This window comes from Cupressus sempervirens, chromosome 9, assembly GCF_028749045.1.
Source record: "Cupressus sempervirens isolate cs-2001-9-10 chromosome 9, ASM2874904v1, whole genome shotgun sequence".
Classification (NCBI taxonomy): domain Eukaryota; kingdom Viridiplantae; phylum Streptophyta; class Pinopsida; order Cupressales; family Cupressaceae; genus Cupressus; species Cupressus sempervirens.
Genome location: NC_143126.1, coordinates 174,480,773 through 174,552,861, shown reverse-complemented (window position 1 = coordinate 174,552,861; position 72,089 = coordinate 174,480,773). Strand labels below are relative to the sequence as shown.

The 72,089-nt window shown below is 34.2% G+C and overlaps 1 protein-coding gene across 2 annotated transcripts; it reads left to right on the top strand.

Annotated features, from left to right (window-relative positions):
- Positions 1–34,852: 34,852 nt before the first annotated feature.
- Positions 34,853–38,905, top strand: LOC149538045 (pentatricopeptide repeat-containing protein At5g27110-like). 2 transcript variants are annotated; one of them, XR_016355965.1, is made up of 2 exons: positions 34,853–38,242; positions 38,334–38,905. XR_016355965.1 is itself a non-coding variant. In XM_089799445.1 (2 exons), the coding sequence occupies exons 1-2, from the start codon at positions 35,281–35,283 to the stop codon at positions 37,070–37,072; spliced, it is 1,701 nt and encodes a 566-aa protein (XP_089655571.1). In that variant the 5' UTR covers positions 34,853–35,280; the 3' UTR covers positions 37,073–37,223. The 2 variants fall into 2 exon arrangements, 1 of the variants encoding a protein (XP_089655571.1); XM_089799445.1 differs by lacking the exon at positions 38,334–38,905 and having other exon boundaries at positions 34,853–36,934; positions 37,026–37,223.
- The last annotated feature ends 33,184 nt before the right edge of the window (positions 38,906–72,089 follow it).

Below are 72,089 nucleotides of genomic sequence, written 5' to 3'. Positions count from 1 at the left end.
ATACTAGTCAGGCATGCACCCACATTTGAGGAAAGGCTTAAACAATTGGAAGAAGGAGCAGGCATCACAAATTTTAAGGCATTGAAATTTGAAACTAGAACAGATGCTGAGAAAATGCAGGTGGAGGAACTGGTACTCAGCAAGATGGGTAAATGGAAATACTCCCCGGACCAGCTTGCCTCCCAAATCTCAAAAGAACTAGTGGAGAGATTGCAATTGAGATGGGAGTCAGGCACCCAAGCAGTAAAAGACATCTATGAGCAATCTCTGAAGAATCTTAGACCAAGTCTCACTGGAGCATAAATAAAGACTAAGATGAAAAACCATGAAGGTAAGATGATGATAAGATTTCACACATGTTTAATTTTGATCAAAGACATTGAGCATGTTTTAAATGATGCCACAAACATGTGGAAAAACATCTATCATCTGCATAAGCCCAGTGAAGACCCAATGGAAATCGAGGATGATGACAGAAATGACAGTGATGATATTGATGACACTCCATCCATCACAATCTCACCAGGAGAGTTGCATGCATTAATGGAAGAAGACAAGGAGGAAGAAGGAATGGAGGAAGAAGCTAAAGAGGAAGATAAGGAGGAAGATGATCCAGTAAAAATTGCAGCAGCAGTTATTGCATCCCTTCCTCACTCTCCACCTAAAACTATCACAACATCTAGGTTGGAGTCAGCTTTAGTAGGTTTGATAGCTTCTACAAGTGAGATTGTGAGCACATTTTCCACATCAATTTCTCAATCTTCACCAGCCTCCTCCCAGCTCCAGGTATCTGAAACATATGTGCCAAGCACTTCATCTACCAAGCTAACTGTTACTTCTTCAACTACCAAGCCAGTCTCCTTAGATCCATCATCATCAGTCAAAATAATAGTAACTTCCACAATTTTGTCTTCATCAAATCCAATTAGATCAGATACTGCATTACCGAGTGTATCATCATTTTTGGGAAGTATTCTAGTTTTTGATCTGGTAAATACTCCTATTGGCACTCAATCCTCAAGTCCTATCCTAGTTTTCACTGCTAGTCCTTCCATCTCCACTATTGTGTCTATTCCTAAGGTCAAACCAGTTATCACAGAAGTCAAACAAAAGCAATCATTAAGACTTCTGATCACTGGAAAGGAAATTCCTGAAGATATTGACTTAGACACAGAGATAGTGATTCCAAAGATTGACTATGAAAATGCTACCATTGAAGAAATGAGGTATGCTAGTCAACTAATAGAGATGAAGGCTACACAGAAGCAATTAAGGTTTGAAAGGATAAGGAGTACATAATAATTGAGAACACTAGGAATATAATTACAGAAGCTATAGGTGTTGAAGTAGATTCTACTCAACACATTTTGATTCAGTTAGAAGAGGCTATAAATAAATTCAATGAAGACACCTCTGGTCAAGAAAAAATGATTGAAAAGGCTGAAAGAAAATTTGATAATAAGGTGCTTGAGCACATTGCAATAAAACAGGTAAAATTGTCCACAATTTTGGTCAATCTTGAAAATTATTTTAATAATGTAGCTTCACTTTTTTCCAAACTTTGTGATGTTACCGAGTATACCAAGGAGATCAAAGAAAAGTTAAATAAAATTGATGAGGATATGAAGTTCAGTGCCCAAATGCTGCAACTTGACTCCAATTCAAGTTCATCCCATCATCTCAGAATCAGATTTTTGTTAGAAAAGTAGGCAGAATTGTTGAAAGAGGAAGCAAGGATCAGATCTACCTTGATTGACATTCAAAATATGATCCTTCCTATCATGGACACAATGCAGAAACACATTGTATACTCCAAAACATTGATCCATGACAACAATTTTTTAGTTGCAAATCATGTGATTGAACTTTCAACTAAAGTTCAAATAGCACTCTCGGGTATGTGCAGGATCATGGTGTGCCAAAAAGTGCCGATGTGAAAAAAAAAGAGTTTGAAGACACCTAAAAGCGCTTCAAAATCCGCTCTGACTTTTTTTTACCTATCCAGGAACCAAACCTGGAAGGTTAAGCCGAGCCTTATCGGATATCCGATATCATATCGAATATCTGATTTGATATCGGATATCCGATTTTAAATCCAATATCGGACTAATAATTAAAATCATATAATAGTATGATATATTATTTAATATTATTATTATTGATACAAAATAATAATAATAATAATAAATAATATATCATACTATTATATTATAATAATATTATTATTATAATAATTATTATACTATAATATAATAATATTATTATAATTATTATTATACTATAATATAATAATATTATTATTATAATAATTATTATACTATAATACAATAATATTATTATAATTATTATTATACTATAATATAATAATAATAATATTATTATTATTATTATACTATAATATAATAATATTATTATTATTATATTATAATCGTATAATATTATACTATAATAATAATATTATAATAACATATTATATTATAATAATATAATATAATATTTCATATATTATAATATATAGTAATGTAATATAATATATATATAATATAATATAATAATAAAAAGTAATATCTTATAATATAATATATAATAAAAAAGTATAATATATTATAAATTATAATAATATAGTATAATAATAATATTTTATATTATAATATATAGTAAATTAATATAATAAATATAAAATATAATATAAAAATATATAAAATGTAATATATATGTTATATTATATATATTATAATATCGGACCCCCTTTGACCCATATGAACGACTCGACTATGTCCCTAGGGGTCCTAGGACCCCTAGGGACATACGTCGTCGTTTAATGGATCAAAGGGGGTCATAGGTCACCCTATGACCCCCTTTGACTCATATGAACGATTCAAATATGTCCCTAGGGGTCCTAGGACCCCTAGGGACATATGTCATCATTTAATGGGTCAAAGAGGGTCATTAGTCACCCTATGACCCCCTTTGATCGATATTACCCATTCGAATATGTCCCTTGGGGTCCAAGGACCCCTAGGGACATATGTCGTCGTTTAATGGGTCAAAGAGGGTCATAGGTCACCCTATGACCCCCTTTAACCCATAATACCCATTCGAATATGTCCCTAGGGGTCCTAGGACCCCTAGAGACATATGTTGTCGTTTAATGGGTCAAAGGGGGTCATAGGTCACCCTATGACCCCCTTTGACCCATATTACCCATTCGAATATGTCCCTAGGGGTCCTAGGACCCCTAGCGACATATCTCGTCATTTAATGGGTCAGAGAGGGTCATAGGTCACCCTATGACCCCCTTTGACCCATAATACCCATTCGAATATGTCCCTAGGGGTCCTAGGACCCCTAGAGACATATATCGTCGTTTAATGGGTCAAAGAGGGTCATAGGTCACCCTATGACCCCCTTTGACCCATATTACCCATTTGAATATGTCACTAGGGGTCCTAGGACCCCTAGAGACATATATCGTCATTTAATGGGTCAAGAGGGTCATAGGTCACCCTATGACCCCCTTTGACCCATATGTACGATTCGAATATATCCCTAGGGGTCCTAAGACCCCTAGAGACATATCTCGTTATTTAAAGGGTCAAAGAGGGTCATAGGTTGCCCTATGACCCCATTTGACCCATATTACCCATTCGAATATGTCCCAAGGAACATATGTCATCGTTTAATACATCAAAGGGGGTCATAGGTCACCCTATGACCCCAGGACCCCTAGGGACATATGTCGTCGTTTAATGCATCAAAGGGGGTCATAGGTCACCCTATGACCCCCTTTGACTCATATGAACGATTCAAATATGTCCCTAGGGGTCCTAGGACCCCTAGGGACATATGTTGTTGTTTAATGAGTCAAAGGGGGTCATAAGTCACCCTATGACCCCCTTTGACCCATATGAACGATTGGAATATGTCCCTAGGGTCCTAGGACCCCTAGGGACATATGTCGTCATTTAATGGGTCAAAGAGGGTCATAGGTCACCCTATGACCCCATTTGACCCATATTACCCATTCGAATATGTCCCTAGGGGTCCTAGAGACATATATCGTCATTTAATGCGTCAAGAGGGTCATAGGTCACCCTATGACCCCCTTTGACCCATATGAATGATTCGAATATGTCCCTAGGGGTCCTAGGACCCCTAGAGACATATGTCATCGCTTAATGGGTCAAAGAGGGTCATATGTTACCCTATGACCCCATTTGACCCATATTACGCATTCGAATATGTCCCTAGGGGTGCTAGAACCCTTAGGGACATATGTTGTCGTTTAATGGGTCAAAGAGGGTCATAGGTCACCCAATGACCCCCTTTGACCCATATGAATGATTTGAATATGTCCCTAGTGGTCCTAGGACCCCTAGAGACATATGTCGTCGTTTAATGGGTCAAAGAGGGTCATAGGTTACCCTATGACCCCATTTGACCCATATTACCCATTCGAATATGTCCCTAGGGGTCCTAGGACCCCTAGGGACATATGTCGTCGTTTAATGGGTCAAAGGGGGTCATAGGGTGAACCCTATGACCTCATTTGACCCATATGAATTATTCGAATATGTCCTTAGGGGTCCTAGGACTCCTAAAGACATATTTCATCGTTTAATGGGTCAAAGAGGGTCATACGTTACCCTATGACACCATTTGACCCATATTACCCATTCGAATATGTCCCTAGGGGTCCTAGGACCCCTAGAGACATATGTCATCGTTTAATGGGTCAAGAGGGTCATAGGTCACCCTATGACCCCCTTTGACCCATATGAATTATTCGAATATGTCCCTAGGGGTCCTAGGACCCCTAGCGACATATGTCATCGTTTAATGGGTCAAAGAGCGTCATCGGTTACCCTATGATCCTATTTGACCCATATTACCCATTCGAATATGTCCTTAGGGGTCCTAGGACCCTTAGAGACATATATTATCGTTTAATGGGTCAAAGAGGGTCATAGGGTGACCTATCACCCCCTTTGACCCATATGAACGATTCGATTATGTCCCTAGGGGTCCTAGGACCCCAAGAGACATATGTCATCGTTTAATGGGTCAAAGAGGGTTATAGGTTACCCTATGACCCCATTTGACCCATATTACCCATTCAAATATGTCTTTAGGTGTCCTAAGACCCCTAGGGACATATGTCGTCATTTAATGGGTCAAAGGGGGTCATAAGTCACCCTATGACCCCCTTTGACTCATATGAACGATTCAAATATGTCCCTAGGGGTCCTAAGACCCCTAGGGACATATGTCATCGTTTAATGGGTCATAGGTCACCCTATGACCCCCTTTGACCCATATGAACCATTTGAATATGTCCTTAGGGTCTTAGGACCCCTAGGGACATATGTCTTCGTTTAATGGGTCAAAGAGGGTCATAGGTCACCCTATGACCCCCTTTGACCCAATTACCCATTCAAATATGTCCCTAGGGGTCATAGCACCCCTAGGGACATATGTCGTCATTTAATGGGTCAAAGAGGGTCATAGGTCACTCTATGACCCCCTTTGACCCATATTACCCATTCGAATATGTCCCTAGGGGTCCTAGGACCCCTAGAGACACATATCATCGTTTAATGGGTCAAGAGGGTCATAGGTCACCCTATGACCCCCTTTGACCCATATGAACGATTCGAGTATGTCCCTAGGGGTCCTAGGACCCCTAGAGACATGTCGTTATTTAATGGGTCAAAGAGGGTCATAGGTTACCCTATGACCCCATTTGACCCATATTACCCATTCGAATATGTCCTTAGGGGTCCTAGGACCCCTAGGGACATATGTCGTCGTTTAATGTGTCAAAGGGGGTCATAGGTCACCCTTCGACCCCCTTTGACTCATATGAATGATTCAAATATGTCCCTAGGGGTACATATGTCATCGTTTAATGAGTCAAACGGGGTCATAGGTCACCCTATGACCCCCTTTGACCCATATGAACGATTCGAATATGTCCCTAGTGTCCTAGGACCCTTAGGGACATATGTCGTCGTTTACTGGGTCAAAGAGGGTCATAGGTCACCCTATGACCCCCTTTGACCCATATTACCTATTCGAATATGTCCCTTGGGGTCCGAGGACCCCTAATGACATATGTCGTTGTTTAATGTGTCAAAGAGGGTCATAGGTCACCCTATGACCCCCTTTGACCCTTATTACCCATTCGAATATGTGCCTACGGGTCCTAGGACCCCTAGAGACATATATCATCGTTTAATGGGTCAAGAGGGTCATAGGTCACCCTATGACCCCCTTTGACCCATATGAACGATTCGAATATGTCCCTAGGGGTCCTAGGACCTCTAGAGACATATGTCATCATTTAATGGGTCAAAGAGGGTCATAGGTTACCCTATGACCCCATTTGACCCATATTACCGATTCGAATATGTCCCTAGGGGTCCTAGGACCCCTAGGGACATATGTCATCATTTAATGGGTCAAAGGGGGTCATAGGTCAGCCTATGACCCCTTTTGACCCATATGAACAATTCGAATATGTCCCTAGGGTCCTAGGACCCCTAGGGACATATGTCGTCGTTTAATGGGTCAAAGATGGTCATAGGTCACCCTATGACCCCCTTTGACCCATATTACCCATTTGAATATGTCTCTTGGGGTCCAAGGACCCCTAGGGACATATGTCATCGTTTAATGGGTCAAAGAGGGTCGTAGATCACCCTATGACCCCCTTTGTCCCATATTACCCATTCGAATATGTCCCTAGGGGTCCTAGGACCCCTAGAGACATATATCGTCGTTTAATGGGTCAAGAGGGTCATAGGTCACCCTATGACCCCCTTTGACCCATATGTACGATTCGAATATGTCCCTAGGGGTCTTAGGACCCCTAGGGACATATGTCATCATTTAATGGGTCAAAGAGGGTCATAGGTCACCCTATGACCCCCTTTGACCCATATGAACGATTCGAATATGTCCTTAGGGGTCTGAGGGCCCCTAGGGACATATGTCGTCATTTAATGGGTCAAAAAGGGTCATAGGTCACCCTATGACCCTCTTTGACCCATATGAACGATTTGAATATGTCCCTAGGGGTCTGAGGACCCCTAGGGACATATGTCGTCATTTAATGGGTCAAAGAGGGTCATAGGTTACCCTATGACCCCATTTGAATCATATTACCCATTCAAATATGTCCCTAGGGGTCCTAGGACCCCTAGGGACATATGTCATCGTTTAATGGGTCAAAAGGGGTCATAGGTCACCCTATGACCCCCTTTGACCCATATGAACAATTCGAATATGTCCCTAGGGGTCCAAGGACCCCTAGAGAAATATGTCATCGTTTAATAAGTCAGAGAGGGTCATAGGTCACCCTATGACCCCCTTTGACCCATATTACCCATTCAAATATGTCCCTAGGGGTCCTAGGACCCCTAGAGACATATATCGTCGTTTAATGGGTCAAAGAGGGTCATAGGTCACCCTATGGCCCCCTTTGACCCATATGAATGATTGGAATATGTCCTTAGGGGTCCTAGGACCCCTAAGGACATATGTCGTTGTTTAATGGGTCAAGACCTATGACCCCCTTTGACCCATATTACCCATTCGAATATGTCCTTAGAGGTCCTAGGACCCCTAGGGACATATGTCATCGTTTAATGGGTCAAAGGGTGTCATAGGTCACCCTATGACCCCCTTTGACCCATATGAATGATTCGACTATGTCCCTGGGGGTCCTAGGACCCCCAGGGACATATGTCATCATTTATTGGGTCAAAGGGGGTCATAGGTCACCCTATGACCCCCTTTGACCCATAATACCCATTCGAATATGTCCCTAGGGGTCCTAAGAGCCCTAGAGACATATGTCATCGTTTAATGGGTTAAAAGGGGTCATAGGTCACCCTATGACCCCCTTTGACCGATATGAACGATTCGGCTATGTCCTTGGGGGTCCTAGGGACATATGTCATCATTTAATGGGTCAAAGGAACTCCCTTTGACCCATTAAAGGACGACATATGTCCCTAGGGGTCCTAGGACCCCTAGAGACATATATCATCGTTTAATGGGTCAAAGAGGGCTATAGGTCACCCTATGACCCCTTTTGACTCTTATATATTAATAATATACATATTAATAATATACATATATATTAATAATATACATATCAATATAATAATATATATATATACATATACATATTACATTATTATATTTAATGAAAATATTACGTTATCATATAAATATATTAATAACATACATATTAATATAATAATATTTATAATATATATTATATTTAATAAAAATATTACGTTGTTATATAAATATTATATTATTATACATATTAATATAATAATATATAATACATATTACATTTAATGAAAATATTACGTTATTGTATATATTAATAACATACATATTAATATAATAATATATAATACGTATTATATATATATATAAATTACGTTATTATATTTAGTAAAAATAATAATAATATATATTATATTTATAGATTGTAATAAGATTAACATAAGATATTATTATATATTACTAGATTATATCTTGTATGTTTACATTACGTTATTATATATATATAATATATTAAAATATGCCTTTACATATTAATATAAGTGAAATAATTTAAAAATAAAAAATTAGAACGTTTAAAACGAATTTCCCTCCAAAATTTGAAGATTTTTGGAATTTGACTACCGAGCCATATCGGATATCCGATGTCAAATTGGATATCCGATTTGAAATCGGATATCTGATTTTGAATCGGATATCCGATCAGGCTTACCAAGCCTGCCTGGTCAACCCCAAAGACGTGTTTATAGAGAGTTTTAGTGATACTCAGACTTTGGGTAGCCGTCTGACAATGTTATTTTGATCGAAATTGAATGAAACGAAATGGGTTTTTTAATATCGCTCTCTAGATTCCATCAATATAATTTCTGTCAAATTCTGAGTTCGATAAGTATTTATTAGTTAATTATCAATGAAGATTATTGTAAAGTGTTGATTGACATACTGAATGAAAAATAGCTATAACTTTCAAACGGTATAACATTTTTTAAATCTAAAAGTTGCGTCACATTCTATACTTCGCCTAGTATAAGAAAAAAATAAAAATAAAAAAATTTGATCAAATTTTCTATTAGTTAGGGTGGTCAGACACAAGACTTTTTTTAATCTAAAAAAGTTTTGGTAGAAAATTCATATTTAATTATTTATTTGAAATAAAAATATCAAAAAATATGCGTCACATCCGGGCATGATTCTAGTTTTCATATCTATAATTATATTAAAAAAATATTATGATTTTATTTTGATTAAGGTGGTCAGACATACACCTACTTTTTATTTTCGCCCTGAAATTTTCTTAGTACTGCATTAAAATTCAAACTTTTGACCAATCAATTATTTTTTTCTCCTGATAAGGCCTAGTAGTTTAGAAACTACATTCAATTTTTTACAAATTATTTTCTTACAACTTTTTGATATAAAGTCCATAACCACTTCAAAATTATGTGTCAAGTTGACATAAACCTGATTTGCTGATTTTTCACTGCCACTTAAGGCCATAGTTTGGTACACCATGATCTTGCACATACCCTCTCCACCTACAAAATTTTGCAAGAAAATTGGGATAAGACTTTGGCTCTTATTCTCAAGGTACATTCTGAGTTTATCTCCCATTTTGGTGTTTCTGTGTAAATACATATTGTTTACTTTGGCATTATTGTCAAAAAGGGGGAGATATATGTAAATAAGGAAGCCATGTGTAAAGAAGAGATACTTGTAAATACTCTATGCATATTATATGGGGGAGATATATATAAATCACCATGAAAAATTTTGCACATAAGTTTTGGCTCATAAGTGTTTTTGTCACTAATGCCAAAGGGGGATATTGTTGGAATTATGGTATATTTGTCATTAGTGCAAACACTTATTCAATTCTAAATGCTTATCTAGCTCATCACTTAGTCTAAAATGTATACCGAACATTCAGTGGTTACCTTATAAGTTCAACAGGTAAACAGTTCTCACCGAGCATTCCAAAGGATACCAAGTGAATAAAAAGTTCAGCAGTGTTTACTGAGTGAAAAAGGTAAACAAAGGACTCAGTGCTTACTGAGTGAAAAAGGTAAACAAAAGACTCAGTGTTTACTGAGTAAAAAAGGTAAACAAAGGACTCAATGTTTACCGAGTGAAAAAGGTAAAAAAAGGACTCAATGTTTACTGAGTGAAAAAGGTAAATGAAGGAATCAATGTTCACCGAGCAAAGCAAAGTAAATGAAGAAGTTAGTTTCTACTGAGTGACACTATATCTACCGAGTCACCAATGGTTACCGAGTTCCAAGCAGTGTTGTGTGGCTAGTATGAATTGAGCCTCTACTCCTACCGAGTGCATGACGATGCCAAGCAATGTAGTGGATGCTAAGTATTAGAAGGTCACAGAGTCAACTTGAGGAACCCGAGTTTTCTACTATCTGGCCGACTCAGTAATGTTTTGTTCACTTGTGTTTTGGCCGACCTTGTAATTGTAAATATTGGAATGGTATATATGTAATGTATGATATCATTTTCAGTATGGAAATATATGAAAATATTTGAAGAGATTGATGTTCGCATGTAAAGAAGGTATTGCAAATCAGCAACAGAGTAAAAGGGATTCAGCAAGGTCAACATAGGAGCAGAAAAGTTATATCTATCACATCAGGTGATCAATGCAAAATAGATCTCATTAGCAAATAGTTGTAAATAGATCCACTGCTTCATCCTAATAGGTGAATCAGTTTATAAATCCTTTAACAGGGTAGACTTAACAGTCTTTTTGTAAATCTCCTAACAGAGTGCATACTTCATTGTATGTCTAGAAATCCTCTAACAAGGTGGATGTAGCAGTCCTACTTGCTCCTAATAGGGCAGATCACCAGAAGTGATCATTGTAAGCCTTAACAGGCCAACTTTATACTACAGTATTGAAGTTTTTTGGGCATCATTCCCACCCTAGTTTTACTTTCTATTTGGAAGGTTTCTAGGTCACCAAATCTTTGTGTTCATGTGCAATGGATGCTTAATCTTTCAATTATGTAGTAGATTAGATGAATGAATGGTGAATGGTTAAAATATTGAATTGTTTAAAGTTTTATAAGTTACTGATTCACCCCTCCCCTCTTAGTAACCTATCTTATCCTAAATATTTCCAACAGAAGGTGTACTACCAAAGAGTTCTTTATATTATCATCTAACCTTTTCTTCCTTTTTTTCCTACTTTCATTTCTCTAACATTCTTCTTTGCAGGTTGCAATACTAATTTTCTTTTGCATTTTGAAAAAAATGTTTATTTTCAGATTTATTTGCAAAAAAAATACAACTAATCTATATTTGGTTTCAAAATCTTAAATCTGTATGCATTTGGAGAAGTCCTATTTATTTTAAATTTTAATTAATTCTTCCATATCTTAAAAATCATTTCAACATATTTATATTTCTTTTGCTAATCTAATTCATACAAGGGTATTTATATTTTTTTTTAAAATATTTGCTCTTATTCTTCCAAGTAGCATTTATAAATTATTAGTTTAATAAGTTTTTCTATAGTGCGCAATTATTATTATTATTTTTTCTTTGTTAAATATTTAAAATAAATTCAAAATATAGACCTTAAAACCTATTCATATCTTTTTGGAAGATTTAAAAAAACTTCTCTTATCCATAATTTTTTTTTTTAAATAAAAAAAATAAAAATTTAGTAACTTTGTGATTACTATATCTGATCCTTCTCATTTTTAGATCTTTCCTAGTATACTCCTATTTTATCTCCTTCTTCAAGGTTATTTAATCTTATTGCATTCCTTAATAGTTTGCATTTAATTTCTCTTTGAGTACTAAGCTTGGAGTATCTTTTTGGTCTGCATTTTTTTTAGTGGTAGACCTTGTTGTTTTTTGTACGTGTGTCTTGCATGAGCAATTGTCTTGTTGCTCCTTTTGTTGTCCTACATCCCTCCTTCTTCCTTTTGACTCTTTACTCCATAGTTGCTACATCCTTGCATAATCTATGCTATTGCTTGGTACCACCTAGTGTCATGTCCATCCTTTCCCCTTGCAGCCTCCCCTTGTGGCCTTCTCCTTCCTATTTTGCGTGACTTGCTTAGCTACGTGGATCTACTAGAGCTCGTGCCTCCTCCTTCTATCGCCCATGTTTTTTTTAAAAAAAAATTCTCAACCTCCTTTCTGTTGCTTTTCCTTTCTTCATACGATTTTTTTTTCTCCTTATTAGTTGGGTATGTGCTCCACCAACGGCTACTCTTCTCCTTCCCTTTAGTCGCTTCTTCTTTATTTCCTTCCTTGTGTATTTTCTTATCCTCTCTCCTATCACAGTCAGCTTGGTAGAGATCATACCACCCCCCTTCTCCCTCATTTGACCGCATACCCTATTACTTCACGTGGGCCTTCTTCTTCTCTCCCAGCTCCTACATGACTCTACTGCCAAGCTACCTTGGTTTGCACATTGCTAGACTTTTTGTCCCTTTCCATTCCTTTGCCAATCTGATTTGGTTTTTGCTTGCTCTGTCTATTAGTATCTCATTGAGTTTTTTTTAGATCCATTATACTTATAATTGCTTTAAGATTCTTTTATTCTACAGTTGGTTATGTATATTGGCATTCTTTTAAGTAACGTCTTATTTTAAATCATTTTTATTCTCTTCTTTTTGCAAGGACTATCATTGTGTAATGTCTCTCACTTTCATCTTTCAAAACATTTAATCATCAAACATATTTTATTATCGTATTTGGTTCTATCACTACCCTTTTTTGAGTTCTCATATTTCTCTATCATGATTCTCCTTATTTTTTAAAAACAAAAGACTCTACTATAATATTTTTTCAAACTTTGACATTTAAATAATGTGAGGATCCTTTCAAATTTTGGAAGCACATGGTTTAGTTTAGTAACTTTAGTTTTTAGTAAAAGTTTGACTTCCTTTTAAATTTCAACCACATTAAGGAAAGTGTTTTTTAAAAATTCAAAGTATTTTTAGTTTTGAAATCTTTACTTTTTTTCCAATAAAATTTATTTTAAGAAGACTAAAATTTTCATTTATAAGTTTTTTAAAATAAACTCTTGGTTTTTTTTTAGTTTTTTTAAAAGGGGATAATCTATTTTAAATACTTTCTTTAATTTTTTGTAACATTACAAGAAAGTGTTTATATTTTTTTTCCTCAAATAATTTTTAATTCACTAAATTAAGAAGGATAAGTTTTTTTTGATATATTAGTTCTATAATTATGTCAACCTTAATTCCAAAAATTCAGTTAAATAATTCGAACTATCATGCTTGAAAAACACATCATTCCTTTATTTTTTCATTTAAACATATTTTAGATATTGCTATTGACCCTTCTATAGTTCCTGGTACCTCGGCAACACAAGATGAAAACAATGCATGGAATACTAAAAATGAGGAAGCCATTTGCCTCATTGGTATATCTCTTAACCTAGATTTATATGTTCTAATTGCTCATTGCACTGCTGCCCACAAAGCTTGGGATATTTTAAAGCAAACATATGATAGGCCATCTGAATCATGCAAGATTCAATTGCAAGACAATTTGGAAGACTTGAGGTATATTGATTTCAAATCCATGGTTGAATTTTTACTTAAATTTGGTTATATTAAAAGTCAACTAATTGGATTAGGTGTTACTCTTACTGATATTAGATTAATTACCATTATTTTAAAGAAATGTCTTCCTAGATAGTTTCAACAATTTATCACTAATGTTCATTCTCAACTTGCTATTCCTACTATTTCTACTCAATTAACTTATAGTATTTTTCAAAATTTGTTACGTCAAGAGGAAGCTAAGTTGTTACAATTTGGTACTCTTAGATCTAATGAGCATGCCTTTGTGTCTAAAAGTCAAAATCAAAATTTCAAATCTTCTAATAATGATTCTCCCAATACTCACAATAATAATCACAATAATTTTAATTTTAATAATAATAATAATCCAAACACACATCATAATAATATGCATCCTAATCAATCTAATAAAAAACCCCATTGTACTTATTGTGGGAAAGATGGTCATGTAACTAATAATTGTTCTAAAAAACAAAAAGATAAGAAACCTATCAATAACAATAATAAAAAATCTCATCCATCTTGTCATGCTTTTACTGTTAGTTATAATGTTTCTAACAATTTAGAATGTATTATTGATACTGGTGCATCTCAACATTTTGCTTTTCATAAAGAAGTGTTTGATTCTTTAAAACCTAATTCTTCTAATATTCCAATTCAATTAGCTAATAATGATAGTTGCAAAGTTGAAGGATTTGGTAATGTTAGTATTCCAAATGGAAAATTACATGATGTCCTTTATGTTCCTAAGTTGAAATACAATCTTCTTTCTATTGTTAAATTATATCAAAATTACAAAGTTGAGTTTCATAGGGACATGTACTCTGTTAATGATCCTAACACTAATGAAGTTGTTGCTAATGCTAAGTTAGGTCATGATAACTTATTTAAATTTGATGGGTTTACTTCTTTAATACACTCCTTAAATGAAAATACTTTTAATATGGAGCATGAAAGGCTTACTGATTATGTCTCATCTAATATGGTTGACAATTTACCTCCTATTGCTCTGTCTAAGATTGCATGTACTAGGTGCGTGAGTAAAAAAATATAAAATACCAAAGGTTGTCAAGCTTATAATCCTATTACTAATAAAGTGCAAATAGCACGAAATGTTTGTATTGCAAAAAAAGATACGAATGATGTCTCTAATGCTCAAAATGAACAATTTCATGGAAGCAGAATTGTGTTAGTGGAGGACCAACCTCCTTCTCTAAACCCTACTCCTCATATATCTACCTTTATTCCTCCTATTCTTTCTTATAGTGGTAATAGTAATGATGCATTTATAGATCATGGTAATAATGCTAATATTGATAATGGTAATAATGCTAATGTCGATACAAATGGTACATTCATACATCATGGCTCTTCCTCTAGTGATAAATCGGTTAAGAGAAAAACAAAATGATTTCAAAAATTACCTAGTAAATGAGATCAATTTCTAGAATGGGTGGACTTCAACCTAGGAGGATTAATTATTGCAAATATTGTTTGATGTTAATGATCCTCATTCATCATCTTTGGCATTTCTCTTTAGTATGTTGCCTAGAAATTATGACTATGTTCTATTTATGATCTTAATTGTATTTGCATGATTTCATACCATGATATTTTAGGTATATTTATTTGTGAATATATATGGGAGCCCACATATATATCCTAATAAATATACAAATTATTGTGTCTTTGTGACTTGTCACTTATTAGTGCATTCTTATATATTTCACAGTTGTAATTTTTTTTTAAACTCTTTCTTATTCCTTGGCATTATGAGTTATTATACACTATTGCCTTCATCATTTATTTTGTTCTACTGATTGGCACATAAGTATAGTTTATGTTTTTCAAGCATCATTCTATTGACATATTAGCACTTTATGGTTTATACCATTTATTCTTGGAGTTTCTCTCCGAATTCAATTAATCTAACCCATCTTGAAGGTATTTTACTCTTGTTTGAAGACAATCGATTGTTAATACCCATACTAATGCCCTTTGGTATCTTTGGAAACATCTCATATACTGTTATGTATACTTCATTGCTTAAATTGTGAGTCATGTAGGTTATGGATTGATCACCCATTAACTTGCAATCAAATGACTTATTAGTGCTTTGTCTATATCCATGTGATTGATGCATTGTTGATGTTGGATTCATTAGCTAGCCTTTTCTATGGTCCTTTCTTGAAAGTTTTAATAACATATTTTTTCTTTGTAGAATATGATTTATCTTGATTTCTTTGTGGTACCAAGTTACTCTATTTCAATTTAATCTATGAGAATATACTTATACTTTAAAAAAGTCTCTAACTTGAATATAAGATGAAATTATCCTTGTGGATAGTTGCCTTGTTTCTTATTTCTATGTTTCAGATAATTCATCAAGGCACATATAAGACATCATTATTTTTTGTACATATCCTATGCCACATGAATCCACTTGAAGATGTAACACACTTGAAGCCAACGATGTACCCATGCTAATAAGAGACCTCTTGCATGATGAAGATATTTCAGAAAAATCAAGTTGTAATATTGTAAATTGGGTCTAACACCATTTGATAAAATCTCCCCATGTAAAGATTAAAGGGGGGTGTTAGAAGTAGTAATCTTTCCTTGGTTGTATTTATTTATTAAATGGGATAAACCAAGGTATCCCTTATTTATTTTATCCTTTAGTACACATGTAAAGGACATATCATTTTCTTGTCCTCTAGTCCACATGTAAGGATAACTCTTTTTTTGTAATTCCTTTTATAAAGGAAATTAGTTTATCCTCCTTAAGAGGATATTGACACTTTGCACAAATGTATTATGAATGGTGGCATTCATATAAATGGGAGTTACACATGAAACTCCTTTCTCATCTCTATAAAAGAGATGTCTCTCTCATTCTTCTACACATTTCTTCTACACATCATCTTGATGTTATTGTAATGAGCTATTTGCTCCACCTTCTTTCTCTCTCCTTTCTTAGGGTTTTTGTCTTCCATTCATAATATTACACAAGGGGTATTCTTTGCTTTCCCCTTTCAAAATATCTTGACTCCATTTTTGTTGATCCATTGTGAAGCTCATTTGGTTTATGGTAATATTCTTCATATTAAGCTCTCTTGGATTGTTTTATTAGTTTTCATTTTTCTCAATTTCTTACAAAGTCTCTCCTCAAAATGTCTGTATCTCTCTCTCTTCATCTTGTTGTTGGAGATAGGCCTGGTATTCCACCTCCTCATGTTGTCTCTCTATCTCTTGCTACCTTGCAATCTCATCAACCCACCTATCTTAGGCCAATAACTGTTAATTCTACTCTTGAAGCTTTAAATCCATCTACCTAATTTATTTCATTGTTTTCACTTGGAGTCCCAACAACTTCTCACCCATCTTAACCATCATAGCTTCAATGATCTTCATTTTTTTCATTTGGAGGTGTTGAGATTAATGGGGTAGGAGTAGGAGGGTAGTAATAATTTTGAGCAGGTTGGCTATAAACAACTTGAGGCTAAGATTGAAAATGGCAATATGAGGGTTGAGCAATAGTTTTTTCATGATATGAGGGAAAGTAGTGGTCATTTCTATGAAATGGTCCCATGATTAAAGCCTCATAAAAGCTACAATTTTAAAGAAAATTTTGAAAAATCACAAAAGATCAAAGATTGTCTTTAAATACCAACATTGTTTCATCTTGAAACTAGTAGATTTGCACTAGAGTTTCCATGGTGTTAGATAAAATGCCTCTAAATTTTGATTTCACTAAGAATAACACCCAAATTCTTAGCAAATAAGATTGTGATGGCTACTAGTGGACTTATGTAGATGAATCTGATTATCCCACCGAGTGTGCCAAAAAATGTGGACACAAAATATTTTACCCTTGCTAATTGAGGTATGACCCTCAAGTAGCCTTGTGTAACATGGAAATCACCTCCAAGTGTAGGACTTGTGCTTCAAGGTTGAATCTCTAGAGAAGGTCAGATTCCTTACAATCATGATGCACCTACACTAACACTTTGAGGGAAAAGGGAGAAAGAATGCAAGAAAGGAAATTACTAAAGGGAAAGGGGGTGATGCACCAAGATTGAAACATGGTTACAACTCTACCTATATTTGCACTACATATTAATGAAAGGACCGAAATATAGTAATTGAATTCCAATCTATCTTCTAAGGAATCACACTTGAGAATGATAAAATGTTGAAAGGAAGAGAATCTTCACTAAGAAACAACTATCAACAATCTTAAGACAACATGCAAATCAAAAACAAATGGAATGAAACATTCACAACAAGGAAATAAACATGTGTAAATTAATGAATGGATAGAATAGGTAAGAACAAGAGCTATTTCATTAATGGAAGGCAAGATTGCAGAGCATAATGCTACTACAAAATACTAGTAGAGAAGAACCCTGAAAAATATTTTTACAACTTCCTTTTAAAGAGTTTAGGAATAACTCAAATCTAAACTGAAGTTCAAACCCCAACCCAAGGTGGAGTCAAGTTGTAAAGAACAACAATAAATGAATTAGAATGAAATTTGATATTGAAATCAACCATCTATAATGAAGTGACAAGAAGAAACCCAAATCAATGCACCGAGCCATAAAAGAGATCAAATCCAAAAGATTTGATCATTACAATCAATAAAGAGGCATGTAGATGCATTAACATCATGGAACAAGGCCCAAAATGTCACTTTTTATCAAAGAAATGGTCCTTTTAATGTGTCATGGCTGCAACAAATGAATTCACACCACTACCAAAAATGCGAGGTGGAATAATACAAGATGCTAACATGCCGCTTAAATACAGAGTTGACCTGCACAAAAAGAATTTGATATGCCCCTAAAAGATGAACCATTGATGTAGATCTTCATTCTACAATAGATGGTCCAGATGATGCAAGAAATATCCTCAACAAGTGATCAAAACCCAACTGTAGATCAAGGTCAACTTCATATCAAATGGGCAGCTGAGATGAAGCAAGGAATCTCCCAAAGTTGCACCAAAATCTGATAGCCATCACATCTTTGCTAAAGACCCAAGAATTGATGCAAAAATATGAGTACCTTCTGATCAAAAGTAACCTAGCACAAGAGGATCTATCATGTGGCACAAATTGATAGTTGGCACATTTTCTAATACATAGTGGAGGAGGCAACAACAATCTCACCATTTTGTAGGAGCAAAGAATGAAGTTTTTTGAAATAGTGAATTTCACTATTTCGAAAAGGAAACAAGATAAGCCTTTCAAAATAGAAATTTTTTCTATTTCAGAAAGACCATGAAAGTGCTTCTCCAAAATAGTGAAAATGGTTAATACAAAATGTTAACCCTAAAAGGACGTGTGTTAACCTACCGGTCAGTCAAAGAAGAAAATGAGTCAACTCAACAACAAAGGAAACCAATTTCACTCTATTAAAGACCAAACCAATCCTAAATAGAGAAACTCAGGTGAAGAGTAAACCAAGCTAACTCATTCAATGAAGAACTCAAGATAACTTGGTAAAAGAAAGAACCGGATAACATGAAATGTTAGCTACCAACTTTTTGCATGTTAACCCACAACAAAGAATCCAACCCATTGAAGATTTCTCTGATTGGCTATCAATGATGGGTTGAATGAGGGACAAAAATGGTCAACATCTAGGTATCTGTAGGATCATGGTCAACCAAACTATGACCTTAACTAGTAATGAAAAATTAGAAAATTAGGTTTATGTCAACTTGATGTGCAATTTTCAACTTGTTATGAACTTTCTACCAAAATTTTGAAAGAAAATAATTTCTAGTAAATTGAATTTAGTTTCTCTAAGACTAGGCCTTATCTAAAAAATAAAATTGATTTGTCTAAATTTTGAATTTTAATGTAATACTATAAAACTTTCAGGACATAAATACGAAGTAAACGTGTGTCTGACCACCCTAATTAAACTCAAATGATAATATTTTTTAATATGATTCAAGATATAATAAGTATACTCATTTTCAAATGTGACACATATTTTTGGGTATTTTTATTCTACATAATTTTTTATGAATTTTCTTCTATATTATTTTTGAAATAAAAAACTAATGTGTCTAACCACCTTAACTAATTCAAAACTCTACAAAATTTAACTTTTGTTTTTTTCCCTTATAGTAGAAGAAGCATAGAATATGATGCATCTTTTGGATTTGAAAAATGTTGTACCATTTGAAAGTTATAGTTATTTTTCTACTAGTGTGTCAATCAACACTTTATATGTAACATTAGAAAATAAGTAATAATTACTTCCTAAAATTATAATTTGATGAACATTACATTTATGGAAAGCTAAGAGCATTCTTAAGAAACCCTTTTCATTTCATCAAATCTAGGTGAGAAAAAGGTTGTTAGATACATGTTTTGATTCATGTTGAATCACTACCCATGAAACATGGATCAATGTGTTTGACTCAAAATCACACAGTTAAATCCTAATAGCAAATTTACAATTTGACTTGCTGTGGAAATTATCTCCTACTTATAAATTGATGAGCTTACGAGGCCTTCTAATGAATGGTTCATAAGGCACAACACTTGGTGAAAGTTTTGTGAATGGGTTTGCAAGCTTTCGATTTAACCATGGAGGAAACTTCATAGTTAAGTGCACTTAGGATGGAGTAGTATGAGGATGGGTGACCTCCTGGGAAGTCTTGGTGCTTCACCCCTATGAGCATCACCTAGATCTAATGAGTGCTATGTGTTCCATTTATTCCCATGAGAGGTAGATTCATGTTGAATCACTACTCATGAAACATGGTCAATGAGTTTGATTCAAAATCACACAGTTAAATCTTGATAGAAATATCACAACACTACATGTTTGAAGTAAAAAACACACAAGAATAGGCCAAAAATACATTTTTCAGACATTTTTTAAGTTGACCATGTAGGGTTGGTATCCAAAGTTATACTAGGCCTTATAAATGTATTAATTTTCTAGTTTGGTATCATGATTGGTGGGAAAAAAGTTGGAATAAAATTGGAATAATGCTTTGAGGCATTTTAGAACAACATATTTTTTAGATCATTGCATTTTGGGACACCATGATCCTACACATACCCATCTATGTTGACTTAGATTTGGTAGGGGATCTAGATACCAAGTGGAGTACTACATGATGTGTATTTACTATTGGTGGGATAGCATGTTAGAATATGTAGTCCACCAATATAACTCAGAGGGGGGCAATGAATCAATTATCCAACCAATATTAGAATTATCAACCTTATATTTTAACCATATGAGCAATATAATCAAAAACCATAACAAGATACTTATGCATAATAACACTGGATATGTTAACTAGGGAAACCCTTGATCAGAGGAAAAACTAGGTGGGGATGATATGCACAAGATGATGTACTAATAAAAATATATCTTGTTAGAGAATGAACCCTATTAGGAGTCTATAACAACATTCAATACATATCAGCCCCTATTAGGAGACTTTGAATCCATGTTAGGATATTCCAACCCTGTTAGGAGTTGTGCTAACCCTATTAGGAGTTGTAGAAGAAAGATGGACCCACTATCCAAACAACTTCATGGACAAGACCAATGAACCCACTGTCCAAGTGATCTATGTATTATTCCTTGTAGAATAATAGAAATGAATATTACTTCATTTGAATAGTACTTCCTTCCTCTTTCTCTATCCTATCAATTAGAATTTTTCTCCTTTTGATCTTGTAACTAGATCACAAATCTCACATTCAATAATCCCTTGGATCACTTACTCGCATTCACCAAACACTATGCTCCTTTTCATACTTCACATTTGATACAATGATCACACACTTGTTCTTATTTTACAAACAAGGAAAACATCTTTCCTTTATACCCTATCTTCAAAATAATTCCTTGATTCAGCCTTGAGGCTTTCCCAATTAATTATAATAAGATTATTTATTTATTTATTATTACAATAGCACTATCAGCTCATAATCTATACAACTTCTCACAATGTGACACTAGGGCTTGCACATTCATTGATATCATCATCAGACTATGTTATGTCACTGGATGACCAGGCATCTCCAAATTATATCTCAGTCAAATGATATAATACAAACATCACAAGTGACTTCTTAGGTACTTTTTCTCTATACTACTCTCTATAAATCAAGCATATCTTCCATACATCTTTGACTCAGGTACTATGTATTGAACTATACTATCAAAACATTGTATAGAACATGTCTATGAACGTGCATCACTAGAAAATAAAAAAATTGTTAGTACAACTAAGATCTATATCTTATTTTATGTTAATATTCACACACTTACTACTATGTTGACATTAATGACAAACACAATCATGAATTTGCAACATATCAATCATGCTAACAATCTCCCCAAGTATTCTAGCAATGCTTAGGATAATACCCCAAAGGAATACTATCAACATTCATGCTAACAATCTCCCCCTTTGGCATTGATGGAAACATAGATGAAAAACATATAGGTTCCAAGAATACCAAATAGTACTTTTTTTTGTTGTTGTTTCTTTTCTTTACATCTTATTCAAATCCTCTTCATCAATCAAATCTGAAAACCTCTAGAACACTACTCTATTCTGCATCTTCATGAATGTTTCTAAATCTCCCTAATAGAGATATGCAACTTTCTCTCCCCCATTCAACTAAAGGATTTTTTTAATGCACTCTCTCCCACATTGACATCAATGAAAAAGGCCTCATTATGTCAATTTATTGATTCAATTTATAACCAGCTTGAGTGTCCAAAGATACTATTCAATACCAAATACAAAGATTCCTCAACTAGTCATCTCATTATAGATACTCCCCCATGTAGGAAGCATAAGCATTCAGTTTAGTCTATCAATAGTGTTTTGTGCCAGTAGATGGGTGCGCCCTCTACATCATCTACTCAGAAGTAGGTAGGGGCATAAGCCCAAGCATACCTCTCAAGTACTCAAATGTATCTTTAGGTAAGGGCTTCATAAAGATATCTGCAATCTAATCTTTAGTACTTGCATATTCCAATCTAATATCTTTTTATCTTTCCTTATCTCTCAAGACATGATACTTAATATATATATATGCTTAGTCTTAGAATGCAATAAAGGATTTGTAGACATACTTACTATACTTGTGTTATCATAGTATATGATAACAGGTTCTAAAAACTCAATCCCAATATCCTTTAGCATCTATTTCATCCACATAACTTGATTATAATTAGTTGTTGCTGCTACATACTCTGCCTTAGTTATACTTTGTGAGCTACAATCTTGTTTCTTGATAATCCAAGAAACTAATCTTCAAGAAAAAATGCTCCACCGTTGGTGCTCTTTTTTTCATCCATACTGCCTTCCCAATCCACACCAGTATATGCACATAGAGTAAAATCACTCAATCTGTCATACCATATTCCATAACTAGATGTTCCTTTCAAATATCTGAACATCCTCTTTACTATTTCATAATGATACTCATTACCTAGATCAACTTGAAATCTAGCTACAATACCAACTATGTTCTCTATATCTAGTCTGGTGTGAGTTAGATACTACACCTCCAATCATGAATCTATACTTTTTCTGCTCAATAGTAGGTGTCTCATCCTTGCTAGATAACTTGTGACCACTTATCATAGGTGTACCAACAAGCTTACAATTTTTCAATCCAAATCTCTTCAACAAATATTTCAAGTACTTAGCTTGTGAAATGAAAATGCCATCACTATTCTGCACAATCTGCAACCCTAGGAAAAACTTCATTTCTCCTATCATGCTCATCTCAAACTCATTCTTTATTTCATTAGCAAACTTATCACTTGCTTCATCATTACATCCAAATATTATGTCATCAAAAAATATTATTATTATCAACAAACTATTCTCAATTCTCTCAAATACATGTTACTATATGTTGTACCTTTAACAAATCCAAGGTTTTTTAATTACTTATCCAACCTTTTTTACTAGGTTCTAAGTACTTGCTTCAGTCCATATAGAGCTCTCTTTAGTTTACATACCAAATCTTTCTCTTCTATCAAAGGGAAACCATCAGGTTTCTCAATGTAAACATCTTCTTCAAGTTATCCATTCAGGAAAAATGATTTAACATCTATCTAATATACTTTGAACTTCTCATTCAAAGCATATGCCAAGAACATTCTTATTGCTTCCATTCTGGCTATAGGGCTATATGTCTCCTCATAGTCCACTCCTTGTTGTGAATATCCTTTGCACAAAGGTCTAGCCTTGTTTCTTACAACTTTTCCTTGTTCAATCATCTTCATTGATATACTTTTGCTAGGAGTTGTCAACTCAACTCTTTTTTCTATTCTAGGCTCATATCTATGTTCTTCAATCTAATTCACATTCTGCAAATAATTGTAGTCTCAATGATAACTTCCACATTTTCATGGTTAGCCTTTGGATCAATAATAGTTACCAAAGCTATCTCTTCTACTACTTCCTCTTTCTTAACCAATTCAAGGTCATTATCTTTATCATCATAGTCATTCAATAATTGACCCATACTTTCTTTAAATTCTTCATCTTCATCAAAAAGTGAATTCTTACTAGATTTTCTTACTCTCTTAGGACATCTAGATGAAAAATGACCAAACTCTTTGCATGTCTAAAAGACAAAAAAATTCATACCTTCTAGCTCTCTTTCCATAAGAAGACCAATACCTTCTTTGATCTTCTCATTGTCTTTGGTTTTGGAAATGTCTTTACTTGTGCTACTATTCTTTTGAATGCAACAAAATGATTCTAGATCTAGAAACTCAATGTTATGATCTTTACACATATATGATAACTCATCAAGAAGATCCATCTTTCGGGTGTTAAAATTTCCTCCATAAAACTTTAGACTATCATTTCTTAAATGACTCGCCACTAATCTCCCAAAGCTATTAAGTTTTCTCTTCAAGGAACTGATGCTTTGATACTGATTATTAGAAAATATGGTTCACCAATATTACTCATAGGGTGGGGGGGATGAATTAGTTGTCCAACTAATATCACAATTATCAACCTTATTAAACTTTAACCACATGACCAATATAATCAGAAACCACAATAAGATACTCATGCACAATAACTAGATATGTTAAATAGGGAAACCCTTAATTTGAGGGAAAACCCTAGTGGGGATGATACCCACAAGATGATGTACTAATATAAATATTCCTTGTTAGAGGATGGACCCTATTAGGAGACCTTGAATCCCTATTAGGAGATTCCAACCCTGTTAGGAGTTATGCCAACCCTATTAGGAGTTATAGAAGATAGATGGATGCACTATCCAAACAGCTTTAGGGGAAAGATTAATGAACATACTGTCCAAATAATCTTTGTGTTATTCCTTGTAGTATAATATTGATGAATAGTAATTCCTTCCTCTTTCTCTATCCTGTCAACTGAACTTCTTCTCTTTATGATCTTGTAACCAAATCACAAATCTTACATCCAATAATCCTTTGGATTTCTTACTTGCATTCACCAAACACTTTTCTCCTTTTCACACTTTGCATTCAATACAATGGTCACACACTTCTTCATATTTTACAAAAAAGGAAAACATATTTCCTTTATATGGATAGTCAGAGTACCATTCATCTTGCCAAGAATTTTGGTTTACACTCAAAGAAAAAACACATAGTTGTAGTGTCATTTTATTCAACCAATTTTGGAAGATAGATAGTTAAAGATGGAAAAGATACATAAAGATGACAATCCAACAGATATGCTCACATAGGTAGTAACAAGGGAGAAGTTGAAATCTTCTTCAAATTTGGTTGGCCTTCTAGACTAAACAAGAATAAAATAACAACAAAGTCTAGGGTGCTTTGATCCAATGGGAGGCTCAAGAGGTAGTGATACTGGTAAAGGACTAGTCTCTAAGTGGGGAATTGTTTCTTGGTGTGAATCTTGATTAGTCCCCAAGTGGGAGATTGTTAGCTTGTGGTGATTGATCATTTAAGTATTGTACACTTTCCATGTATACTCATTAGAGTTTGGGGCTTTTTTTGTGAGACCAACATGTTGTAACTCACTCTAGCCCTAATTTTGTAAGTAGAAAAATGCTTGTATGAAATAGCTTAGGGTTAGGGATTTTATGCATGGTGGTGATCTAGTAGCTTTTTGTGGTGGTACTAAGTTGCAAGGGATTACATATTGTACTTGGGTTGAAATCAGTGAAAAATAAGAATATATTAGACTCATTGTTTGGTGGACATAGCCCAAGGATTGAGTGAACCACATTAAATCATTATGTCTTGTGTTATCTTTTGTGTGCTTTATTTCTTCTAGTATTGGTTATATTTGCATGTAATTTTTATTTCTGTCTCTCCAATTTTAAAAATTTCCACAAGCAACACCGAGTTCAAACCAAAGAAGTGATAACTTGAATGAGGCCATGGAAGGGTAGAATGCAATGAGACACCATGCTAGAAATGAATAAGGAAATCCTAGAAAAGGATAATACACTATTATGAGGCTCCAAGGTAAGTGATCTATCTACCATGAAAACCCAATTGCAAGTAATGTAAGTTTGGATGTCACATAATAAACAAATACAACACAACCAAAGGAAATAGTGAATCCTTGAGAAGATGAGAAAGATGGATATGATTCCCTTGTCATTCAAGTGTAGGAACAGGAGAAGAGAGTGTCCATTATTCTACTCGTATAGTAAACCATGTATGTTAATGAGCTCCCAAGAGGAAGGCCAAGAATGTTACATGTCATTGAGCAATTTAACAAGGACTTAGATATTATTTAATGAAATCCAGGTTAAAATGGAGCTCATCATAAGGAGATATGTGAATAACATCATTATTAATGAGTTATTGAACCTTGTAATGTAAAGCTTGACATTTATTAGTAGAGTGATCATGATAATGACAATACATGCAAAATGGAAGATTCATTGGTTTTTTTACTATGTTTCTTTCTACATTTAGGCCTAGTAATCACATTAGTGTGAAGAATTTTAGGTAAAATTATTTCTTGATCAATAGGGGAAGGTATGTTAGATGATGAAGGAGAAGGTGGGAAAAATAACGATATTCAACACTTTTTTGTACACATTCTAAATCATGATTTCCAAAGGTGTGGAAAGACTACTCATGCCCCCATTTCCTTAGGGCATATGATTTTCATTTTGTTATTAGAAAATCCTTTCTTACTAAATCTATGATAACTAGGACAAGAATCCATATCACTAGGATTGAAAGAATCCATGTGAGGGGAACTAGTAAAAAATTATTAAAAAGATTGTTTTAGATTGAAGGAAAGATCACTAACTCTATATTCTCCAATAAAGGTTGTTGTGAAACCTAAGGAACCCCAATGATCATCTAAAAGGATACTTGTAGAAGGAGGATCATCATTAGATTCTTGATTTTGTCTCTCCTTAATATTTTGACAATGATTTTGGTTAGTATCTAAATGAAGATCTTGCATCACATTATTGTAGATAAGCTTGAATTCTTGATAAAGACGTGAAGGAATAACATGCATAGCATGTAACCAAGCTTTACCCAAAAGAAGGTTGTTATTAAGAGGTCAAGGCATAATGTGAATAGAGGTATTTACAATAAGAGGACCTACTTTAATAGGTAACTAGATGGTCCCTAAATGTTTCTTAGAAACATTATCAAATTCATTAATATGAACATTATCATGTTTGATGTTTGAAAGATTGGCTTTAATTTCTTTGAGCATATCCATACTACAATATTAAACCCAGGCCCATTATCAATTAAGTTTTTATGAATGAGGTTACCATTAATAAATAAAACTACCATAAGGTCATTAGAGAGATATTGAATCTCTTTAGGAGGAAAATCATCATGAGTAAACACAATTTGAGGTGGGATGGGTGTAGCATTCATGCATTGTAAAAAGACATTGATGTTATCTTGATTAGGAGGTGGAGTTGGGAGAGTGGATAAAACATTTTTCAAGGCTTCATGATATGTAGGAGATGTTTAAAGAAGTTACCAAAGAAAAATCTTGGTAGGGGTATTATGTAATTGGGATACCAATCATACTCCATTCCAAGATTTTGAGAAATATGAGGTGGATGAGGAAGAAAGGGTTAAGAAGGTGGAAGAGAAGTAGTAGGCCAATGATTATTCCATGTAAGATAGGTGTGAGACATCGCATGATAATCCAAATAATCATTATGTTTCCCTTTAATAATTATCAAAGGGAAACCCTTAAGGGTGACTAGAGGTTTATTTGGTAGAGGATGGCCTTTAAGAGGGAGAATAGATTTAGAAACATTAACTTGATTAAGATCTCAATTTTCTATGGACTTGTCACTAGAACAGAGAGCATTACACAACTTGTCGTAATCATATTTTCCTAAGGAAACCTTAGAATATAGATTGTGGATTTCTATAATGATTCATCTCTACTTGGATCATCAAATAAAGACAAGGTCACACTGATGAAGTTATTTATAATGTTCTCCTTGCACTAAAAATATCCCTAAGAGAAAGGTATTTATTAGGAGAAGGAGAAGTATCAAGTATGTCATGTTGAAATGATATAGAAAAGGTGTCATCCATGATATTGTCACTTGGAACTAAGTTTCTTTCATGAGGAATCTAGAATAATTGATGCCATCATCCAAGGGTTCATTCCAAATAGGAGAATCATCAAAGGTAATAATATCTCTATCAAGAAAGCATACCATGTGAAGAAAATGAGAGCAATTGAAAGAAGGTATAAAAGCATCCTTATAAACAAAATTCCTCATAGGTAAGGCTTGTATTATGAGAAGTGTTAACATACAATTGTCAACTCTACCTCACAAAGAGAAAGGTCAAAAATTAGCTTCTTGCTCTAACAATTCCTTATAAAGCAATGTGAGAGAGGACAATGCAACATCACATACACTAAATTGATTTATAAACAACTTTTGGAACAAGGGAAATGCATACAAGTTAGATCTAAAGATGCAATGCAAAACAAGACTAAAGATGAAATAAAGCTATCTAACTTACCAAGATAGAAAAATATAAATCCAAATTCCAAAAGAGGGTTGAAAGATATCAAGTTCACTAAAAGAAGGTAAACACCTAATGCAAAGAAGGAAATTTTAAGGGAGATCAAAGGATCTAACTCCAAAATCCACAAGAAGGGGGTCTTGTTGGGTTTATCAAAATGTTTAGGTGAAAATGGAAATACTTAATAGGTTAAAAGCCTCTACTTTTCTCACTAAAGCATTATAAATGTGTTGGGGAGAAGGAGAATTTCCAATAATGATCCCTTTTAAACTTAAATGAGATTAGTAAGACCCAAATAGAGAAAGGGATGCCAATACTGAATTTAAGTTGTGAAAAGGAATGCAATGCAAATAAATGCTTTTTTCCCCATGTGTGATATGTGAATGTGATTGTGTAATTGAGCTAATTGACTAGGATGTGTAATGTAAATATTGATGTCAAATGTATGAAATCAACCCAATTAAGATATTGCGTAATGTTAAAATTGGATATTGAAATGAAAGATAAAGTACTCACTTTGAAATGTATAGAGGAAAGTGTGCTTTTGCTCTAAAAAGTGTTGTTCTAGGTCCAATTTTGAAATTTCATATGCAGATCCCCAAATAAAATAAGAAATGTAGAAATTCTTTTTCCTCTTAAGGTTCTAGGAATAAGTTGACCTTGAGGAAAAGTGTTCGAATGTCATTCCATGAAGTTATCTTGTTCCTAGGACTCTATAACTAGGTCAACCAATCTTTTTTTGAAAGCTTTCAAGAAGTTATTTAGATTTGAAACCACAAATTTTCTAACAAGTGTTCTTGCACATAGTAAAAAAATGATCTTTGCTTTTCAGTGGGGGGGCTTGCCTTGGTCAAGCCCTAGATTGAGGAATACACCTTGAAATTGAAATATAAATGTAAATGTATGTAAGAGAAACAAGATGAATGTAAATATTTATGCCTTATTTGTAAAAGCCCTTGATAGTTAGGATTTTCCTTGTTGTATGTTGTAGAAGTTGAATTCAATATGTAGGATGTAGGATATATCCACAATTGCAACAAATCTACCATAACCACATTATGGAGCCATGGATGTAAATGTGCATCAATGAAGAAGATAATGAATGCCTCAATGTATACCTCCTCCATTAATGGAAAACAAAATGCTAGATCTTAAAGAGGAAATGTTTACAAAGGATTCTTTAACTTTGAATTCTTTGAATGCATGAAGAAGGCTTTCTTGATCGAATGCCTTGAGGGTTACTTGATGTCTTGTGGATCTATTGTGTATGTGTGTGTTTGAAAATGAAGACCCCAAGCCTTCTTCTATATTAGCTTTTGGGGAGGAAAATGAAGTAGGATGACCCAAGAGTAAAATAAATAAATTAGAATCCCTTCGCACCCCTAAATCCATGGGGAAGAGGTCAAGTTGGTCAACCTATTCTTGAAGAAGGATCTAGAAAGAGCTTTCAAATGCCTTAGAGGAGGTGTAGATAGAATTGGTTAAAGAAGAAAGAGATAGGGCAAAGAGCGAATTGAGATTGAGTCCATCTACAGTCCATGAAGTTGCTATTGGACATGTGCTAAATGGTCTTAAATGATGGGTGCTTCCATTTAAGATGGTACAGTTTCTATTAAAGAGCATTTGACATAGTTTTATTAGTATGATCCTTTATGTATGACATGATGTATCTTTTTTTTTATAGATTGTACCTTTTCTTAAATTAATATTTAGAATGATTCTTATTATTCAATTATAATCATTCATGGTCATTTTTCATTATGTTTAATTAAAGAAATAGCTCATATTTTGATTTGGGTTTTAAAATGAACTTTGGATATATCATGTGACTATGTTATGGTTCTTCTTAATAGCTTAATTAGTGTAGTTATAAGTAAATACCTCTTGGAAACTTTTGGATTGTTAACTAAGTTTATGAATGCTGATATAATATATTATCTTATGTTAATGATGATATCTAAATTTATGTTTGTACTTGCTTCCACATTTACATTGTTAATGCATATTTAATATTTAAAGGAAAGTGATTATACATTGACTTAGTGTAAAGTTAGGTGAATTTCTCATGGGTTCCCTAGTGGGGCATTACAAATCATACATGACAATAACCAACTTCTCTTGAAATTCATTTGATCATTTGGTATTAGCTTTCAAAGTCAATACTTTGATAACTTACTCACTGCGGAGTCAACAAACATACCTAAATAAATTTTGTTTAGTTCTGATTCAAAAAAGAAATCAAATGAAGTCATTGGGCCTTTAAAATTGGTATGAGAGTTGTTTGATATTTTGTCAATATAGTGAAATCATCATTCTTTCATCAGTTCAAAGTAGGCTACTTCAACTATTTTGAAAATGCGCTTATTGTGAACCTTTGGCAACTCCTCAAACTAGGTGCTTCAAAAACATGTCTAATATAATCAAAAGAGGCCATAGATGGACAAATGTACTAAATTTTAGTAGGTGAGAATGTTCTCAAAGAATTTTTTTCATAACATTCATATGGTTTTCATATATTCTCTCAAACTAGGATCTTTAGATAAACTTTATAGGGTTGTAATTTTTTGCGCCTTAATCGAGTTTTATCCTGTATGCTTCAAATTTCTTAAACATCTAAAAGCACCACCATAGTGGTTGTTGAGGAGCTTCTCCAATTCATCAAAGATGTCAAGTAGCTAATGAATAGTACTCAATAGGAGATTGATCTCACAACATTGGGTTCAAAAATAATGGGGAAAGAAAGAAAGTAACATAACAAAATGACTCTTCCTACAAGACCATTTTTTTAAAAAAAGGAACCCTTTGAAATAATCAAATGACAAATTGAAATATGCAAAGAGAAGACAAGAGTGGCGGGGTTAAGAGGCACACTCTAAGTAGTCAATGCTTAAAGTGCGTACCTACCCCTCTCAACACATAATTCAAAAAATTAGAAATGTTCTTATACATGGCTATTTTTCTCAAACAATTAGAATGAGGTTATCTTATAAATAAATATTATAATTAAACCAGCATCACATTTTTTTATTTACTCACCAAAATTTTCATATCCAATTTAATTAGTAGTAAAGTCATATTATATATTTAAAAAATAATAAGAAAATGAATTGCATTTATTAAATATAAGCTTCTAATTTTAATTGTGCTACAATTTATATTTCATCAACATACACCAAGAAAGGAAAAATAATGCCAGAAAAAATAAGATAAGAAAACCATATATTTGGACTTAGACTTGTATTTGTTATAGCAAAGGCTTCTATTAAAAAATTATAAATTACGAGCAATATATATTTGATTAACTCCAGAATCTATGCCCCTCTAGTTATGCATAATTGCATAGTGAATCAAATTATAATAATGCAATTTAGATTCAAAACATTGCATCAATTTATCTTAATGGATTATTATAAAACAATATTAATGGATTATTATAAAATAATAATGGGGCATGGCCAAGTGGTAAGGCAGCAAGTTTTGGTCCTATTATTTCGAAGGATCAAATTCTTCCGTCCCAGGTGGAACAATATTATTGAATTGAAAAAAATACTTATAGAAGGGAAATATGATTTCAATAGGATTCTAAATAAAGAAAGGGATATTTTTGCAGTGTAGAATTGGATTATAGATCAAATTGAGATAGAGATAAAGTGAAATTAGCCTATTGGATGTATGTTGGTCCTACTCATATTAGAACCATATAAGTAGCTAGTTCTTTCAAAAATGTGCATGCCATTATGTACGCTCCTCTAGGAGATGATTATTTTAATGTAATACATTCTATGTTAGAATGTGAAAGAGATTTTACTGCCGCAACTACTAGCATAGTAGATTGTCACATACTAGCACGCAGATCTCAAGAAAGAGTTGTGGATAATATTCTCTGAAAAGATAAAGAGGAACATCCTAATCTTATTATATTGACACCTACATGTACCTCCAGTATTTTGCAAGAAGATTTACAGAATTTTGTGAATAGAGCATCCATAATTTTTTATTTTGACGTTATTTTTGCAGATATTGATCATTATCAAGTAAATGAAATTCAAGTAGTGGATATAACTTTAGAACAGGTGGTTTGATATTATTTAGATATATGTCATAGAAAAGAAAAATGGGATCAATTTCTCACTAATGTGCCTTCTATCAATATAATTGGAATTTTTACATTGGGTTTTCATAATCAACATGATTGTCATGAATTAAGACGTTTATTACAAGATCTGGATATTGAAATTAATCAAATAATTCTTGAAGGAAGATCTGTAGAAGATCTTAAAAATTTACCAAAAGCTTGGTTCAATTTAATTCCTTATCGTGAAGTGGGATTAATGACATCGGTATATTGTAAAAAAATTTATAGTCTATCCCCATTAGCCACTCGAGCATCGACCCAGGGAAAAATGGAAAGTTGATTATAGTACCTAATTAGGTACTATAATGACTTTCCTAGCCTACCTAGTACCCCTAGGGGAAATCGAATCCCCATTGCCTCCTTGAAAGAGAGATATCCTGGGCCACTAGATATGATTTCAATAGGATTTTAAATAAAGAAAGGCATATTTTTGCGGTGTAGAATTGGAATACATATCAAATTGAGATAGAGATAAAGTGAAATTAGCCTATTGGATGTATGTTGGTCCTGCTCATATTGGCACCCTATGAGTAGCTAGTTCTTTCAAAAATGTGCATGCCATTATGCACACTCCTCTAGGAGATGATTATTTTAATGTAATGCATTCTATGTTAGAACATGAAAGAGATTTTACTGTCGCAACTACTAGCATAGTAGATTGTCACATACTAGCACGCGGATCTCAAGAAAGAGTTGTGGATAATATTCTCTAGAAAGATAAAGAGGAACATCTTGATCTTATTATATTGACACCTACATGTACCTCCGGTATTTTGCAAGAAGATTTACAGATTGTGAATAGAGCATCCATAATTTCTGATTTCGATGTTATTTTTGTAGATGTTGATCATTATCAAGTAAATGAAATTCAAGTAGTGGATAGAACTTTAGAACAAGTGGTTTGATATTATTTAGATAGATGTCATAGAAAAGAAAAATGGGATCAATTTCTCACTGATGTGCCTTCTGTCAATATAATTGGAATTTTTACATTAGGTTTTCATAATCAACATGATTGTCATGAATTAAGACGTTTATTACAAGATCTGGATATTGAAATCAATCAAATAATTCTTGAAGGAAGATCTGTAGAAGATCTTAAAAAATTACCAAAAGCTTGGTTCAATTTAATTCCTTATCGTGAAGTGGGATTAATGACAGTGGTATATTGCAAACAAATTTATAGTCTATCCCCATTAGCCACTCGAGCATCGACCCAGGGGAAAATAAAAAGTTGATTATAGTACCTAATTAGGTACTATAATGACTTTCCTAGCCTACCTAGTACCCTTAGGGGAAATCGAATCCCCATTGCCTCCTTGAAAGAGAGATATCCTGGGCCACTAGACGATAGGGGCCTACTTATCGTTATAATATTCAAATCCCTAGGAATTTGTCAATATAAAAGAATCTTTCTTCATATTTCATTATTGAATATTCTTCTTGTGTTGTCAAGATCAACAATATAACCATATGCAATTAATTTTTATTATTGACCCCATTATTTGGCATCTATCGAATATGTAATAAACTTCTCCATTGGTAATGAAATGGTCAAAAGCCCTTTTAACTCAAGGGTAGTCTAACGCCATGGTAAGGCGTAAGTCATCAGTTCAAGCCCAATAAAGGGCTCTTGCTTGCAATAAAGCTTAGTTGTTATTTTAAACATTTATTTGATTAAGACAAAAAAGCTGCAATATACCTTTTTTTGTTATAACAGAATATAACATGTTAATATAATTGAAGACAACTAGCAAATATAATTTTATTTTTTTGATAGAACATTTTTTCTTATATCTCGCTACTAATAATACGAGGAATAGTATAAGATTAGGCATAATATACTTCACTTTAATATTTTTCATTGAAGAATTACTAATTTCAATTAGTACTTATTACTTATAAAACTAAATAAAAATGAGAAGTAAGTGAATCTAATCCATTGACTATTAAAAATTGATGTAGATCTTGAAAGTGAACCTTGATGAAATTATTCAAATACTCTCATATTTGGTTGTTAATTGGATATTCATTGTTTTTCTTTCCAAAAAAAATGGAAATCTGAATTACGAGCTCTGAATTTTTGTCTCCCAGAAGCCAAACTTTGCGTGGAAACAACTTTACGGAGCCATTTTCTCTCAGGTAATTTTGAGAAACTGAAAATGGAGGCAGAGGAGATCGGAATTCAGCATCAGGAAGTAAAATCGAACGTGAGCAGTGGTAAACCCCTTATCGTTGAAACCATGATAGATTCAGAGAAATAAATAAATCACTTTAAAACCATGTTTTAGAAGGTATCACCATGACAGGAGTAAAATTAGAATGAATAAATCCACACACTTCAATGGTAATCGAGCTACTACATTGAGCGTTGAGCTTATTACACAAAACTCTTGCGAACGCATCTACGTATCCACGCCTCCTGCACGCCCGTACTGCCAAGAATCCGCTTCCAGCGGGTAAACAAATGCACTGTGTGTGTCCTCCCAGGAGTTTCGCATTTGCTACTGGTACAGATTTACAAAATAAACTGATAAGCATGTACGCCAATTGGGGTAGTTGGATTAATGCACGCAAAGTGTTCGACGAAATGACGAAACGAGATGTCTTCTCATGGAATGTAATCATTACAGCTTACAGAAGATATGGATGTCCTCATGAAGCACTGGAACTTTTTAGTCAAATGCAACAAAATGGCATCCAACCCGACCAGTTCACCTTTGCAAGCATTCTCCCAGCATGTGGCAAAATTGGAAATTTGGGACAGGGTATGGATATACATCAAAGCATAATTGAAAGTGGATTTTCATCGGATGTTGTAGTTGCGAACTCCCTGATAGATATGTATGCAAACTGTGGAAACCTACAGAAGGCACGGGAAGTTTTTGAAAATATACCTCAAAGAGTTGTCCTCTCGTGGAATGCTATGATTGCAGGATATGCACAAGTTGGTTTTCTTGAGGAGGCTTCAAAACTTTTTACAGAAATGTCTCAAAGGGATGTAGTCTCCTGGAATGTTATGATTTCAGGATATGTTCGTAAAGGTGTTCTTGATGAAGCTTTTCATCTTTTTAGTGTAATGCCTCAGAGAGACGTGGTTTCATGGAATACGATGATTGCAGCATATGCACAAAGGGGTTTCCTTGAGGAAGCCTTAAGGCTTTTTAAAGAAATGCCACAACCAAATGTGATCTCATGGAATACGATGATTGCAGGGTATACAAAAATTGGTTATTTTGAAGAGGCTTTAAGGCTTTTCAATGAAATGCCTCACAGAGATATCGTCACATGGGATGCAATTATTGCGGGATATGCACAAAATGGGATTCTGGATAAGGCGTTAAGGTTTTTCAAAGAAATGTCTGAAAAAACTATTAATTCATGGACTGCGATGATAGCAGGATACGCACAAAACGGTTGCCTTGGAAAAGCTTCGACGTTTTTCAAAGAAATGCCTCAAAGAAATGTGGTCTCATGGAATGCGATGATTTCTGGATATGCACAAAACGGGTTTATTCAAAATACCCTTGAAACTTTTAAGCAAATGCAATTGGCAGCTGTTAAGCCAAACTGCAGGACCTTTTCTAGCATCCTCTCAGCCTGTGCCAAAATGGGAGCTTTGGAACATGGCATGTACATACATCGAAGCATTTTCGAAACTGGAGTTTGGCAAGATGGTGTACTTGGGAGCGCATTGGTTGATATGTACGCAAAATGTGGACGCATTCATAGAGCACGCAAATTGTTTGACAAAATGTCTGTGCTAGATGTGATCTCATGGAATGGGATTATTGCTGGGTATGCACAAAGTGGGCTTCCTGAAGAGGCCTTGGATTCTTTTCAGGAAATGAAATTTGCAGGGGTGAAGCCAGATTCTGCAACTTTTGCCGGTATTCTTCCAGCATGTGCCAAAATAGGAGCTTTGGATCAGGGTATGGTCATCCATCATATCATTATTGAGAATGGTTTTCTGTCAGATATTATAGTTGTGAGTGCCCTGATTGACATGTATGCAAAATGTGGAGTCTTACGGAAGGCACGTAAACTGTTTGAAAAACTGTCTCAACGAGATACGGTCTCATGGAATGTGATGATTGCAGGATATGCGATGCATGGCTTCGGTAAGGATGCTCGTAAACTCTTTGAATTAATGGAGCACTCTGGAATATACCCTGACCATGTGAGCTTTGTTTGTATTTTATTTGCATGTAGCCATGATGGTACCGTGGATGAAGGATGCAAATACTTCAATTACATGAGAGAGTTTTATTACATTATGCCTACAATGGATCATTATATATGCATGGTTGATCTTTTTGGCCGTGCTAACTATCTTGAGGAAGCTTTAAACATTATCATCAAAATGCCAATCAAACCAGCAGTTGTTGTGTGGATGTGTTTGCTAGGTGCCTGCAGGTCATATAAGGACATAGGTTTAGGAATATTTGTATCAACCCTCCTTTTTTATTTGGATCCTAAAAATGCCGCACCTTATGTCCTTCTGACAAACATTTATGCAGAAGTGGACAGGTGGGGTGAGGTTCAAAAGATAAGGAGACTGATGAAAATTAGAGGAATTAAAAAGATGCCTGGATGTAGTTGGATTGAAGTCCATAGCTTGGTACATGTTTTTTCTCATGAGACAGATCACACCCTCAAACAAAGGGTATCTATGCAGAGTTGGAAAAGTTGTCTTGTGTGATGAAGGCTGCCGGGCAATTTCTAGATTTAAGACTTGTAGACCATATGCGAGGAGAAAAATAATTGTTGGCTGCTAATATCTTGAGGAATGGGGAACGTTATTCCAATTGTTAAACTCGTCTTTTGGGACAATAATCAGAGTGCTAAAGAAGCTTCCAATTTGTGTTAGTTCCTAAATTGCATATAAGTTTATCTCCAAGACTGTTTTAAGAGAAATTTATGAGACAGCTATTTATCTCCATCGTTCATAAGAGGACAATTTTATTGTGCAGAGAAATGTCAATACAAAGTAAAGCAAGCTGTCAGCTAAATTTACGTTGTAGCAAGGTGCACATGTCAGACTTGTCATGGTGAGAAGGAAAAAGGGTCTTGCCTTCAGTTTCTGTGTTTCTTCGACAGATTTCGAGAGCTGGACAATGCTATAGACTTTCTAAATCAGATGAATAATGTGCATGGAGTGTTCATGACCTTGAAATTTTTTAGAAGAACCCAAAAATCTATGGAATGGAAATTTGGAGGAGATGGAGAGTGGGAAATACAGTACACGAATGCTTTAGGGAAATAGAAACATGCTGATCAGGAATGAACTTCAGAGAAGAACAATCCACCACTTGTGAAATATGAGGAGAGCATCTTTTGACCAAGAAGCTATTATTTTACAATTTTTCTTGGGAGCCCAAAGTGTTTTCTAAATTTTGTTTATTACCACCTTAACTTCTTTGTAACTGGTAAATTTCATAATACTCTTTTAACATTTTGTGATAATAAAATTACTAATTCTTTTCTTTTCCTTTTCGCTTAATGTGACAATTTTTGCAGAAAGATGATCAACAGGAGGTGAAATAACATGCCTGTGAATGACAGAAGGCTGGGAGACGAAATTTTTTGTGGAGAAATAATAATTTGTGAGTAGATAATTTTGGTACACCCTATCTTTTTGTCCTTACAGAAATCTCAACAGCCTGGTGCTGCTAGATTTGCGAACAAGATGAATGCGGGTTTGAGTCTGAGAAGCCTCCAGAGGTTGAAAAAGTTGCCCCTGTTGTGTATCGTTTGCAAAACAAATAAGTATAATTATAGAGCTGCCAGAGCAGGAGGATTTGCCCATATAGAGAAACAAACTCAGGAAATTTGGCAGTTTTTGTTATGTTGTCAAGTACAATACTTATTAAACATTCAACTCCTTTGTAATTTCTCTCTCACGATTGTCTCTTGGTCTTTCCTTGGAGACTTCCAATTCGAATAGTTGTGGATAATGTATAATTGTTATTGCTGCTGATGGAAGCTGCTGTAGGTATAACTGTATAATCCAAGTTTTCCCCTGTATATCCAATGGATGTAGCCATTATGGTAAACCATGTAAATTTGATGTTCTGTGTTTATTGGTCTTACTCATCTGTTGCTTGTTTTATATTTCTTTTCTTTATCTAAATATCAACAATCCGCCCTACCGGCTTGCCAGCAGGTGGCAGATCATGGAGCTGAATATCTATTCCAACTACTTTAAGAACCCACCTGACCCCTTCCTGTCCTTTCCCTGAGCTGGAGGTAAGCTGTTCAAAATTGTTATGCTTTTCAACTTCATGAGTAGCAAAATTCTCACTGGTCTTGCTATTTGCCCACAGCTATGGTGTTTCCAAGTCACGGACGACATGGTCAGCAGTCAAATTACTAATTAGTGTTTTTCCATTTAGTTAATCATTTGCACTAATTTCATTCTTGTTATCTCCAGTAAGCATAGTTATGGTTCATACCTGAAAAATCTGATTACAGTTTGTCCCAAAGCTTCTCCTTCAACTACAACTATCTGGTTAGCGCTGTCTTTGTCATTATTTGTGGATTTGCATAAAAGATATCGTTATGTAATTTATTTTTTTGCAGTTCCAATCAAATCGTACTCACACAGCCTACAATTTCCTCATTCCATCACAGAATCATGTAAATTTTATTCCAATTTTTTACCACAGTGTCGCTCTGTTGCTAGTCAGCACCAATGCTGGAATCCTTGCTCCCTCATCTGGATATTGGGGAAATATAGGGAAAGCAATTTACCGTGTCAATTTTTTGTTTTTCCGCAGTACTTCTTGTTCTGCTTAAACTCCTGCTATAACACCTGCTCTTTCAATAATTAAAAAATGTTAAAACTCCTTTTCCACTATAAAGCAAGTTCAATTTGAGTGCAACTAGGGGAGCATGGTTGTTTGGGACCCCACTATACAAAGAAAGGGCTCTGCCTAAAAGTTTGGTGATTTTAAATATGAGAATCTATCTCTGAAATTGAGGACATGGGAAATCAGTGTGGCCGGCCTTTCCATACCCAGAAATGAATAAGATATGGTTATAGCAGAGATGTGATGTAAATTTTTGGAGGGTCTTGTTGTGAGGTTTTCACACCATTGTCTCAAAATCTTTGGGGACCTCTTTTTTCGGGCAGGCCTTGACAATTTTCGCGAGTGTTAGAAATTTTTTAGTTGCCTTAGCAAGATTTGGAGTTGTCTAGAGGTTTTTTTTGAATTGATGATTTTTACACCTTGGACGCCTCCAGGGCAGGTGGGGATTTGGTTTATTTTTCACCCAGTGCTAAACTTGATTTTCTGGAACATGTGATTTTGTCCTTTAGGCCAAACAGATAAAACAACATTCTTTGATGGTTAAAACGATATCTTGCAGGATAAAATTGCAAAGTTTCGACTTAGATGGATTTTTGAAAATTTGAAATAATTGTATAAGCTTGAGTGTTTTCAAAATGAATATTAGATTTAGTCATTCTAGAAAATTTTGAAACTTTTTGGTGAAAAGGAATTTTTCGATAGTGAAATCGAAATTGGAAGTTTGAATTTCAAGTGTCAGGAAAAGGATTTATTTTGTTAAAAAATTGAAAGTGTATTGCAAAATTTAAAATTGGATTAAATTGCAAAATCTCATTAATTTAGTTAAAATTTTGCTTAGAAGATTTTAGAAATGTTAAAGTAAGTTGGTAATTTGGAATTGAAAAATGATTTTGGCTTGCTAAATTCAATTTTAATAATATTTTAATTCCCAATACATTATTAAATAAAAAATTTGACATCTTCTAGGCTTACCTTGTTTCTATTTTGCAATTTCTAATCAAAACTAGCAATTAAATGGGCCAATTTCACTATAGGGCTAAGTAATTTTAATGTTACATTTAAATTTGGGCCATTAATTAAGGGACTAACTTAATTTTGTTTTCCCTCTAAGTAGGCCGGCCCACTTGGAAAGGCAAAAAGTTTGGTATAAGAGGGGCTTCCCCCCTCTTATTTCCTCATTCCTTTTTCCTTCTCCTCCTTGGATGTGCAATTTTCTTCAAAGGGAAGCGAATTTCAAACTTGGGCGATTTTTGAGATAGATTTTTCCATTTCTTGGCACCATTTTTCTCCTTCTTGCTTGGGCAAATTGTTGCCCTAGGGCCATTTTTGGAGCATATCTATTTTTTTTTAGTTTGGGCGATTTTTTTTGAAGTCTGATTTCTCCATCTTTGGCAGTGATTCCTCCTTCCAAAATTTGGCGATTTTATTTGGTGAAAGGACTGTGATTTAAGGTTTGATTTTTGGCAACTGTGGGCAATATTAAGAAAGTCAAAATTTTGATTTTTGCTAAGACATCACTATTTGTAAGCAGGAATGAAGTTTCTAAGATCTGATCCGAACTTGAAGAGGGCCCAATTATTGGTAAAGACATATTTAAGGTAAAATTCTATTCATTTTTAGAGGTGAAAAGTGGTTTTAAAGGTGGATTCTATTCTTTGTACTTGCTTGATTTGTTTCTTTGATTTTCTTCTTGCACTCGTCATCCACCACTTTGTCATTCCATTGATAGGCTGAGATTGAGAGATATAAGTGTAGATTTCATGATAGACACTTGGAGAGACAGAAATAAGCTAGTGTACTCTATCCTAAGGTAACGAAGAGGTAGAAATAAGTGGTAGTCTCATCCCTAGGAAAGAAGTTTGGAGATTGATAAGTGTAGAGATAGGACTTAAAGAGGCAGAAATAAGTTAGATTCCATCAATAGAAAGAAAGTCGAAGATTGATAAGTGTAGTCCATGTCATTTAGAATGAAGTGGCAAAAATAAGTGTTTACGATGGTAGATGTTAGTGCAAGCAAGAACCCAAAGGGAACAAATATCAAAAAAGATAAGGAAGACGTGATGCCTAAGACCACATTCTTTTCGAAAGTGAGGAGAATAAGTGATACCAATTTCGACGCAGTGAACATGGTACAGTTGAAGGATAAATTGAAGGAAGGACAATCCCCCATGGCATAGAAGATCTACAATAGTTGAATTGTACATGCGGCAACTTTCTCTCCTACCTTGCCTTGTCCAGAATTGGTAATGTAATGTGCACCCTAGTTTGATATTGTTACTAAACCCATCATTTTTGATGAAGAGAAAAGAGTGTTGGCTAACATCAATGAACAAGTGGTCAAAAAAGTATTTAATATTTCCCAGTATAAAAGCATGACAGTGGTAATGATGGATTAGGCGGCTAAGTTATTTTAGGATAATCAGGAGGCTTATTCATTCATCTAAAAAAAATTGGTTACATGAAAGCAAGAAGGGAGTTACCAAGTCATCAAAGCTCACCAAGTCTAATTTCAAATAAGAAAATGTCAATCTTATTGTGCTTCTCAACCGAATCATGGACGTAGGTCAAGGTATTATTGATGAGAGTTTTATATCACTTACATAACATATTAGTAATTGAATATCTGATATAGAGTATCAAACACACAATTCCTCTCTTGAAAAATTAGTGCTCATGGGATATGAGAATAACTCCAATGTTCCTTACACTTGTGGATACTTGCTCAGTTTTATCGATGTGATTTGTTGGTAATCATGTAGGCAACCTTACGCTATTCATTCAAGGATGACTTGGATTTTTGGTGAGATGGTGATGATTTTGTATGAGTGCCAGGTGATGTTGATGGTGAAGGTGATGGTGGAGGATGTAGTGCCAAATAATGTTGATTGTGCGAGGAGGCGACGATAATGGTTCTAATGACTTCTACCTTCCTAACTTTCTTAGAGTGAAATTCGACTATCCAACTACTCGCTATTCTACTCCTACTCCTTCAACTACTCACTATTCTACTCCTACTCCTATGAATGGAAAGGTTAGCAAATGGACGGGGATTGAATCCAATGAAAGCTAACTAGTGGCCCCACCTTCACAGATGCATTGATTCAAAGGAAAAATAAACTAGTTTGCCACACAAGGCTTCCCAACAAGCCGCTAGGATGCTAGTGGTCTAGTATTGATCCCTATCAAACATTCACTAACATCACCATAAATTAGCCATCTACTTCTACTCTAACAACATGAAATGAAATCCTACTTTAATTTGAGAGATGAGAAGAACCATGCAATACACCAAAATGATCGTATATATCCACTATGCAAGTCACAACAATGAATAGAGAACAATTTTGATAGTATTTTGGCAACAATCCTCCAACATAGTTCCCTCACAAATGTTATTCTAACTATTTGGAAGTAGAAACCATGCAATAATACCAAAGGCTCTTAATCACCATGCAAGTCGCAACAATGAGAAAGAAAGTGATTTTGGCATTATCTTATGCAACAATTTTCTTCAACCCTTACAAATGAAAGCAAATGGCCTTTTATAGAGGCCAAAATTACAATCGACGATAGAGATCAAAGGCAAAACTGATGATCCAGATTGAATTGTAGAAACCCTAATTAGGGTTGCCACCCCATCGACCAATGAGAAGACGCCTCCTTGTCAATGGACTAATGAAAAAAGTGTAAAAATGGCAACCAATGAGAAGGCACCAAAATGGTGGCCAATCAGAAATAGACACTTGTCTTATTCTAGAAGAAAGAGAAATTTGCACTTGGGCTTACATTAAATGATCTTCTAATATGACTCTCCCCTTTTCTTTTATTCTGTTAGCTAAGGCAATGAACCTAGCTTGCCTTTCATTGACTTCTTCTATAGGAGGACAAGGTGTGTGCTTTATCTTGAGCTCCACTGATTTTATCATGTTGTTTGTTGCTTGTAGTGTCTTCTCATGATCTATCTCATATTCTTTTGCAAATTCAATGAAAGCATTTAGAGAAGAAAGGGTGTTCAAATGTTTCTTCTTGATAACAACCTTTCCTAGCTCATCCAATCTCGATCTGAGTCTCATCTCATTGATATCCTCTTCTCTGATGTCTTCAAAATCAAGTGTTGCTCCGATCTCGCTCATCATGGTTGTAATGGAAGTATCGACACCTGGGCTGTGATGTGCAACCGCCTTCTGTATCTCTTTTTTTTCTTTTTTTGCTAAGGGGGATTGTCCTTCCTTTAGTCTGTCCTTTACCTGTATCATGTTTATTGTATCGACATTGGTATCGGCTATTCACTTCATTTTTTAGAAGAAAGATGTTTTGGGCATCATATTCTCTTTGTCTTTCTTAGTGTTTGTCCCATTTGGATTCTTGCTTGTACTAACATCCTCCATCTCATTGCCCTATTACGGGATAGTAAAGTGGTAGACAATTAGACAAACAAAACCAAGGGAGGCAATCCTTAGACTAAAATGAAAGAGGTCAGCTTAAGGACCCCTTTCAACTCTAAATGATTAAAATTCACCTCTACCAATAGCCGGATTTGTTATTTGCCTCATTTTCGAGAAGAAAGTTGTTTTGAGCATCATATCCTCTTTTTCTTTCTTAGTGTTTGTCCTCTTAGGATTCTTGCTTGTACTAACATCCTCCATCTCGTCACCCTATTATGGGATGGTAAAGTGGTGGACAATTAGACAAGTAGAACCAAGGGAGGCAATCATTAGACTAGAACGAAAGAAGGAAGTAAGCATAAGGACCCCTTTCAACTCTAAATGATTTGAAATTACTTTTACCAATAGCTGGATCTTCTTTTTGGAATTTAGGATCAGACTTTGAGAATTTCAAACCCCTTGCAAATCTTGAGGCCCTAGCTCTAGGAGAAAATCATAGCCCCTCTTGAAAATCAGAAATTTATCATCCACAAATTTTGGCTCCCACAAAATTCACCTTCAACAAAATTCGCCAAGCAAGAAGAGTGCAAATCTGCTCTTGCAAAATCGCCAACACCTTGAGAAGGAGAAGTGAGAAGTGAGGAGGAAGTTAGAGAGAGGCCTCCTCTTATACCCAACTTTCTTACTCCCTCCAAGCTGGCCGACTTGGACCTTGGGAGCAAGAAAAACAATAATTAATGCAAAATTATGGCCCACAATTAAATACTTAACTAAATATTAATTTTGCCAAAATGAAAATTGCTTTTTTTAAATTGCCAATTAGTTTCAATTTGCAAAAAGAAATTAAACAATGCCTTGGAGATGTTAAATACTTCCATTTAATGAGGATTTAGTAATTAATATGTCATTAAAATCAGATTTTGGCTAATCATAACCATTTTTTCAATATTAAATTACCAATTTCATTAAATGGCAAAAAGTTTTCAAGGCAATTTTAATTCATTAAAGTCAATTTTTTGCAATTTAATTCAAATCGATTTCATTGAGCAATTTTAAATTTTTAACACAAATAAAATTATTTCTCTATTGTCTAAAATTGATTTTGCAATTTGTTTCATCATAACAAAAATTAATTTTCTCACCAAAAAAATTTCAAGATTTTCCAAAAAAAAGGTTCAAATCTTAAAAAATTTCATTTTTTGAAAATTATCCAAATTTACAAAGTTATATCCAAATTTTCAAAAGAAATCGTCTAAGTACAAATTTTACAATTTTATCCTGCCAGATGTTGTTTTTGAAATTTTTGTCCAGCATAAGGATGAAATTGGTCATTTTGAAAAATCAAGTTGGAACTAGGTGAAAATAAGCTAAACCTCTCCCCACGGGCCTGAAGGTGTCTAAGATTGAAAACTCTTAAATTTTTTTTTTTAAAAATTGTTGGACAATCCAAAAATTTGCGAAGGTAATTAAAAAAGGAGGTCCCCAAAGTTTTGGGGTGATGGTGTTCTCACAATAGGTATGCAATTCGAGAACTGGATGTACTACTTGATTGATGAAATTGAAAATGGAAAGAGAAAGTTTGATTGGGCTAGAATTATAAGTGAAAATTTAGAGGTACAACTTAGGACAGTGCAAAATCAAAAGCAATTCTATATGGGGTCCTATCTTTTCTATCTAATTGCGAGACTATATGAAAATCCTGGACTTAGGGCCTTAGGAATGATTTGCAAAGGGCCAGGGAAATGTTTGGTGCATGAGTGCTATCTATAGCTTCATTTGCACAACACCAAAGATTATAAGATCTTTTATGAGGCCTTTGCAATGAAGATAGTAAGGATATTACAAGAGACACCTACTAGAAGGCTTTCATTGGAAGCGAAAGTAAAAGTCAAGAAGTATGGGAGTTGGTTTATCCAATTTTCGCAATTCACATATATTAAAGTAGTAGGAAGTAAAGTTTGTCCCAAGAGACTTCCAAGGTACCCACTCGCCTTCCGCAATTCACATATATTAAAGTAGTAGGAAGTACAATTTGTCCCAAGAGACTTCCAAGGTACCCACCTGACAAGATAGTTTTGATGGAGTTGGCTAGACAACTTGAGCATTATGACAAAATGATGAAACTTAAAGGTGAGACAAGGATTACCTTCTCATTTGGAATAGGCAATGATACTTGCCCCAATCTTGTCGCCTTTGGAGTTGCAGAGAAAAAGTTACAATGGTATCATCTAGGATGGTATAGAGAAAGACAAGGATTTAGTCCTAATTGTATTATCAAAGCATCTCACAAAAACACATTCAAAAATATTCCTACTATAGAAGATTTTTGGGCCGAGGCACAAGATGACTTTCATGTGAGAAAGCTAGCTTTCTCAAGATTGTCAGTGGACATGATGTGGGCAATCAGATGGAGAGGCCTTGATATTCCTGATCAATTGGAAGATGATGAAAATGTGCTAAGAAAGGATTATGTTATACTTAATGGAAAAGAATTGAGTCCAATTGATTGGGATGATCACCAGGATCCTTCCTTAGAGGCAGTTACAAGGATAGTTGATCTACACACTGAATCATGGTACAATGAGAAGTTAAGGCAATTATAAAGTTAGAAAGTATGCCTTACTTATGAGAGGATGAAATCGGAGGAAGAAGGTCCGGTGGGGTCAGTCAGACAGAAAGGTGAAGGCAATAGCCAGTAACCAAGAGCAGTTAAGGGCAAGAAAAAAAATTTGGAGGTTGAGAAAAGTAAAGAACATCAGTAGCCTCCAGCAAAGAGACAAAATGCAACACCATCAAGGGAGAGCATAATTGAGGCTAGGAGACAAGAGGTTAATACAAGTGGATAAGGGACCACAGTAGAAGTGAGTTATGATTTAGAATCAAGCAGCTATAGTAACAATACCAAGTACTCTCCTCTCTCAGACAACCAACATGGAGATGATATAATAGTCACTAGTAAAGAAGAGGATATGCCAATTGATATTAAAGAAATAAGCTAGGGGCTTGAGGCCGTTGGTGATGCTTTGCTAGTTGGACTGAATCCAGATTTGAGGAAATGTACTGCACTGCTATGGTCAAGGAAAATGCTTATGCCAAGAAACAAAGTGGTGATTGTTTGAACAGTTTTAGATATTCAAGGGTTAGTGGAAAAGGAAGATAGTGAGAAAATAGAAACAAATTGCAAGAATAGTGGCAAAGGTAATCAAGAGCGATGATGAGGGTCACCGAAAAGTTCAGATTGCTATACCAAAGTTTAGCAAGGCAGTGGATGAAATTGTAGCCCATGAGTATGAGATAGTAGAGCATAGTTTGGGAAGAGTCACAAATGACATGGAATGTGAAGAGATCTAAGAAGACATGGTTTCAATTAGAGAAAGGTTGAGGAAGGCAAATGAGAGGATTGTAAAGTTGGAGGCTGAAAGCAAGTGTTGGAGAGATTGTCAGCCTATCCAACAGTTGCATCAAGTAGCCCTTTTGCAAGATAGCAGGAGCAACATAGAAGAGATATCGGCTCAGCTGTGTGAAGTCAAAGATTGGACCAGTGATATAATTCAAGATGGGCAAAATTTCTTGCTTTCTTTTATCTCGACATTCAGGTCATTGGTGGCTATTAGAGACAAATTCAGAACATTTGAAGGGGAGTGGAAGGATTTCATTCCAATCAAGGACTTAGCCATTCCTAGGGTACATAAATTTATTGAGCTACTGAAGAGATATTTGGAGAGAGCCAAGTTGGTGGATGAAGGAGGAATGAGTACGATGGAGTCTTGGTTTGTTGCCTTGCCTATCAGATTGAGGATACTTGAAGAGATACATAATGAGATTGCACAACAAAACCCAAGCATTGACACTTCCATTTCAACCATGATTAGTGATGTTGGGGTTGCACTTGATTTTGAAGATATCAAAGAGGAGAGTGTCAATGAGACAGAATTTAGATCAAGATTGGATGAGTTGGGGAAATTTGCCATCAAGAAGAAGCACTTGGGCACCCTTGCCTCCCTCAGTGCTTTTATTGAATATGCGAAAGAGTATGAGAAGGATCATGAGAAGACATTGCAAGCAACAAGCAACATGATGAATTCCGGTTAGCTTAAGATGAAGCACATACCTTGCCCTCCCATGAAGGAAGTCAACGATAGGCTAGCCAAGTTCATTGCCTTGGCTAAGAAGATAAAAGAAAAGGGTAGAATTATATTAGAAGATCATTTGATGTAAGTCCAAGTGGAAAACTCTCCTTTCTTCTTGGGTAGGATAGGTGTCTAATTCTAACTGGTTACCATTTTGGTGCCTTCTCATTGGTTGCCACTTTTTTTTTTTTCATTGGCCCATTGATGAGGTGGTGTCTTCTCATTGGTTGATGGGGTGGAAATCCTAATTAAGGTTTTTGAGATTTGATCTGAATCATTGATTTTGCCTTTTAATCTCTACTATTAGTTGTAATTGTGGCCCCTATATAAGGCCATTTGCTCTCATTTGTAAGTGTTGAAAAAAATTGTTGCTTAAGATAATACCAAAATTGCCTCTCTTTATCATTGTTGTGACTTGCATGGTGATTAATAAAATTTGGTGTTATTGCATGGTTTCTACTTCCAATAGTTAAAGTTAGATTCCTTTGAAGTTGTTAAAGTAGATTTTATTTCAAGAAAGTTGTTAAGTAAGAGTAAAAATAGATGGATAGTTGCATGGTGATATTAGTAGATGTTTGATACGGATCTATAAACTAGGCCACTAGCATCCTAACCGCTGGTTAGGAAGCCTTGTGTGGTAATCTAGTCTTTTTTCCCTTGAACCATTGCATCTATGGAGGTAAAGCCACCTATAAGCTTTCATCAGATTTGATTCTTGTCCATTTGCTAATCTTTCCATCCATAGGAGTAGACATAAAGTAGAAAATAGTGTAGTAGTTAGAGTTCAATCAAGAAGAAAGTTAGGAAAGCATAAGTCATTTGAACACGCACGCTCCATCATCATCAACATCAGCATCATTTGGCACTCATATACTTTACAAAGCCAGACATCATTACCATCACAACAAGAGTTTGACAATCCTTGAATGAACAATGTAAGGCTGCCTATGTGATTAACCAACAAATCACATTAATATAACAAAGTTAGTATCCACATATGTAAGGAACATTGAAGTTTTTCTCATGTCTTCATGAGTATTTAATTTTAAAGAGAGGCATTGAGTGTTTGATATTCCATATCAAGTATTCAATCACTATATGTTATGTAGTGGTACAAAACTGACATCAACAAGTCTGGGATTGGGGTCAGGAAGTATTGAAATCCCACTCCCAAAAATGATTTATATTGGCAACAGTAAAGGAGATGGATGTGATGATGGATTGAAAGATACTGAGAAGTACCATTAGAGAGTGATTTTCTTTTAAATTCCCCCATCTTGAGGAATTGTGATTTGTTTTGGTGTGAGGTTAGTATTTTTCCTATTTTTTTATCTTATTTATATTATATTGTCTCAGTGATACTTAAATTCAATCATTCTCTTCTTTTGTGCGAATTAGCATTTAATTAGCCATTTTGCATTTTGCTCATGATTTGTTTTAGATTACTTGAGTGCAAGAGAAATCAGTATCACAGAAGCCTTGGTAATGATGAAAACTATATATTTGCGCTGTTTGCTCTTCATAAGATTGTAAGCATTTTCCCAATTGGATATGAGCTCATAGGTCCAGAAGCAATGAACAAGCATACACTTCCATCATAAGCTACAAGGTGCTTCTAGCTTAATAATAAATATTCTTTTAGCCTTAAATAGAATGTGCCAAGTTGTATCATTACCAATTGTTAGAATGTTAACTGACTATATTTAATGTGCAGTACTAGGTAGACAATAACTCTTTAGAGCGCAAATATTATTTTTGATACGTTCACCTACCTTATATGAACTCTATCATATATTAGTATTCAAATGTATGGAGTTTGTAAACTACTGAATATACATGTAATATTAATTTAGTGCATTTTAATAACTAATCATATTAAAATGAAATTCTTAACTACTATGAAAAAATACTATTCCCTTGTGTGCCTGAAGAACACACCTCAAATAAAATGTAAATGATATCATAGAATATATGAGAGTTTAGTGACCCTCACTAATAACCATGATTTCTTGTCAAATCTTATAGGAGATTATAATCTAGATAAAAATGATTCAAGAAACAAAAATGTAGAATGAAAAGTTGGGAAGATTGAAGAATTATTTTATCAAAGATTGTGGTATTTATAAGTACCAATGCTGATGGTGCTTCGGGTAGGACTACTAGTTCTTGGAGCCTGTGAATTGTCAAGGGTTCTCCCCTTATGGAAGACTTGAATCATGTGTTGCTAGAAAATTTACTCATTTTTGCGATGCCTGTTCTTGGATTACATCCAAAATTTATGTTTCCAACATCAAGATTGCCACAAGAAGGCTTTGGTCAAAAATTTCTAGTTTTAGATCTTCTGAACCTAACATTTTCTGGATGGTTATTGTAGAGTTTAATACTCCATTGGAAGATATGAGACAGATGGGAGGTTCACAGATCCAGTTGATAGCCATTTTGATTTAATGGATTTCATCCAAGATAATGCTCTTTTGGATTTGGACATTTAGGGTGGCTCTTAGACATTGTTAAATAGAAGAGTTGAAACTGATCATATCTAAGTTCAATTGGACCATGCTCTATTTTCACTTGAATGGTTAATGTCTAACGTGTGCTCTCTTTTGGCTCTCTCATTGACTCTGACCACTTCCCCATTGTTTTCTAGTCAAAGATCCTGGGAAGGCAAAAGTTCTTCCCTTTCCACTTTGAGAAGATGTTGCTAAAGCTGCCTGATCACAAAAAAGAGGTTAAAGGTTGGCGGGGCATCGACATTGATGATATTGAAATGTATAGATTAGTCAAGCAACTTAGCTTTGTGAAATCCAACATGAAGAAATGGAATAAATCATCCTTTGATCACTTTTTTTTGGAAAAAAGATTCTCTTCTAAAGGTATTTAAAACTGTTCAAAGCTCCATCCAATCCAATGGTTATAATGATCAGATTAAAGACCAGGGGGATAGTCTCTTGGCTCATTTACGTAACATTATTCAAAGGAGGAGGAATTTTGGAAGCAGAGGTTGTGAGCTATCTAGTTGTAGTGTGTGTGTAAAAATACCAAGATTTATCATCTCTCTACCTTCACAAAGCTTCTAACAAGATATCAAAAATCTTGAAGGATGTTTATCAAAAGTCTTGAATGATGGTCACTTACTGGATAAAGAGGGATAAATTATTGAGGTGTCTTGTGACTTCTTCTCTAATCTTCTTTTGGAGGAGGATTTTCAGGATGCTATTGCGAGAAGAGCTTTGATGACTGCAATAGAATGTTGGGAGCTACTATTGTGAGGTTTTCACACCATCGCCCCAAAATTTTGGGGACCACCCTTTTTTTGATTGCCTTGGCAAAGTTTTGGATTGTCCAACAATTTTGAAAATTTTGAGCCTTGGACACTTTCGGGCTAGTGGGAGAAAGGTTAGATTTATTTTCACCCAATTTCAACTTGATTTTCCAGAGCCACCAATTCTATCCTCAGGCTAAACAAATTTCAAAGTTAATTCCAACTTGATAGGATAAAATTGTAAATTTTGCACTTAGACATTTTTTTTTTTAAATTTGGATATAATTGTATAAATTTGGATAATTTTCAAAAAATGAAAATTTTGTTAAATTTGGTCTTTTGGAAAATCTTAATAATTTTTTTTGGTGAAGAAAATTAACTTTTGTGATGGTGAAATAAAATTGCAAAATCGATTTTTGGCTATAAAAGAAATTTTATTTTATTTTTGGAAAAAAAAATTTTTTTGGCATAGCAAAATCGATTTGGGTAAAAATTGCAAAAAAATGGCTTTAATAGATAAAAATTGCCTTGAAAACTTTTTTCTTTTAATGAAATTGGTAATTTAATATTTAAAAAATGGCTTTTGGTTAGCCAAAATCCAAATTTAATGACATATTAATTACTAAACCTCCCATTAAATGGAAATATTTAACACTCTCAAGGCATTATTTAATTTCTTTTGCAATTTAGAACTAATTGGCAATTTAGAAAGTTAATTTTCATCATGAAAAAATTAATTTTGGTTAAGTATTTAATTGTGGGCCATAATTTTGCATTAATTAATTGTTTTTCTTTCTCCCAGGGTCCAAGAAGAAAGTTGGGTATAAGAGGAGGCCTCTCTCCCATTTCTTCCTCACTTTTCACTTCTTCTTCTCAAGGTGTTGGTGATTTTGCAAGAGCAGATCTGCACTCTTCTTGCTTGGCAAATTTTATGGATGGCAAAATTTGTGGGAGCCAAAATTTGTGGACGGCAAAATTTGTGGAAGGCAAAATTTGTGGGAGCCAAATTTTATGGAGGCCGAATTTTGTGGAGGGCAAAATTTGTGAGAGCCAAATTTTGTGGGAGCCAAAATTTGTGGAAGATAAAATTTTGATTTTTTCAAGAGGTTGTGATTTTTGCCCTAGGTTGGGTAATTTTATTTGGAGGTGAATTGCATGATAAATTTTTGATTTGCAAAGGGATTTGAAATTCTTGAAGTCATAGCTTAGGTTCCGAAAAGTCATTGTAAGATTATTGGTTAAGGTGAATTTTCATCATCTAGAGTTGCAAGGGGCGCTTAAGCTGACATCCATCTTTCGCTTTAGTCTAAGGATTGCTCCTCTTATTTCTTCTTGCCTTCTGGTCCACCACTCTACCATCCCATAATAGGGCGACGAGCATGGAGGATGGTAGTGCAAGTAAGAATCCCAAGCAGGAAAACACTAAGAAAGACAAAGAGGATATGATGCCCAAAACTCCCTTCTTCTCAAAAATGAAGAGATTAACCAACACCAATATCAGTACAATGGACATGATACAGATGAGGGACAGACTAAAAGAAGGACAATCCCCCTTGGCAAAGAGGATGTCAACCAGATAGATTTTGGATTGAAGTTGGATGAGTTAGGAAAGGTTGCTATCAAGAAAAAGCATTTGGGCACCCTTTCCTCTCTCAGTGCTTTTGTTGGATTTGTGAAGGAATATGAGAATGATCATGAAAGGATACTACAAGCAGCAAGCAGCGTGGTGAAGTCAATGAAACTCAGGGCAAAGCACACACATTGTCCTCCTATGGAAGAAGTTAACAAAAGGCTAGTTAAGTTCATTGCCTTAGCTAAGACAATGAAAGAAAAGGGAAGATTTATATTAGAAGATCATTTGATGTAAACCCAAGTGGCAATTTCCCTTTCTTTTAGAATAGGACAAGTGTCTATTGCTGATTGGCCGATGGGGTGGCAACCTTAATTAGGGTTTTGAGGATCCAATTTGGATTGTTGATCTTGTTTTGATCTCCACCGTCCATTGTATTTCTGGCCCCTATAAAAGGCCATTTGCTCTCATTTGTAAAGGGGGTTGGAGAAATTGTTGCGAAGATAATACCAAAATTTCTCTCTTTTTCATTATTACGATTTGCATGTTGATTAAGAACATTGGGTATTATTGCATGTTTTCTACTCTCACTTAGTTAGATTTCCTTTCAAGTTGTTAAAGATGATTGCATTTGAAGTTATTTAAGTGAAGTTAAAGTAGATGGATAGTTGTATGGTAGCATTGGTAAGTGTTTGATAGGGATCAATACTAGGCCACTAGCATTCTAGCAGCTAGTTGGGAAGCTTTCTGTGGTAAACTAATTTATTATTCCTTTGAATCATTGCACCTATGGAAGTGAGGCCGCTGGTCAGCTCTCATTAGGTTCGACCTTCATCCATTTGCTAACCTTCCATTCATAGGAGCAGAATAGTGAGTAGTTGGATAGTTGAAGTTTAGAAAGAAGAAAGTTAGAGTAGGTCAAATATTAGAACACATCCACTGACCTTCCACCACCATCACTTTCCATCAACATCACCATTGGTAGACACATCCTTCATCACCACCACCATCAAAATTATTTCCCTCCGCACATTTCACAAACCGAGTCATCATCTCCATCATTCCACCAAAGTCCAAGTCATCCTCGAATGAACAGCATAAGGCCGCCTACGTGATTACCAGAAAATCACATCGATAAAACTGAGTGAGTATCCAACGGTGTAAGGAACATTGGAGCTATTGCTTATGTCTTCATGATTAATAACTTTTCAAGAGAGGAGTTGCATGTTTGATATCCCATATTGAATATTCAAATCCTAATATGTTATGTAAGTGATACAAAACTCGCATCAACAGCTACCCGCTTGGAAAATGAGATTAAGAGAGCTGTTTTGTCCTTTGAAGGAAACTAATGTTCTGACCTAATGGTTTTATATTGTTGTTATCATGGCTAAGGATGTTTCAAACGTGATTAAGGAATTCTTTGGTAGTCAATATTTCCTGAAAGAGCTTAATTCCATATTTACTGTACTTATTCCAAAAACCTCGGGTGCTAATTTCTTCAAGAAGTTGTCTTATACACCTTTGTAATTCAGTTTATAAAATCTTTTTGAAAGCTCTAAGAACCCAAGAGGTCCCCCCAGAGGTCATGTTGGCCCAACAATCTTGTTTTGTTTCAGGTCACCAAATTCTGGATTCTATTGTTATTGTCCATGAGAATATTCATTCTCTCGGATGTAATAAGAAGTTGAGTCTTTTTCTTAAATTGGACCTTGGAAAGTGTATGATGGTGTTAATTGGCACTTCCTCTTGAATGTATGTAAAGCTTTTGGCTTTGATTCTAAGGTCTTGGAGATTCTATGGGAATTTATTAATACTCCAAAGTTCTCTGTGATCATTAACAACTTTCCTTCTGATTAGGAATAAACTTCCGAGGAGAACAATCCAGCACTTGTGAACTACAAGAAAAACATCTTTTGACCAAAAGGATATTATCATGTGAACATTTTGGTGGTCCAAAATTTTATCCATATTTTTTTATTACCACCTTAACTTATTTGTATTTGCTAAGTTTCATAATAATTTCTAATATTTTGTGATAATAAATTTGCCATTTCTTTTGTGTTCTTTTTGGCTCAATGTGACAAATTTTGTAGAAAGATGACAAACAAAACCTGAGGAATGTAGAGAATGTTTGGGAGAGGAAACAATTTGTGGATAATAAATAATTTGTGAGTAGATGAGTTTAGTAGGCACCATTTTTTTTCTCCTAAAATTTCCACAGCTTGGTACTGCTGGATTTGTCAAATAATATGACTACAGAATTTGGTCCGAAAAGCTTATAGGGGTTTAAAAAGTTGTTCTTGTTGTGTATCATAAACAAAATAATGAGTTAGAGCTATCAGATTTCCACAATCCATCAATGTTTTTATTTGTACTCTGTATTTGATTGTGTGTACAATTTTTATCATCAATGTTTCAGATCACGCTACGTGATCCGTCATCAGGATGCATGCAAAAGGAAACATCAAGATGATGGATCACATAGTGTGATCCAAAACGGTGATGATAAAAATTGTTCACACAATAAATCCAGAAAATAAATAATAACATAAAATAAAATAATGAGTGTTGTTAAATCAGAGAGCTGCCAAAGCTGGATGATTCTCCTATATAGAGAAACTCACTCATGAGGATCTTGTAGTTCCTGCTAAGTTGTGAAATCCAACGGTCCCTGACCATTCAACTCCTTTGTATTTTCCCTCTCACGTCTCTCTTCTTCCTTCCTCGAAGATTTCAAATTCGAACAGTTGTGGATAATGTATAATTATTATTGCTGCCGAAGAAAGTTTCTGTACCTGTAACTGTATAAGCAGAGCTTCCCTTGCTTTTCACATGGATGTAGCCGTTGTATGGCGAACCGCGGAAATTTGATGTTCTGTATTTGTCGGTCTTATTAATGTGTTGTTTGTTTTATATTTGTTTTCTTTTTCTAAATATCAACACTCATCCAAATTTTTTTTTTCAAAACTCTACCCTATGGGCTTGCCAGCACATTCTGTTTATGGCTAAATAAATATTTTTTATAAAATGAAATTTCTAGCTCATCATAACTGGAGATAGCTTAAAGTATTCAAAAGTCTTCCCAAAACGTGACTGAAGAGCACATCTTTAAGAAAGTGAAAATAATATTATTAAATATATGAAGGTTGAATCTCTTTCATAACCATGATCTCTTGTCAAATCCGATAAGAGATTATAAACCAGATTTATGAGAAAAGGTGTTACAGTTCTACATGGTGCACCACAAGTGAACATGATAGGCTCAAACGAATTATCTAATATTGCATAAGTATAGGTTTAGGTTTGATTTTGAATTCTTTCTTCATAGTTATCAATCCAATCATGTAAGCGGACACATTAAGCATCACATACTAAGGTTTCATTCTTAGGTCAAAAGTGTTAAATTGTAAAAGTTGACTTATTCTTCCAAACTTAATTTTTCTATTAGTGTATGATGTTTAAGGGTGGCCTTATGTAAATGGTCCAATCTGTCCATTCTTTGGTTCAAATAATGTGTATGATGATTAAAAAAACTATCACTTCTCGTCTTTTGGTATTTCTAGTTTTCCTACTAATGTGGTGACCTAGTCCATCTTTGACGAGCCAAACTATGTTTTTGACAGTAGTTAAGGACGTAATTAAAGTTAACTATGCATTTTTTGTGACTTAATTAAAAGATATATCAATGTATTTAATGGATGTTATGAATTATGATGTTAATGAAATGTTGTTGTGTCATCTCATTATATGAGCATTATACTAATGATTTATTTGGATTAGCTACATTGTTTATTGATTATGATTATGCAGATACTAACTCATTCCTTGATCAAGTGTATGAGTGAAGTGTGTTCGAGGTAGAGGATGTTAGCTCCTCAGAATGTGATAGTCTGATAAATTGTGCAACCCACACACCATGTAGAATTCTAAATGTTAAATTAATTTCAATTATGTTTTGTTCCTACCCTACTCTTAATAATAAGAATTAAATGATTGGGATTGAATAATAGTCAAATGGAAATATTAAATGGAATGTTATACACTTTAGAATCAATTGCCAATGCTCATAATGGTTATGACAAGTTATTATTGTATATAGACAAATGTGTACAAATTTATTACTAAGAAAATATACAAACTTGAGATCAGGGTAAAGTGTTAGAAGGTGATAATTAGCCTAATGAATGCATAATAACTGCTTATTAACTCCACTTGTCATTATGTTTTAGTGACATAGATAGACACATTATCTTCTTCCATTATGCTTGAAAAAGAAGAAGATTGGGTTAGTTACAAATTAACGAGATATTGGAGAAAATGGGTATAGAGACAAAAGGGAAAACACAATCTTCTTGGGAAGAAGAACAAATAGAAGCGGTTGGGAAGTGGGAAGAATTGGAAAGAAGCATGGGCTAATGAGCTTTAGCTAGGAAGAAGCAAGTAGTGGTCTCAATTTGATGAAAGGCCACACTCTGATACCACTTGATGAAGGTACGCTCTGATACCACTCGGTGAAGGACCACACCACCCTTACCAACTTACAACCAAGAATGCAACAATATGAAGACAAATAGAGATAAAATGCTTCCCAAATTTTTTTATTAAACTTGAAAATCCTTAGCAATTACAATAACCTTTCTACAAGATCTCTCAAGATCCAATCCAAATCCAAGCTAGTTCAGATCCACACTTTGGTAGAAACCTCCGAGATCTCAACTTGTGCTCACAAGCCACCAAGCAATCTCCTTTTTTCTAAACTGCAGTCACTAGCTCTTCTCAAACTCTATCCAAGATCCAAGTGTAAACTGCCTCACATTCGACGCTCTGTCTACACTCACAACTCCACCACAATCCTGCTGTAAACTGCCTCACATTCGGCGCTCTATCCACAAACTCAAGAAAACTCACTCTTCACTTCATCCTCCTCTTTCACACCTTCCAACTTTCACACCTTAAAGCTTTTCCTTCCAAAGCTTTACCTTCTATAGCTTCTACTTCTCGAGCTTCTCCTTCTCGAGCTTGATTAGAAATGCTCATATGCCTTGCTTAAATAAGCACTTACCACCCAATGCATGACTTATCCACAACCTTCTAGAATTCCTCCTACACAATATCCACAACCTTCTAGAATTACAACTAAGCACCACCATGTGGCCCAATTAGAAAATTACATTTCCTTTATGGATCACAACAAATATTAAATGCAAGATTTAAGAAACTTTCCACAAGCTTCTAAGATGCCACCTACACACCTCGATTAATGTAATGACAACTATTTTTCTTATTTTTCTATTTATGCCACCTGTACACCTCGAAAAATAGAAATTCCTCCTTTTCTCCTTTTTTCCATTTTTAAATTTTTATTATTATTTCTCCTCTAATTTTCGTCACTTTCTCTCTCCAATTTTTTTTTAAATTTTAATTTTTAATTTTAATATTCTCATTCAAGATGCTCTTGCATCACAATTCCAAGTTCCCTTTAGTGGAAGAAAGTGAGGCTTTCCAACCTTAGAGTAGGGATTGTTGGTCTTCACAAACACTACTTTGAAGATTAGGTGGGAGTTTGGTCTCATGTATCTTCGATAGTGGGGAAAGATTTCTATGGTCCTAAGGTTGGACCCGTGACAAAGTTTGTTAGTGGAGGACAAGTATAATTAATGCACCTTTTGAACTATCATTATCAATGAGTTATTTAATGTACCTAAGGGGATTAATTGTCACTTTGTTCAATAATCACAATTTCACTTTGCAAGTAAAAGTTGTCATTTGGGTTTTCACCTTGCCTATAAGTGTTCATTCTACAAGTTTGCAAGGGTGTTTTCTTGGGGTTAGGTTAGTTTTGATTCACGTGTGGATGAGAATGAATCTTGCATTGCAACACTTTTCTGCTCTAGTGCTTTAGGTGTTAGAAATAGGAAATACTAAGGTGGGGGAGGGGGGTGAATTAGTGTTTCACAAGCTTTTACCCAAAACTGGATAGCTTTAATAACTCTACTTGCATAAGAAAGTAAACCAACTATGTTGAACAATAAACATAACCATAAAACATAGTAACTCATAACACCATATTTTGTTAACTAGGGAAACCCTTGACAAGACAAAACCTCGGTGGGGATGGTACCTACAAGATGATCTGCTAGTCAAAAGTATTTGGTTAAAGATTAGGAGTCTATTGCATCCGTATCTAGTGTCTCAGTCCTTGTTAGAGGATTTAGGCCTTGTTAGAAGTCTCAACCTTCTTAGGATTTGATATATACAATTTGCAAATGTATGCAAGATGACCCCACTATTGAAACATGAAATGTACAATAAAGTTCATCAATACAAAAGCTAGATACAAAAACCTTTGCACTACTATTGATATCTTCAATATCTGATATTGCCTTTGTTGTGCTTCAAAACTTTATGAAAATCTACACTACTCTTATCATACATTAGAATTTGCATCACATACATATCATATTCACGTCATAAGAAGCACTCTTAACACAACATTTACAATTTTCCTTTATACCTTGTTATTTCATAATGATTTGCTCTGTTGGCCTTCATACTTTTACACGCTTGCCAAAATATAAAATCAACTCTTGCTAGCTTAGGGTTAACATCTAGGATGTCATTCCTGATTAGTTAAGTAATTATTTTGCCAAACAAAATAATTCCTTAACCCAAAATACACATGTCCTTATCTTGCTCTATTATGCACATACAATACTGCAATTTATAAAATCATTATAATTATGTTCATACTGGTTGTATTGTATTGCACTCTTGCTCATCCTCATTATGTCTGCTAATTGTACCTAACTCTGCACATGTCAATATTACTTTTGTGAATTGTGCTGATCGAAACTCTAACTATTCTATTAGATGAACTATGTAACACTTAAACAATTTTCTAAGTATGTAACACAATTCTCCATCCTTATGATGTGCTCACTTCATGTAACACCTTGCCAAGGGATCCAAAAGAACTAACCTAAAGTTTTACTAAGTTTTCCAAACAATTTTTTTTTTAAAGAATGACATGTACAACAATCATAAAGTAGCAGAAGCAATAACATACAATCATACATAAGCAAACATAACAGATTACATTCTTTAATAATCCCAAGACATTGAGCCACATTTTAACTTAAATAATACTAAGTCCAATAAATAACACATCCACATAAAATAATAACTACAAGTCCAATCCATTTAAATAATATACATTTGTTTCGAATGCCACTTGGCAATAAATTCAGAATGCATAATCATCCATTGTACATGCCATAGGTTATGAAAGGTTGAAAGAATATACATGTATAAAATAGATTACACCATCCCTTTCAAATCCATGAAACAAGATACAATACAATAAGAAAAATCATCCATCATAATACACAAAGATAGAATGAAAGGAAATGTAAAACAAGGAACTCCAGCCATGACATCAATAGACATATCTCAATGGTAAAAGTAAAAATTACTACTTAAAAAGGTGCACTCCCACCCCACTGAGGAGATAGTCTCAAGTCCCAAATAGGATATCAATCTCAAAAATCAAAAGTAATATCTAGGTCAAGGAAATCTTTAAAAGTAATCTAACTCAAAGGTTCCAAGATAAAATGACATTTAAACCCAAAGGCAAACAAGATACGTAGGAAATCTATACTGCTAGTGAACAAGTGTCATCACATGAACCAACTCTAGGGTTACTCAGCTAGTCTTTTAATCCTTCGCCCCCCTAGTGACTCTATGTGGCACTAGTATCCTTTTGTACTAATAAGGCATACTAACGATGCATGATCACAACCAAACATTCTCTCTACTCCCACCCTAGTCTGTACTAGCACTCAAGGCATGGGCAAGGAAAGAAAAAAATCTTATTAGGTTCATTTTACTCTCATTTAGTGTAGTGTTTTCACTAATTAATTGCTTACAATGGGTTACCTTGGTAGCCACTTTGGGCCTCGACCTCCATTGCAAGCCACTTCCTAACTTAACATATAAATTACTTACCCTAGGCTCATAAAAGTACAAATCAAAGAATTACAATTTTCCACCTCAACCCTATACAAGTGACTAGAAAGCATCAAAAGATAATTCATAATAACACCTCAGTCCTATACAAGCAACTGGAAAACATCCCAAAAATAATTGATCGAAGACTCAAAGGTTAAGTCAAATAGGTCATGCCATTCATCTCAGTTTTACACAAGAACATTGAAAACAATAACAAACAATAGATCCAAACTCATCATAAAGCATACCAGATATATTACCATGGTTGAGTTTAAAAAGATCAAAGATCAAATCATCATAATATCAAAAACATAGAACTCTCGAGCCTCTGGTAATACAACCTGATTTGGTCAAAGCTATGTCAACTCGACACCCAATAGTAAAGTCACATGTCACAAAAAGAGTACATATAAAAGTCATTTACCAATTCATTCCATTTTGAAAACACATAATTTAATTTTCATTAAAGGTTTTAGGTTTTCATTTTCATTTTCACACACAAGATTCGATGTTCAAAACTAGGGGTTTAGTTTCCATTTCCCAAGTATCATAAATATTAAAGTCTTTGAATTAATTCAAGTTGTTTAGAGAAAGGAATCCATTCTAAGTATCATAATTAGACAACTAGACCAAAAGAATTCTGAGTTTAATAAAACGATCGATTTTCCTAGTAAAGTAAGAATCATCAAATTAATTCATTTAAAATTTTACAAATGAAGTATTTGATAAAAAGTTTATTAAATAAATTAGTATTTATCCCATTATTATCAACTTTTAATAATAATTATTAATTATTATATTTATTATCTTATTAATAAAATAATAAATTAATATTAAATCATTAATAATAACAAATATTAAATTTTATAATATAATAACTAAATATTTTAAAAACTAATAATAATCTTATTAAATTAATCATCATTAATTTAAACTAATTATAAAACTTAATTTTAATAACATTTTATAATAATTAAAAAAAACTATATTAATTTTTTTATTAAATTAAAATTTAATAACAAAGTGTTTAAATGGACAAGCAGGAGGGCTGGTTTTGCACAAATTGCAGTTAGATTAGGCAGGTTCCTTCTCTCTCTCATGAATGGAAATCAAGTAATTTTTTGCATTCACTCATTTCTATTCAAGGGAAAACTCAATATTCTGAGGGAAAGTGATGGTTCATCCAGCTAAACTGTGAGGCCTCACCCCGACCCATCGTAGCATAGTTGATACATTATTATTTTGACACTCATGACTCGATATATCGAGAAACTATTGGATACACTAAATATTATTATATTATCTTATGTTGTGTGATGTTTTACTTTTAGATATTTGATTTTTTCATTTAATGCTTTATGAACATGTATACTGATGAAGTAAGTGAATGCAGAATTAACACTTTGATAATGCAATTTTAATGATCGAGAATATGAGTAGAATGAGATAAACAACTGATTATTTGAAAAATGGATATTTTAATTTATGTGATTTTCCTGATATGTTATATACATATATAAATGTAATTTTCTTGAGCTACTGAAGTGTGCAAGATATTTTAGCCGAGAAATCTAAATAGAGAAACAAAACTGAACTCTATGTATTGTTTGTGGAAATCAAGGTTAAATCTGATGAAAGATGCAAATCCCATTGTTTGTATTTTATTTGTATTGTGAGTTGAATGAATGTATTATTCTATAATTAGTAAATGTTAATGTTTTATAACAGTGATTTTTTCAGTGTCACTTGACACTCGTGAATTGTATATGCAATCTAGCATGATAGTTAGGGTTAACTGAGTAACCTAAAGATCTAAGTTGGACTAGATTAGTGACCTTTTTACTAATTAGTTAGTAATCGAGATTAATTACCCCTAATCTAGTTTAGTGTTTAATCTACATTTTTGAAGGTTGTTAGAAAGTCCTAAAATTTTCTAACTTTTGATAGGTCCTTAATTAATCCTAAAAACCTAAAATCATGAAATCTAAGTACCTAAGGGGTATGGGTATGGATTGGGGGCATTTTCCACCCCCCTAGCCCCTTTTGTTCACTTTTATGGTCATTCAAAAAATCCATGTTTTCTTTATTGCGAAAATTGATTGTTTCCATCATGAGTTGGATAACTTTAACTCCACCTTGAGGTCAACCTTACGTCTAGTTGAGTTAAAAGCCTCTACAAATTTAGGCAAGTGGGGGGGTTATTTCTTTTTGGAGTGGTTGAGTTTAGGATCTTATTTAGAGGCAATTTTGAGAGGGTTTGAATGTTCACCCAACCTCTAGTTTTAGAGTAGAATTCAGGATTGAAGGAGAAGGAGAAGGAAGGGAATGCTCATCTCAAATTTGTTCATTTGCCATAACTCAATTTTGAAGGTAGGAATCTTTCACCTCATTTTGTTCATGTTGTGTTTCATGTTTCAATTTTATTACATATGTATGTTCATGTGTGTGTGTGTGTTGAGTATGGTTGGGAGGGATTGAAATAGGTTTTCTTATATGGTTTTCCTTTGTATTTTTCTTTTTTTTTTGAAGGGATTGTATGGGTTGTATTGGCATTACTCACCCTTGGATAGGGCAGAAGTGGCCATGTATAGGGGGAGGTCTTTAATTGGACTCCAATAGTGTAGAGTCTCTTTTTAGGAAGAGAAGAGGGAGAGAGGGTAGGGTGTTATGGGATCCTACCCATGAACACAAACCACATTTTGATTTTTGGAATGTATGAATGGAAGAACGAAAGTTCTTGAGTTTTAGCCCCGAAAGGGCATCTATTATGGTGTTGTGTCTGATGTCTCTTGTTGGAAAAATCCACCTCCTCCCTAGTCTGGTTCAATGTCAAACCTATTGTGTAAACCCAAAATGGGAGTGAATGTTTTATTTTTTTTTCATGTTATGATTGGTTGTCTCTTGGTTAGTCTCTCCATGATCATCGTGATGTATTGCAAAATTTGCAATGGATCCCTTGTTAAGTGTTAGGAAGGAAATTCAAAATTGTATCGGATTTCAAATATGTTGGGAGTTTTTCTCTCGGGATAATATCCTGTGTAAAAATGTTACATTTAAACTTATTGTTGAAGTGGCAATGATGTCAAATTTTACTACTGGTTCTTTCCCGATATAGCCTTTGAATGAGGTGGTTTAATAGAAAAAGAGATTGAGTAATATTCTTGCATTTGAGTCTTATAGTATTTTAGTTTATGCATGTGTGTATTGAAAAATAGATAAAATGGTGATATGCAATTTTGAGTTCAATTATACTAAGCAAAAATTTATGTCTTGGTTGGAACTTCAGTTTAATTTCATGATTATTAGGAGACAAATAATCTTACATTGTTGTTAAAACAGATTATTCAATTCCTTGGTTTAACTAGGTATTTAGTAAATTCAATTAGAAAAGTAAAATATAACCTCCGTGTTATAAAAATAAATTGCTTTGAAAAAAATCTATACTTAGAACAAATATGGACTCAAAAAAAAAAAAAACTCGCTAAGAGTGAAAACTCTCTGGAGTTTGTATGGAGAAAATTAAATTCCCCTTTTTGAGACAGAGATTCTCAAATTATCCTTTTTGAAATTGATTTAAATATTAAATATTTAAATAAAAGGAAATAAAAAACAAAAAGAAAATTACTATTTTTTTTTTCTAAATATTCTAAACCTATTCTCATCTCTACCTAATAAACTTTAAATACTAATTACCCCCTTTCTCCTAAGCCTTTAACTACTCCTATACCTAGGTGTCAGTTTGATATGAATGGGAGTTTGGAGTTTTTAAAAAAAAGTAATAACAATAAAATAGTAATTTATAAAAATAAGTATCCTTTTCCACCACCCCTAACTAACCTTATGTCTCTACCATATTAATAAAGGAGACTTGAGGTTTACTCAGAGGTTGCATACACTCCTCTTGTCCATCATACCCTCTTTCCATTCTTCGGCTACATGAGAGGAGATTTGCAATATGTGGGCGGCTAGGGAGTTGGGATTATAAGTTCCCAAAAAAAAATATATGTATAAAGGTGACTTTGGACACCTTTTAAACCAAACAACACCCACCACATTAATCACTCCTTGGTAGGCACCCATGATGTCATGTCAAGGGTCAGCGCTTGGGTAGCATACATAACCCTTTTTGGGGGTCACCTTGTCCTTCGGGCATGTGGGTTGGAAAGAGTTAAGGGGGATTAGGAGTGGTGTAGTATTTTTTTTTAGGGTTAGTTTCTTTTTACTAAAGTTGTAGTTGGTTGTTTTATTAGTTGGTTTTAAATTCATTAGTAATTTAATTAATATGTTTAAAGTTTTTAGATTTGGTTAGTGTTACCAAAATTTCACATGCTGAATTTTACTAAGAAGTAACATCACAAAAACCATTGCAAAAGAAAGTATTCATTTCTATTCATTTTTATCATTTTGCAATCATTTATGAAACCATGCGCAAAAGAGATACAAATGTTCATTGTATAGATCATCACTGATACGTACAATTTTAATTTTTACAATATGAAATGGATTAATGTCCTGAATAGAGAAAGTCTCACACAAGCCATGAGGATAACTGATTAATTTTCTTTCATCAAGAAATACACTAATAGATAAATATATACATGAAAGAAATAGGAATAGAGATAACCAGTCCTTGCCTATTGCTTTGATTGGTTATGGTTTCTTTTCCTGCCACACTTGTCCAGCTCCGAGCTCCACGCTCTCCAGTAATTGCAAAAATATAAGGCAACTGATGTTAGATCCCGAGGGATCTAAGAAATGACAACCTACCTCTATGACTATATTTTCTATTTGTCAATGCATTCCGTCATGAAGGAAAACAAGCAGTGATATTGACATTTAATGTTAAAAAGAAATAAAACCATTTGTGAGTGTCACGAGCCCATGCTTGAACCTCATAAGATATGCAATAGAATAGAAAAGATGAACAGACTAACAAATATGGCTCAATGAAGTTATTTATGAACATGTGCAACAAGCAAACAGGGATACCGAGGAATGTTGTTTGCATCTTGTTTTTAGCAAAAATGACAAGTACCTCAAATATAAATTGTATTTACAGAAAGTCATTTATGTTTGTATTGAGCATTGAAAATTTTCCATCCATTCAAAATTTTTCATCCACAATGGAAGCATGCAAATTGACAATCAACGAGAAACACCTTATGCAACATGACAGTAGGACAACGGAGATCAGATGAAGTATTTCTCAAGCAATGTGATCCTCATAAAGCATGTACAGATAGACAACTACAAAAAATTTTAGCAACATGAAAACATCTATTGAGAATTTTCCATCCACAATGGAAGCATGCAAATTGGCAATCAACGAGAAACACCTTATGCAACGTGATAGTAGGACAACGGAGATCAGATGAAGTATTTCTCAAGCAATGTGATCCTCATAAAGCATGTACAGATAGACAGCTATGGCAGAGTTTAGCAACGTGTGAAATCATGAATTAGTTCAAGCTGGAGGACTTTGGCACATTAATTGTTGCATTGAAGCTTTCACAAACGAATTAAACATAAAGGAGCAGCAAAGAAAATGAATGGTGATGTCTTCAGAATAAAATGTCAGGGGCATTACCATCCTGATTAGAATGACAAGGTATGTGCATCATGACATGGGGTTGAGCTAATGTTGAGCACATCAAATTCTGGCAACATTATTTGGAATTTGCATTCTTTGAATCCTTGTCATTAAAAATGCCAACTATAATATGATACAAATGAACAATCATATATAAAGTATCCATCTATCATGTTCCAATAAGTGCAGACCATACAACATCAGTTATTCTAGCAGCAAGGGCACCTGCTAATCCGGTTCATGTGATTACTAGTTTTGGAGGATCGGAATTGTACATGTCCATGGTTATAGATTCTAAGACTTCATGTTGTTTTTACATAAATTCAAAGAGAGCATGGCACATGAGCTGAAAAATGCTATTATCAAGTTCATATACCAAATTTTAGTGGCAAGGGAGATGGATATAAAAATAAATAAATAAAAGGATTGTTTCATCCTGCTGATTTTGGTAATCAGGTATCAGACAATACTGCTAAAGGAATCATTTCCCTTTTAACTGAACACAAGGTTCACCTCCGTGATGCATTGGGAACTTACTATTTATTAAGCTGTTAAATTTTTTTTTGCCTCCTCCAAATATCATGCCATACAGTAGACAAGAATGAGTACAAGCTTTGCAACATATAACTAAATCATGACACTAGTGATATGCAATTCGGGTTTGGAAAAAAAGAAGAAGAGAAAATAATCGCTGAGTGAGTGTCCAGTTAATCAAATCAAAGTTAGCTAACAAAGATAATGAAAAGGTTAATCTACAGCTGGTTTTACCATCAGTATGACTGTCTAGACATGCCACATTGGAACTAGCTTGCTACATTGCTGTTACTTCTTTTTTGGGTGCCCATAGAATTGATAGAAAACAATTGTGTGAGTTTATTGAACATTCATCAATGTTACTCATAGGAAATATTAGAGAGCTTTTGAAGGCACGTAAAGGACTTCAATGCAGTTCAGGAATCACAATTCATTGTGATAACAAGAGTTTAAGCTCGTTTCCATAATGTGTTCCTTCTCAAGGTTTTGTTGGAAGAGATTTTTATTATGTGCGGGAGAGAAGCAAATAACTTGCTGATCAAGAATAAAGATCTACTTTCGGAAAGCAAAATGAAGTAGTAAGAAATTTTTCAAAACATCATTGCATGGCGACCTCAAGTTTCTGGCAGTTTTAGATGAAAAGACAACTGTATTCACATTGACAAAGATAGAAAAAATAGTATAGTTTTTTTTTACTTCAAGCTGTCTTCGCCAAATACTTATGACCCAAAACCCAGAACAACAGAAATACAACAGATCCTCATAATTCTAGGTTGCTATTAAAAAATTCGACAATGAAAAGCTTGAATTTTATCTCTACAATAGCATGTATGGCGCACATTCAAATACAGGTTCCAGCATTTTTAATGGCTGCAACAGAAGTAAAAGAAATTAAATCATAGCAAGGGTTTCATATCAAGCTATATGTCTATGGAAAATGGCTCAATGAAGTCATTTTTAGCCTAAAAATGCATCAAGCTACCTTCTATAATCTCATGGCAACAAACATAAACCCAATTTGGGTTTGAAAAATGCAACTTGCAAGCTCATTCAGAGGGAAAACTCATATGTAACAGCAGCAGGCATACCTTTTCAGCCTCTTCTTCCGTGGCGACTCAAGAGGATAAAGGAAACATAACAGATATATTAACTTCATCCAACTGGAGGACGTTGTAAAATCCACATAGATTACCTCTTGCTTTAGCAAGCACAGAGAAAACGTTCATGACTCTAGGTGTTATGAAGATGCAGAGCACGTGAAGACTAGTAATTCTTCATCAGCTCTCGCAAGGAAACCAACAAACCCTCATTCTCCATGGCCGCAACTTCTTCAGATGCAAGTGAAAAAATGATAAGAAATTAGGGCATTCAAAAAATATACTTTGCCCCCAAATTTCTTTTAAACTTCTTTTGGAGTCCGCGGATGGCATTATGGGATTTTTATCCCTTTCCCTTATTTCACATAAGGAAAATGAGAAGGGTTTTATTGTGTTTTGGATTGCCTTTGTTGTTGTTTATGTCTTTGAAAGGTTTGTTTATGTTTTGTTATGTAAGGGGTAAGTTTTTATTTATTTTGCATTAGGTTTATATATTGCAAGGAATTAATATTTAAATGATATGTTATAAATCATTTAAATGTTTTTTCATTTTTTTCTAATGCAAATTAAAAAAGAAGAAAAAGATTTTCTTTTTTTGCAATAAGTTCAATCTTGTAAGGAATTAATATTTAATGATAAGTTATAAATCATTAAATGTTGATTCTATTTTTAGCACATGCAAAAAAAAAAGGGAAGAAATGTGAGTCATCTTGACATGACCTTAAAGAGAAAAGTGTTAGATATTTTGGTTATCTGGAAGTTCTATATGTCTGGGTCGGATTTGATTTTGTCAGAGCAGTTGGAGGGTCTTTATTGCATTTTGGAGAATTTTGGGGTTTGCTCAGAGCTATTAATTGCATTTATGAGGGACAGTTGTGATGATTTATCAGACCATGCCTTTTGGGGTATTTGGTACACCTTTTTGATGTCTTTTTAGAGACTCAAGTTGGCCTCAAGGGCTGAATCAGACCCAACATTTATGGCTTTTGGTAAAATGCAGTTGGAAAATGATGTTAAGTATGAGTTTTTCAACTCATTTAGGGGGTTGTGATTGGTGGATGGAGGTTTTGTGGCTTTATATCTAAGTCCTGGACTTCATTCTACAAAGTCTGTAATTCATTTTTGGAGATGCAATACAGGTTGCAGCAGGGTGATTATGCTTGGTGAAGTTATCAGTGAGCCCTTTTCCTTTCTACAATTTCTGTGTGCATTTCAAAATGATTGGATAGTTTAACTTGTGAATGTTTCATTATTCCTTGTTTTCTATCTCATTTCAGCACCTCTGTGTAGAATAGTAAGTTTGTTTGCAGGTTATAACATGTGTTTTGGGTGAAATTAATCAAAGGAAGGTATTAGTTTGTCTCCCTTTTTGTAGTTTCAGTGGAAAACCTTATTATAAACCATTTGTGCAAGCCTTTATAGGAAGTTGTGCTTCATCTGTGTTTCATAAAGTTGTATTATCCTCTCTGTTACATGTGGGTTACATTTCCATACCCCTCTTTGGTGTATCACTTCCTTATTTTAAGACTTAAGGTTTAGGTTTTGGTTTTCAGTAACTTCTTCCCCTTTTCCCTCAAGTTTTCTTTAAGTTTCAAGAGGTTATCACTGAGAGATTCAACAGGAGCCGGCCTAGAATCCAGAGGTTTCATCTCACTGTCCAGTCCCACATAGTGAAGTGAATCCCATGTTAAGTAAGGGTTACTGAATGTTTTCCCATTCAGTAAAGGGTGCAAATCCTGAAACTTAACAGTTAGTTTTAGTTGTTAGTAATTTAAATTGTATGTTTTAAATTATGAATTAGTTTTAGTTTTATTAAATTAGTTTAGTTAGTAATTGTAAAGTTAGAAATTAATATTAACTAAAGTGTAGTTAGTATTAGTTTACATTTTAATATTGTGTGAGTTAGGATTAGATGATTATTAGCTTATAGTTAATTGTATTATTTATTAATTAGTTAAATTAAGTTTAACATATTATTGTTTTATATTTTTTTTAAAAATTATTTATATGTTTAATATAAAGAGAGTGAATTGATTTGAAATTAATGGAGAATTGTTGTTTATGTTTTAATTAACTATATTGATTATTTAATATTAGCCTTGATTTAAAAGATGTGTTGAGATTAGATTTATATTATTTAAATGGACATTTAAATCAATTAATTATATAAGTTAATTGATATTTGGCTTAATTGAAGTTTTAATGATTAATGTTAATAGGTTTTAAATTAGTTGAAAATCATGTTTACTAATGAGTTCAATATACTTTCATTTGTAAGTATATTATTTAAAGAAAAAGTATATAAAGGTAATAATGTATTACTTCTTTTGGTTAATTGAAATTGGTTTGTTTAGTTTAATTATTTGATTTAATTCTGAAAGTTTAATTAAACGATCTATTCCTATACATGTGTTTAAAACCCAGATGTAGTCTTAAGGTGTTGTTAGGAGAATGTGTTATGTCTTAAAATGTGCTTATGCCTTAGCCTACAGAATAAACTTATCGAACTTAGTGAACTTAATTATTATTGCTTTAAAAGAAAAATTATTTCATTTGTTTTTGCCCCCATATTTTGGGCATGACATAAACCTTTGTTAATCCTTGGGTTCATGATCTCCAACAATAGGATTTTGGGGAAAAATTGTGACATGAGTACGACTCACCCCTTGAAAAAGGAGAATCATCAAAGCAAGCTTCAAAACAACTTAAACAACCTTTGTCATAGGATGGGAACAAATCCAAGTTTCTAGTAAATAGGGGTCAATCAAATCAAAGCCAAAAGAATGGATTTAATGAAATTTCTAATCATCGTCATCAAGACAAACAACCTATTTTTGATATATGTCAAGAGTTTCCTCTAGGTCCCCCATATCAACCTTGGCTAGACATAGCTAGGACAAAGGATTCAGGTCAGGAAACAATGAATCTCTCTGTAGATCAGCCTTGTGTTTCTAATGATGAATCTCGTTCTATGGAAGGCTCCAAATTAGTTCCTACTACCTCGGTTCCTAAAATTTTTACTCAGGATCCACCTAGGGGCCCCTTCAAACCAATTAAAACTCACCAAGTATGGAGAAAGAAGCAGGTGGTTGACCCCAATTCAAATGATTCTCATGTGCAACTTGCAGATAGGTTGACAATACTTCCAAGTCATATGCTACAAAACTTTATTGATTTGCTTCAGCAAACTTCTTTAATTAGTAAGTTTTCTTCTAACTCTCTGATCTTTTCTATAGTTAAAGATTGGGCTTTTTTCATCTTGGCTAGAGTTAACAGAAATTTTCTATATTGATTTAGAATCAAAGCATTTTGTAGCTATTTTTGATTCAAAAGCATCTAGAGATCTGGTGCATAAGAAAAAAGGTTGGTTTTGTTGTGGGTTTGTGCTTTTTACTATGATTTGGATTCCTAACTTTAAACCTCAATCTCTGAAAATCCCCTTTATACAACACTGGATTTCCTTTCCCTCTTTACCTCTCAAGTATAGGGAGCCTCAGATTATTGAAATCTTTGCAAACAAGTTGGGAATCTTCCTCAAACATGACCTTATACCTTATGATCACTCACATTTGGAAGTGAGAGTTTGTTTGTTGTTCGATATGTGGTAGCCTCTTCCTTATCATTTGGCTATAAATTCTAAATGGGGTCTATGGGATCAGTTAATTACAATTTAGAATGAGCAAATAGTTCATAAGTTTCAAGATAGTCTAGGTCATTTTAATACTCAATGCCAACATTGAGTTCAAGACACACAAGAAGTGTGCCTAGATTATAACACAAATCCTAATTTATGTGTACAAAAAGTTCATTCAGAACCAACCTATAATATGGATATCATGGCTTCCTCTCAGTTTGTCTCTCCTCCAGTAGAAAACTAGAGTTTGGT

Bases quoted from the DNA above. Each gene is read 5' to 3' on its own strand.
- LOC149538045 (XM_089799445.1), top strand. From the start codon at position 35,281: ATGCACTGTGTGTGTCCTCCCAGGAGTTTCGCATTTGCTACTGGTACA. The intron at 36,935-37,025 runs GTAAGGATGCTC...ATTTGCATGTAG, and splicing joins ATATGCGATGCATGGCTTCG to CCATGATGGTACCGTGGATG.